The following is a 72,089-nucleotide window of genomic DNA, read 5'->3' as shown; positions in this document are numbered from 1 at the left end:
CGAGCTGCACAAGGCGGCCGAGCTGGCCATGAAGGAGCTTATAGTCCGACTGTGGCCTGTCGCGCCGATGCCCAGTAGCTACTTCGGACTTGCGAAGCGGCTTGTTGATGCATGCCCACGTCTTGAGGTGATAAAGCGGTCGGTCTGTATTGAAGGTGCAAGGATGGCCTTTGCCCGTGTCAAGACGCATTGGGCGAAGATGGATGCCAAGAAGCTAATGACCGAGGGGCCACCTGAGGGCAAAGAGCACCGCCGACCCGAGTTATATTTTGATGGTGTCCTGGAGGTATCCCGCATTATTGCGCATCACTGTGCGAAAGACACTATCTTGGAATGAATGTATGCGAGTTCCCTCTACCTTGTATGATAAAACAAAGTGTTTATGCAATATAATGCTTTGTTATGTTTTTAAATTTTTACTTCCTGTGCGGCCGTGTTGTATGAAATCTGAGGGTTAACCAGTCGTCGGCTTCTGCCCCCACATAGGTAGTACGGGGGTGTTCGGGATGGAATCTAAACAATCTTGATCTGATTAGATGGTCCTTGAAGGAGTTGTTTAGCGCAACGAACCAGGCAACCAGACTATGCGGCTGTAACGCCCTCACTTAGCCATAGGAGTGCGACAATAAAAACATGGGCGCAACCCCTAGTATCCGAACTAGAGTGCTATAAGCGTCTGATCGAGAAGTGCCAAACCTTCGCGTAATGCGAGAGAAATCTCCAATGATTTGCAACCTCCGAACAGCTGACCGGCTCGCGCCGCATCATGACAGTCAGTTTTCAGCTTTCTCTACTGAGGTGCTCCTTTGGATAAACCAAGGCACAATCGCAGTAGTTCTCCCTTTACTACCTTAGCCGATATAGCGGAACGTAAGGTAGCAAGCACAGGAGCCGGGCAACCCAACTATTGACCAAAGACATGATTCGGAGCCAATGCATATAATGCTAATTTCGGGGTGCCGAACTGTACCTATAAAAAGTGTTCAGGCTTTTGTTGCCATAATGTGGGGTGCTGTGCAACCCTTGGCGAACATGAAACGTACCAAAGTGTACGGGTGCTACCTGATAGGGTTATCCACAGGGGAGCTGAAAAAGAGAAAGAAGAAAGAAAACAGAAAAGGTACAAAAAAGCTGGAGTCCTCCAGCTCAAGCAGAAAACTGTTCTCATTGTAATTTAATTAGTACGTCAATGCGCATTGATACAGATAGTGCGATAAGCAACATGCTATTTGACATGCCGAAACCAAGGGAGAGCTACATGCGGGTCCTGAAAAACAGGTAAAGTTATTGTTAACGAAATCACCTAAAAAGTCCCCCATATGTCTGTGTTTCTCGTCGTCTTGGTGTGTTTATTCTTCAAGAGGACCGATGACCAGGCCATTAGATGGTGCCTGTGGGATTGAGACCTGAAAAGGAAACAAGTAAAAATGAAAGTATATGTGTATCCGACGTCGGTTGAGCCGTACTATGGACCACAAGCTAGCTATGCCTCCGTCGATGCCCATGGGATTTTGAGCGTGTAGTTATGTACATGCGGCACGAATGCCACCAATTGATCGGAACTACGACGGAGGCCGAATTGCTAGTCGAGCTCCTGACGAGACGAGCTCTCCTACTGCAGAGTAGTTCGGACCATCTTAACGGTGTCTGTGGGCTCGGTAGCCGAGTTAAGGTTCTGCTTGAGAAGGCTGCTCTGTACTTCTCCTGCTAAGGCAGCTGTGTGCTCTTCTGTACGGAAGGAGCGTTCCGTATTTCCGTTAGCTGTTATGACGCCATGTGGACTGGGCATCTTGAGCTTGAGATAAGCATAGTGTGGTACCGCGTTGAATCGAGCGAACGCAGTTCGTCCGAGCAGTGTGTGATAGCCGCTGCGAAATGGGACGATATTGAAGATTAACTCCTCACTTCGAAAGTTGTCCGGAGATCCGAAGACAACCTCGAGTGTGATTGAGCCCGTACAGCGGGCCTCTACGCCTGGTATGACTCCTTTAAAGGTAGTCCTTGTAGGCTTGATCCTTGATGGGTTAATGCCCATTTTTCGCGCTGTATCCTGATAGAGCAGATTAAGGCTGCTACCTCCGTCCATAAGGACGCGAGTCAGGTGGAACCCATCAATTATTAGGTCTAAGACCAGTGTGGCTAAGCCACCGTGCTGGATACTGGTCGGATGATTCGGGCGATCAAAAGTGATCGGGCATGACGACCATGGATTAAATTTTGGGGCGACTGGCTCTATCGCATAGACGTCCCTGAGCGCACGCTTGCGCTCCCTCTTGGGGATGTGGGTAGCATATATCATGTTCACAGTTTTGACCTGAGGGGGAAACTTGTTTTGTCCCCCTGTGTTCGGTTGCTGGGGCTCTTTGTCATCGTCCTTGCTTTGCGATCCCTTTTCCCTATTCTCAGCGTTTAGTTTGCCGGCCTGTTTAAAAACCCAGCAATCTCTATTTGTATGATTGGGTGGCTTGTCTAGGGTGCCATGAATATGGCATGAATGATTGAGTATGCGGTCCAAGCTGGATGGGCCTGAATTGTTCTTTTGGAATGGCTTCTTCCGCTGACCGGACTTAGGGCCCCTGAATCCGGCATTAACTGTCGTGTCCTCGGTGTTATCGCTATTGTTTCGGCGCTTGTATCTATTGCATCGAGATTTGTCTTTGCTAGTTTTAGCTTCAGTGGTGCCGGCGTCGCTTGCATTGTTTTTGCTACGGCCAACCAACTATCCTCGCCCGCACAAAAGCGGGTCATGAGTGTCGTGAGGGCTGCCATGGATTTTGGCTTTTCTTGGCCGAGGTGGCGAGCGAGCCATTCGTCGCGGATGCTGTGTTTGAAGGCTGCTAGGGCTTCGGCATCCGGACAATCGATGATTTGGTTCTTTTTAGTTAAGAACCTAGTCCAGAATTTCCTGGCGGACTCTCCGGGCTGTTGAACTATATGGCTTAAGTCATCAGCGTCCGGAGGTCGAACATATGTACCTTGGAAGTTATCGAGGAAGGCCTCTTCCAAGTCCTCCTAGCTGCCAATGAAATTTGCAGGCAGACTATTGAGCCAGTGCCAAGCTGGCCCCTTGAGTTTTAAAGGGAGGTATTTGATGGCGTGGAGGTCATCGCCGCGGGCCATACGAATGTGGAGAATGAAGTCTTTGATCCACACTGCGGGGTCCGTGGTTCCATCGTATGATTCTATATTCACAGGTTTGAACCCTTCTGGGAATTCATGATCCAGGACCTCATCAGTGAAGCGATGAGGGTGTGCGGCACCTCTATATCGGGAAGTATCACGATGTAGCTCGGATGGAGTCCGTCGGCGGTTTTCGGCCCGTGCATGACTAAGTTTGTCATGTCCGAATAGGTGGTCATCTAGATTGATCTAGTGTGTCCTGGTTTATTGTTCAGGGTTTGCCGGAGGTCATATGTATGCCCCTGGGCTGGTTTACCTCTGCATGTGCACTGAGGCGGGGCTGGCTAGTGTTCGGCGTGAGTTGCCGTTTTATCTCGACCATGTGGTGGTCGGTCAGCCGCGTTGTATGATAGAGGTATGTAGTTCGGTGCCTCCTCGTCAAACTGAGGTAGCAATTTGCACTTTGGGTAGCTTTTGGTTGGGCGCTTGAGGCTGTACTCTTCGGCTGCTAGGACATCGGTCCATTTATCATTGAGCAGATCTTGGTCAGCTTGAAGCTGCTGCTGCTTCTTTTTCAGGCTCCTTGCAGTGGCAATTAGCTGGCGCTTGAAGCGCTCCTGCTCAAGAGGTTCCTCAGGCACGATGAAATCCTCGGTGCCAAGGCTCACCTCATCCTCGGAGAGCAGAAGGTAGTTATCGTCCTCCGAATCTTCATGTGTGGCCTGTTTACCGGGGCTAACCTACCCGCCCCCCGTTCATCTAGTTCATTAACTGTATCGACGGGGTCTTCATTGTCTTCGGCACCTTCTGGAGTGTTGTCTTCTCCTGTGCCGGTACTGCTGTCTTTACTGCGGCGTGACTTAGAGCGGCGCCGCTAACGTCGGCGCTTGGACTGTATTTCAGAAGGTTTATCCTCAGCTGGATCTTCCTTGTCCTCGCCGTTGTTCTCCTTTGGTGCATCCACCATGTATACATCATACGAGGAAGTGGTCGTCCAGCGTCCGGTGAACGGTGGGTTCTGGACATCTTCTTCTCCGGCATCGTCGTCCATACCGTCGATGTCCTCGGAGTCGTAGTCAAGTTCGTCGGTTAAATCCTCGACCGTGGCTATGAAGTGGGTGGCGGGTGGGCAGCGAAATTCTCCACCGTCAACCCCTAGTTTGAGCCGGATATAGTTCGGCTGTGAGTCCTCTGTCAAGGACAGGTTTTTTAACGAGTTTAGCACATCGCCCAAAGGCGAGCGCTAGAAGATGTCTGCGGCGCTGAATTCGAAGATCGATAAATGATCAAGCTCGGCGTCCGCGGCCTCACGTGGTTCGGAACTTATGGACGGAGACGAGTCCAGAGTTACGCTGACAGAGACGTCGTGAGAGGTTAAGTCTATACGCGGCTCCAACGTCGTGGAATCTGTGGCCTCCGTGGTGGGGTTGATCCTCCCATCCTTGGGTGGCGTGGCTTGCTCCGGATCTAGGGCCAGAGCGGTTACAAGAGCAATCTCCAGGATGCAGCCTGATGACAGATTTAGGTCATGATCATCGGGGCGACCGGGAGCGGCTACCGCGATCTCGAATCCGGCGAAGATCAAGTCTCCACGGGTGTCCGCAATGTAGTTCAAGCTCCCAAATCTGACCTGATGGCCAGGGCGTAGCTTTCGATCTGCTCCAGATGGCCAAGCGAATTGGGCCACAATGCGATGCTACCTCTTGAGCACTGCGTTGGTTTTCCCCGAAGAGGAAGCGATGATGCAGCAAAGTAGCGTAAGTATTTCCCTCAGTTTTTGAGAACCAAGGTATCAATCCAGTAGGAGGCTACGCGCCAGTCCCTCGTACCTGCACAAAACAAATAAATCCTCGCAACCAATGCGATAAGGGGTTGTCAATCCCTACACGGCCACTTACAAGAGTGAGATCTGATAGATATGATAAGATAAGATTTTTGGTATTTTTGTGATAAAGATGCAAAGTAAAATCAAAGCAAAGGAAATAACTAAGTATTGGGAGATTAATATGATGAAGATAGACCCGGGGGCCATAGGTTTCACTAGTGGCTTCTCTCGAGAGCATAAGTATTCTACAGTGGGTGAACAAATTACTGTTGAGCAATTGACAAAATTGAGCATAGTTATGAGAATATCTAGGTATGATCATGTATATAGGCATCACGTCCGAGACAAGTAGACAAAATCCTGCCTGCATCTATTACTATTACTCCACTCATCGACCGCTATCCAGCATGCATCTAGAGTATTAAGTTAATGAAAACAGAGTAACGCCTTAAGCAAGATGACATGATGTAGAGGGATAAACTCATGCAATATGATGAAAACCCCATCTTGTTATCCTCGATGGAAACAATACAATATGTGCCTTGCTGCCCCTACTGTCACTGGGAAAGGACACCGCGAGATTGGACCCAAAGCTAAGCACTTCTCCCATTGCAAGAAAGATCAATCTAGTAGGCCAAACCAAACTGATAATTCGAAGAGACTTGCAAAGATAACCAATCATACATAAAAGAATTCAGAGAAGATTCAAATATTGTTCATAGATAGACTTGATCATAAACCCACAATTCATCGGTCTCAACAAACACACCGCAAAAACAAGATTACATCGAATAGATCTCCACAAGAGAGGGGGAGAACATTGTATTGAGATCCAAAAAGAGAGAAGAAGCCATCTAGCTACTAACTATGGACCCGTAGGTATGAGGTAAACTACTCACACTTCATCGGAGGGGCTATGGTGTTGATGTAGAAGCCCTCCGTGATCGATGCCCCCTCCAGCGGAGCTCCGAAATAGGCCCCAAGATGGGATCTCGTGGATATAGAAAGTTGCGGCAGTGGAATTAGGGTTTTGGCTCCATATTTGATCGTTTGGGGTACGTAGGTATATATAGGAGGAAGGAGTACGTCGGTGGAGCAATAGGGGGCCCATGAGGGTGGAGGGCGCACCTGGGGGGTAGGCACGCCCCCCTACCTCGTGGCCTCCTCTTTTGTTTCTTGACGTAGGGTCCAAGTCCCCTGGATCACGTTCGGTGAGAAAATCACGTTCCCGAATGTTTCATTCCGTTTGGACTCCGTTTGATATTCCTTTTCTTCGAAACCCTGAAATAGGCAAAAACATCAATTCTGGGCTGGGCCTCCGGTTAATAGGTTAGTCCCAAAAATAATATAAAAGTGGATAATAAAGCCCAATAATGTCCAAAACAGTAGATAATATAGCATGGAGCAATCAAAAATTATAGATACGTTGGAGACGTATCAAGCATCCCCAAGCTTAATTCCTGCTCGTCCTCGAGTAGGTAAATGATAAAAACGGAATTTTTGATGTGGAGTGCTACTTGGCATAATTTTAATGTAATTCTTCTTAATTGTGGTATGAATATTCAGATCCAAAAGATTCAAGACAAAAGTTCATATTGACATAAAAATAATAATACTTCAAGCATACTAACAAAGCAATTATGTCTTCTCAAAATAACATGGCCAAAGAAAGTTCATCCCTACAAAATCATATAGGTTAGTCATGCTCCATTTTCGTCACACAAGAATGCTCTCATCATGCACAACCCCGATGACAAGCCAAGCAATTGTTTCATACTTTAGTAATCTCAAACCTATAAACTTTCACGCAATATATGAGCGCGAGCCATGGACATAGCACTATGGGTGGAATAGAATATAATGAGGGGGGTTATGTGGAGAAGACAAAAAAGGAGAAAGTCTCACATCAACGAGGCTAATCAATGGGCTATGGATATGCCCACCGATTGATGTTAATGCAAGGAGTAGGGATTGCCATGCAACGGATGCACTAGAGCTATAAATGTATGAAAGCTCAACAAAAGAAACTAAGTGGGTGTGCATCCAACTTGCTTGCTCACGAAGACCTAGGGCACTTGACGAGGCCCATTGTTGGAATATACAAGCCAAGTTCTATAATGAAAATTCCCACTAGTATATGAAAGTGACAAAACAAGAGACTCTCTATCATGAAGGTTATGGTGCTACTTTGAAGCACAAGTGTGGCAAAGGATAGTAACATTGTCCCTTCTCTCTTTTTTCTCTCATTTTTTTTATTTAGGCCTTTTTCTTTTTTTATATGGCCTTTCTCTTTTTTTATATTGCCTTTCTCTCTCTCTTTTTTTTAATTCCTCACTTGGGACAATGTTCTAGAAAATGATGATCATCACACTTCTATTTATTATACAACTCAATGATTACAACTCGATACTAGAACAAAAGATGACTCTATATGAATGCCTCCGGCGGTGTACCGGGATATGCAATGGACCAAGAGTGACATGTATGAAAGAATTATGAACTGTGGCTTTGCCACAAATACTATGTCAACTATATGATCATGCTAAGCAATATGACAATAATGAATGTGTCATGATAAACGGAATGGTCGAAAGTTGCATGGCAATATATCTCGGAATGGCTATGGAAATGTCATAATAGGTAGGTATGGTGGCTGTTTTAAGGAAGATATAAGGAGGTTTATGTGTGAAATAGCGTATCATATCACGGGGTTTGGATGCACCGGCGAAGTTTGCGCCAACTCTCAATGTGAGAAAGGGCAATGCACGGTACCGAAGAGGCTAGCAAGGATGGAAGGGTGAGAGTGTGTATAATCCATGGACTCAACATTAGTCATAAAGAACTCACATACTTATTGCAAAATCTACAAGTCATCAAAAACCTCGGCACTACGCGCATGCTCCTAGGGGGATATATTGGTAAGAAAAGACCATCACTCGTCCCCGACCGCCACTCATAAGGAGGACAATCAAATAACACCTCATGTTTAAAATTTGTTACATAACGTTTACCATATGTGCATGCTACGGGACTTGCAAAATTCAACACAAGAATTTCTCAATTTCACAACTACTCAACTAGCACGACTTTGATATTATTACCTCGATATCTCAAAACAATCAAGCATCAAACTTCTCTTAGTATTCAAAACACTCATAAGATTTTTTTTACTAATCTTGAATACCTAGCATATTAGGATTTTAAGCAAATTACCATGCTATTTAAGACTCTCAAAATAATCTAAGCGAAGCATGAGAGATCAATAGTTTCTATAAAACAAATCCACCACCGTGCTCTAAAAGATATAAGTGAAGTACTAGAGCAAAACTATATAACTCAAAAGATATAAGCGAAGCACATAGAGTATTCTAACAAATTCCAAATCATGCATGGCTCTCTAAAAAGGTGTGTACAGCAAGGATGATTGTGGTAAACTAAAAAGTAAAGACTCAAATCATACAAGACGCTCCAACACATATCATGTGGTGAATAAAAATATAGCTCCAAGTAAAGTTACCGATAGAAGTAGACGAAAGAGGGGATGCCTTCTGGGGCATCCCCAAGCTTTGGATTTTTAGGTGTCCTTAGATTATCTTGGGGGTGCCATGTGCATCCCCAAGCTTAGGCTCTTGACACTCCTTGTTCCATAACCCATCAAATATTTACCCAAAACTTGAAAACTTCACAACACAAATTAAAAGTAGAAAATCTCATGAGCTCCGTTAGCGAAAGAAAACAAAAGACCACTTCAAGGTACTGTAATGAACTCATTCTTTATTTATATTGGTGTTAAACCTACTGTATTCCAACTTCTCTATGGTTTATAAACTATTTTACTAGCCATAGATTCATCAAAATAAGCAAACAACACACGAAAAACAGAATCTGTCAAAAACAGAACAGTCTGTAGTAATCTGTAGCTAGCGCAAGATCTGGAACCCCAAAAATTCTAAAATAAATTTCTGGACGTGATGAATTTATATATTAATCATCTGCAAAAATAATTAACTAAATATCACTTTCCAAATAAAAATGGAAGCAGTTCTCGTGAGCGCTAAAGTTTCTGATTTTTACAGCAAGTTTAACAAGACTTTCCCCAAGTCTTCCCAACGGTTCTACTTGGCACACACACTAATTAAACACAAAAAATACATAACCAAAACAGAGGCTAGATAAATTATTTATTACTAAACAGGTGCAAAAAGTAAGGAATAAAAATAAAATTGGGTTGCGTCACAACAAGCGCTATCGTTTAACGCCCCTAGCTAGGCATAACAAGCAAGGATAGATCTAGGTATTGCCATCTTTGGTAGGCAATACATAAGTGGCTCTCATAATAGATTTATAAGGTAATTTAATTTTCTTTCTAGTAAAGTGTTCCATGCCTTTCCTCAATGGAAATTGGAATCTAATATTTCCTTCCTTCATATCAATAATTGCACCAATCGTTCTAAGGAAAGGTCTACCAAGAATAATAGGACATGAAGGATTGCAATCTATCTCAAGAACAATAAAATCTACGGGCACATAATTCCTATTTGCAACAATAAGAACATCATTAATTATTCCCATAGGTTTCTTAATAGTGGAATCCGCAAGGTGCAAGTTTAGAGAGCAATCATCAAAATCACGGAAACCTAACAAATCACACAAAGTCTTTGGAATCGTGGAAACACTAGCACCCAAATCACATAAAGTATAGCATTCATGATCTTTAATTTTAATTTTAATAGTTGGTTCCCACTCATCATAAAGTTTTCTAGGGATAGAAACTTCCAATTCAAGTTTTTCTTCATAAGATTGCATCAAGGCATCAGCGATATGTTTAGTAAACGCTTTATTTTGACTATAAGCGTGAGGAGAATTTAGCACGGATTGCAACAAGGAAATACAATCAATCAAAGAGAAATTTTCATAGTTAAATTCCTTGAAATCCATAATAGTGGGTTTAGCAACATCTAGGGTTTTAATTTCTTCAATCCCACTTTTATCAATTTTAGCATCAAGATCAAAAAATTCTGAATTCTTGGAATGCCTTCTAGGTAAAGGTGGATCATATTCAGTCCCATCATTATCAAGATTGATATTGCAAAACAAATATTTAATAGGGGACACATCAATAACTTTTAGATCTTCATCTTTATTTTCATAGGAACTAGAAGAACACGCTCTTATAAAGGCATCTTTCTTAGCACGCATCCTAGCGGTTCTTTCTTTGCACTCATCAATGGAAATTATCATGGATTTGAGAGACTCATTGATATCATGCTTAGGTGTAATAGATCTAAGTTTCAAAGAATCAACATCAAGAGAAATTCTATCAACGTTCCTAGCCAACTCATCAATCTTAAGCAATTTTTCTTCCATTAAAGCATTGAAATTCTTTTGCGAGGTAATAAATTCTTTAATATTAGATTCAAAATCAGAGGGCATCTTATTATAATTTCCATAAGAATTGTTGTAGTAATTACCATAATTATTAGAGGGATTACTAGGATAAGGCCTAGGATTGAAATTTCCTCTATACGCGTTGTTACCAAAATTGTTCCCACCAACAAAATTCACATCCATAGATTCATTATTATTCTCAATCAAAGTAGACAAGGGCATATCATTAGGATCGGAAGAAACACTCTTACTAGCAAATAATTTCATAAGTTCACCCATCTTTCCACTCAAAACATTAATTTCTTCTATCGTATGCACCTTTTTATTACTAGATCTTTCAGTATGCCATTGAGAATAATTAACCATAATATTATCTAGGAGTTTAGTAGCTTCTCCTAAAGTGATTTCCATAAAAGTGCCTCCCGCGGCCGAATCTAAAAGATTTCTAGACGCAAAATTCAATCCGGCATAAAAATTGTGTATAATCATCCACAAATTCAAACCATGAGTAGGGCAATTACGTATCATTAATTTCATTCTCTCGCAAGCCTGTGCAATATGTTCATGATCAAGTTGCTTAAAATTCATAATATCGTTTCTAAGGGAGATGATCTTAGCGGGACGAAAATACTTAGAGATAAAAGCATCTTTGCACTTATTCCATGAATCAATACTATTTTTAGGCAAAGACGAAAACCAAGCTTTAGCACGATCTCTAAGCGAAAAAGGAAATAGCTTCAATTTAACAATATCATTATTCACATCTTTCTTCTTTTGCATATCACACAAATCAACGAAGCTATTTAGATGGGTAGCGACATCTTCACTAGGAAGGCCGGAAAACGGATCTTTCATGACAAGATTCAGCAAAGCAGTATTAATTTCACAAGATTCAGCATCGGTAAGAGGAGCAATCGGAGTGCTAATAAAATCATTATTGTTGGTATTGGTGAAGTCACACAATTTAGTGTTATCTTGAGCCATCATGACAAGCAAGCAAACTAACACACAAGCAAACAAAAAGCGGGCAAAAAGAGGCAAACGACAAAGAGAGGGAGGATAGAGAGAGAGGGCGAATAAAACGGCAAGGGTGAAGTGGGGGAGAGGAAAACGAGAGGCAAATGGCAAATAATTTAATGCGGGAGATAAGGGTATGTGATGGGTACTTGGTATATTGACTTTTGCGTAGACCTCCCTGGCAACGGCGCCAGAAATCCTTCTTGCTACCTCTTGAGCACTGCGTTGGTTTTCCTCGAAGAGGAAGGGATGATACAGCAAAGTAGCATAAGTATTTCCCTCAGTTTTTGAGAACCAAGGTATCAATCCAGTAGGAGGCTACGCGCCAGTCCCTTGTACCTGCACAAAACAAATAAATCCTCGCAACCAACGTGATAAGGGGTTGTCAATCCCTACACGGCCACTTACGAGAGTGAAATCTGATAGATATGATAAGACAATATTTTTGGTATGTTTGTGATAAAGATGCAAAGTAAAATAAAAAGCAAAGGAAATAACTAAGTATTGGGAGATTAATATGATGAAGATAGACCCGGGGGCCATAGGTTTCACTAGTGGCTTCTCTCGAGAGCATAAGTATTCTACGGTGGGTGAACAAATTACTGTTGAGCAATTGACAAAATTGAGCATAGTTATGAGAATATCTGGGTATGATCATGTATATAGGCATCACGTCCGAGACAAGTAGACCGACTCCTGCCTGCATCTACTACTATTACTCCACTCATCGACCGCTATCCAACATGCATCTAGAGTATTAAGTTAATGAAAACAGAGTACCGCCTTAAGCAAGATGACATGATGTAGAGGGATAAACTCATGCAATATGATGAAAACCCCATCTTGTTATCCTCGATGGCAACAATACAATACGTGCCTTGCTGCCCCTACTGTCACTGGGAAAGGACACCGCAAGATTGGACCCAAAGCTAAGCACTTCTCCCATTGCAAGAAAGATCAGTCTAGTAGGCCAAACCAAATAGATAATTCGAAGAGACTTGCAAAGATAACCAATCATACATAAAAGAATTCAGAGAAGATTCAAATATTGTTCATAGATAGACTTGATCATAAACCCACAATTCATCGATCTCAACAAACACACCGCAAAAAGAAGATTACATCGAATAGATCTCCACAAGAGAGGGGGAGAACATTGTATTGAGATCCAAAAAGAGAGAAGAAGCCATCTAGCTACTAACTATGGACCCGTAGGTCTGAGGTAAACTACTCACACTTCATCGGAGGGGCTATGGTGTTGGTGTAGAAGCCCTCCATGATCGATGCCCCTCCGGTGGAGCTCCGGAACAGGCCCCAAGATGGGATCTCGTGGATACAGAAAGTTGCGGCGGTGGAATTAGGGTTTTGGCTCCGTATCTGATCGTTTGGGGCTACGTAGGTATATATAAGAGGAAGGAGTATGTCGGTGGAGCAACAGGGGGCCCACGAGGGTGGAGGGCGCGCCTGGGGGGTAGGCGCGCCCCCTACCTCGTGGCCTCCTCTTTCGTTTCTTGACGTAGGGTGCAAGTCCCCTGGATCACGTTCGGTGAGAAAATCACGTTCCCGAAGGTTTCATTCCGTTTGGACTCCGTTTGATATTCCTTTTCTTCGAAACCCTGAAATAGGCAAAAAAAACAGCAATTCTGGGCTCGGCTTCCGGTTAATAGGTTAGTCCCAAAAATAATATAAAAGTGGATAATAAAGCCCAATAATGTCCAAAACGGTAGATAATATAGCATGGAGCAATCAAAAATTATAGATACGTTGGAGACGTATCATGCGAAGCCACCTAACACGAAGATCTGTCCGAGGAGGAAAGTTTCTCCTTGGACAGCGTCATTATGGATGATTGAAGGGGCCGTTAAACCTTTTAGCGACAGCACAGTGGAACTCACAATGAAAGCACCAATGTCGGTGTCAAAACCGGCGGATCTCAAGTAGGGGTCCCGAACTGTGCGTGTAAGGTCGATGGTAACAGGAGACAAGGAACATGATGTTTACCCAGGTTCGGGCCCTCTCTATGGAGGTAATACCCTACTATAATGCCCCGAGACCGTTGCGCCAGGTGTCTTCCGGTGTTTCGTTGTTGTTGCCTTGTCATTCGCTTGCGTGTTGCATCTTGTCATGTCATCATGTGCATTGCATCATCATGTTTTCAAAACTTGCATCCATCCGGGTTCCCCCAGTTCCATCCGTTGTCCGTTGTGAGCCCAACCACACTTGCACGCGCCCGCGGCATGTTCGAAATAGTATTTTATAAGTGGCCGGAAAATGTTCTCGGAATGGGATGAGAGTTGACGTGTGGTATTATTATAATATAGATAGACCGCCTGTCAAGTTTCATCGCATTCGGAGACCGTTTGATGCCCCAACGGATAACTATAGCGGCAATATAGCCGGTCTAACGTCGGACATTTTCGGTCTCCGAAAACCGTGCCGAGCTGCATCTCTCCCCTCTTCTCTCAGACCAACCCGCTCTTCACAATCCGCTAGACCCAACCTAACCTCTATCGTCAGCCCGCGACCCTCCTCGCGCGCGCCCGAAAGTTGTCCCGGACCCGACCCGGGCAGTCGTCACCGTTGGGTCCGGAACATCCCCAAACATCTACAAAATGTCTCCGTTTTGTTAATTGAACTTCTTAGTCTATTTTTCTCGACCGCCCGATTACGATCGGACGGACCGAATACCCCCCTAACCTAATCCAATAACGTATATATATTGACCAACCCTAAAATTTAGGCTGTTTGTCCCATCGCCGCTGCCACTCCACCTACTCTCCTCTTTCTCGGGATCCCCTCCTCCTCGATCTCAACACCACCAAGCCACCTCGGCGGACCTCGCTCGAGCTCCACCGGCTACCACCAGCAGCAGCAAGCGAAGCCACCGGAGCTCCTTCCTCTTCCTCCTCTGCCCGAGGCTGCTGCCTCCCTGTGCCCTCGTTCCCGAGCTCCATCGAGAGGAGAGGAGCCCCCGCAAGCCACTGCTCTGCCCCGCTGTCCTCGTTGTTGACCCTCGCAAGCATCGCCCCGACCCAGGCCAGTGCCAGGCTTCCCTCTCCTTCCTTCTCCCCATCTTGCTTCTCCTCCTCCTCTCATGGCTCTCTCTTCCGTGGAGTGCAGGAACCCTGTCGCTCGCTGTTCGTCACCGTCCACCACGGATCCACGCAATCTCCGACCAGATCCGACTGGCACTCCGCCGCACTTGCCCGTTCCGGCCGGATCCCGGCAGCTAGGCCCCGTCCCCGGTCGATGGTGCCCTTGCCGGAGAGCCCCTGCTTCAAACCCCTGCTGCTGTTTCTGTTTCTTCGGAGAAGAGGACAGCAGCGCCTCGTCCCGCTCCTGTTGACCATGCCCCGCCTGCATCGCGCCTCTCCCCATGCCCGGATCCACCGCCGCACCGTCCTGGAGCCTCGCCAAGTCCCTGAAGCTGTCACGCCAACTCCTCCTGCGTCGCTCCAAAGACCGGTCGCCGCCCTGCTGCCATGTTTCGCTGCACCGAACCACTGCGTTCTTCAGCTTCGTCAGAACACGAGCGAGACCAGGCTTCGTTGACCCTTTCGATCGAGCCAAGCAGGCCGGCCCAGCGTGCCCTCTGCGGGCCTCCTTCCTCTCCACCGCCTTGGGCCAAAGCCCATGGTGAGGCCCCAGTGCCCCCCTTTTTTGTTTTTTGTTTTTTTCTCTCTGTTGGTCCAGCCTGCCATGTTTCGGCCCATTGGTATTTTTTTCAGTGCGGCGATTTTCCTTTTATTCCAGAGATCATAGTTTTACAGAAAAGCCCTCATACATCATGCATATAATAACTTAACAACCGTGCAGGTTTAAAATGATTTATATATGAAACTTGCTTAGAATTTTGTCTAGTTTAATATTATTCAACTTTCAGCCATGTTTAAAATGTTTAAAATGTTGTTTGTTTAAATTTGCTTAAATGCCATGCTAAAATGATTTAATTCATAACTAAATAACAGTAGCTCCAAATTTAATAAACTTTATATGTAAATGGGGTAGAAAAATGCCTAGTTTAACATGGGGTACTTGTTTTGCATGCCTAACAACTCTAAAATTATGTTTAGGGCAGAACAGTACCAAACCTAATATATGCATATGAGGAGTTTCTGGAATTGTTGTTCGTTACTTCCGGCCTCATCTAAACTTGACTAGATAGGTAGTTTTACTTTGCTTCACCCTCTTGCCATGCTAACAACATTTAATCTTGTTGGGTACATAAACGAGATCGAACTAAATAACTTGAATGTGGTGTTTCGTCAATATGCAACTCGTTGCATATTGAGCTCCACTTAATTTGTAGGATTGCTTGTGCACTTTGCCATGCCATGCTTCATTAAACCGGACATGCATCATACTTGGTTGTGCATCATGCCATGGTCATGTGTTGGTTGTTTACTATGTTGTTTGCTCCTTTCCGGTGTTGTTTCTTCGGGTTGGTTCCGATAACGTCGCATTGTGAGGAACCGTTCGACTATGACCGTTTGACTTCTTCATGGACTCGTTCTTCTTCCTTGCAGGATTTCAGGCAAGATGACCATACCCTCGAAATCATTTCTATCTTTGCTTGCTAGTTGCTCGCTCTTTTGCTATGCCTATGCTGCGATACCTACCACTTGCTTAGCATGCCTCCCATATTGTTAAGCCAAGCCTCTAACCCACCTTGTCCTAGCAAACCATTGTTTGGCTATGTTACCGCTTTGCTCATCCCCTCTTATAGCGTTGTTAGTTGCAGGTGAAGATTGAAGTTTGTTCCTTGTTGGAACATGGAGATGTTGTTCCTTGTTGGAACATGGAGATGTTGTTCCTTGTTGGAACATGTTTACTTGTTGGGATATCACAATATATCTTATTTAATTAATGCATCTATATACTTGGTAAAGGGTGGAAGGCTCGGCCTTATGCCTGGTGTTTTGTTCCACTCTTGCCGCCCTAGTTTCCGTCATATCGGTGTTATGTTCCCGGATTTTGCGTTCCTTACGCGGTTGGGTATAATGGGAACCCCTTGACAGTTCACCTTGAATAAAACTCTTCCAGCAATGCCCAACATTGGTTTTACCATTCGCCACCTAGCCTTTTCTTTTCCCTTGGGAGTCGCGCTCCTGAGGGTCATCATTATTTTACCCCCCGGGCCAGTGCTCCTCTGAGTGTTGGTCCAACCTGTCAGCTGCCGGTGGCCACCAGGGGCAACTCTAGGCTGGCCTACCCGTACCTTGGACAATCCGGTGTGCCCTGAGAACGAGATATGTGCAGCTCCTATCGGGATTTGTCGGCACATTCGGGCGGTGTTGCTGGTTTAGTTTTACCTTCTTGAAATGTCTTGTAACCGGGATTCCGAGTCTGATCGGGTCTTCCCGCTAGAAGGAATATCCTTCGTTGACCATGAGAGCTTGTTATGGGCTAAGTTGGGACACCCCTGCAGGGTTTTGAACTTTCAAAAGCCGTGCCCGCGGTTATGGGCAAATGGGAATTTGTTAATGTCCGGTTGTAGAAAACCTGAAGTTGACCTTAATTAAAATACATCAACCGCGTGTGTTACCGTGATGGTCTCTTTCCGGCGGAGTCCGGGAAGTGAACACGGTGTTGGAGTTATGCTTGACGTGGGTTGTTCTAGGATCACTTCTTGATCATAGTTTCACGATCGTGCTTTGCCTTCTCTTCTCGCTCTCTTTTGCGAATAGGTTAGCCACCATATATGCTAGTCGCTTGCTGCAGCTCCACCTCATACCTTTACCTTACCCATAAGCTTAAATAGTCTTGATCGTGAGGGTGTGAGATTGCTGAGTCTCCGTGACTCACAGATACTTCCAAAACCAGTTTGCAGGTGCCGATGAGTCCGTGAAGGTGACGCAACCAAGCTCAAGGAGGAGCTCGATGAAGATCTTGTCCTTTGTGTTGTTTCGTTCTAGTTGATCAGTAGTGGAGCCTAGTTGGGGTCGATCGGGGACCTTGTCGCATTTGGGGTTCTTCTTTTATTTTGGTTCCGTAGTCGGACCTTGATTGTATTTGGATGTTGTAATGCTTTATTCATGTATTGTGTGAAGTGGCGATTGTAAGCCAACTATGTATCTCTTTCCCTTATGTATTACATGGGTTGTGTGAAGATTACCTCACTTGCGACATTGCTTTCAATGCGGTTATGCCTCTAAGTCGTGCTTCGACACGTGGGAGATATAGCCGCATCGAGGGCGTTACACCTACGTCCTTCTTGATAGATATTGATGAATATGAGTATTACAAGAGTTGATCTACCTCGAGATCGTAATGGCTAAACCCTAGAGGTCTAGCTTGTATGGCTATGATGGTGAGTGTCCTATCCGGACTAAGTCCTCCAGTTTATATAGACACTGAGAGGATCTAGGGTTACACAAGGTCGGTTACAAAAAAGGGAATCTACATATCCAGTCGCCAAGCTTGCCTTCCACGCCAAGGAGAGTCATGTACGGACACGGGTGCAGTCTTCGGTCTTCGTATCTTCATAGCTCATCAGTCTGGCCCATGGCTAACAGGCCGGACGCCCGAGGACCCCTTAGTCCAGGACTCCCTCAGTGCACTTTGGCTGGGTCCCGTCTCTGCCAAGTTCTTGCTTTGAGCCGCCACTTGTGTCAGCCGCCGTCGCGGCTCTGCCTCTGCCCTCTCCTCACCGAGATCTTCTTTGACTCCGCCCGACCTCGCGGACCTGCCGGAGCCACCTCACCACTCGCCTATGTTGAGCCTGCCAAGCCGCCCGCGGCACCGCGTCACCGCCTGGGTTCGCCTCTGACCCGTGGCTCGCCTGAGCCGCCAACATGCCTCCATCACTTCCAGGTGGCCCCGCGTCCTTCACCAGCTCTGCCTCTGAGTGCCTGCGCCACCACAACCTCGACAAACCGGCTGTGGCTGAGCCGCCCTTGCCGGCGCACTTTGCCGGTTGACTACCTCCTCCGAGGCACAACTTTGTTTATGCTTACCTTCATGGGTACGGCATCAAGCTGCCGTCACCGAGTAGCCATTGCGACCGAATCGAACCGCCGCCTCGCAAGTCGCCGACCCGCCGTCACCATCGCATCGAGTCACCTTCTGCCTGTGGTTTCACACAGAGTTGGTAAAGCGGAGAGTCCAGACAGATGAGACAAGAAACCTACACTAGAGAAAACAGAGTCCATCATGGCAATTGAATGAAGTTTGATCAAATATTAAGACGATGCCGTTTTATGCGCATTGCAACTCTCATCTTAGCACATCAAGCATTCTATGTTGGCATACATATGTCTGATTACAGAAGCAACGGCGAGGTGAAATGCTGCATCTACTGGCACAGGTTTTCTAAGGAAAAACAGCATAAGGTAAAAGCTACTAAGCACGACATGCCAATTGCCATGTGCTACTTTGGATTTGCTAAGGAAAAAAGGGGGGATTGTTTCCCCACGTGGAGATCTCAATCATGCTGGGCACTCAAAGACAAGAGAGCTAGTATTGCTACTCATTTTCAACAGTATACATCAGACCAATTCCTTTGTAAAAAGTCAAAGCACCACGGTGCATTATCCAGCATCGGCGTCTGCGTTCATCCGATAAAGATACCAGGTGCTATTCACCCTATCTATTTTTATGTACATATTAAAATATCTCGGCAGTACTACTCCGCCCTGCTATATTTTTTGTACGCAGCACAATTATTCACTACAAACGTGGTTTATACCACGGGTACAGAGCACGCGCTAGCAACCTTTGCGCCCGATGTTTGTCCGTGATACATTACCCAGCAAGTGGACGCGCGTGAGCCACCACCCTTGCGGCCCGGTTTACATCGATTTGCCGGAACCGCGCCTGCTCGCTATTCAACGAATGTGCGCAAGTCGCCGTCCCCACGGCTCGGTCTACATCAACTTGCCGTCTTGACCGCAGTGGTCATCGATTCCGTGACAAATAGTTTCCGGCTTAATATATCAGGTGAAATGCATCCAATATATTTTTTACATATTCATTTCTTTAAAAGAGCAATTACTCTGATGAGGACATCAATACCATTGTTACACCCACAGCCCCTACTGTTACATATACTGGACCAATTACTAGAGCTCGCGCACGCCAATTAAATTACCAGGTACTTTCGTTTCTTGGTAATGATTCTAATGTTCATGAGATTATGATGCTGCCTAAATTGGATACATTTGTTTTGCTTACAAATGAAGGGCCTAGCTTGGAGAAGGATGAACATTGGAGCAAGAACACGCATGGAGTTGATGGCATGCGCAAGGGGATCAAGAACGGAGTTACAAGTGATGATTTCAGGACTTTGAAGCCGCCATAAGGAGTGCATGAAGCCTTGGACGAAATATACAAGATGCCACTTCATAATATTCGTCCATAGGCTATTCTAGGTGCTGCGTCACCTTACTAATGGGCCAGGCGCATGTAATTTCGAAATACTTAAGTATAGGCTATTTTTAGAGTCCGTATGTGTGGGGAAACAAGAGTTAGGGTTGGTTTCGGACCCCACCCTCAAGGGCCACGAAATTCCCCCCCTCTTCCTCCATATATACAGCCCTTAGGGCGTCGTTTAGACTTTGGGTTTTGTTTAGATTAAAAGTTCGCCATAGCTGCAACTTCGCGTACTTCGTTTGTGTCCAACGACCAGACCAAGACGTCACAGAACCCCACCTTGATCAATAAAGCTTTCATCTTATATTCGCAATATCCCGATTGCAATCTCAGTTTCTTGCTTGTTCTTCGTTTGCTTGCAGGAAACAGACCCTCGTGGTCAGGTTGATCGTGCTCCGGCGTGGTCAATAACCCTCGGAAGTTGGTTTAGCGATTGCTAAGGCGCGACGTCTCGCACGTTCGTAGTCGGATCGTCAAGGTCGACTCCCACAGAAAACGATAGCCACCATCTCATCGATACATCGGGACACCTTAGCCTCTATCAAGTGGTATCAGATTTCCAGGTTGCTCGGTGAGATTTTTACAGTTTTTCGTAGATTAGATCGAGTCTGTTCTTCATACCTACAATCCACGAAAAAAAAGCCACACAAAAAATTAGGGTTAGTTCATCATATCCGAACCAATCTGAGCCTTTGCATAATCTTTTTAGGGTTTTTGCTTTGTTGAATTTGCGATTGCATCGTCGTGTCAAGTTGCTGGTCTTAGAGTCTAGTCTTTTAGAGTTTCGAGTTCTGGTCATAAGTTGTCACGCCGCCGCCGCACCATCATCATCGCCCATCTACCACTTTTACCATATACCACCACCGCTGCCATATACCACAACCATATATCCACCACCAATCCGAGTTCTTCTCATATTAGGTTTGTTCTTGAGATCAATCTAATTTCCGATTCGTGTTTCCTTGCCTGCGTAGGTCTCGAAAAAAAAAAGAGTCTGGAGACCCCCGGGCAGTTTTTAGGCCAAAATTTTCACGGGCAAAAATATTTTTTCCCTATCCTATTTTTAGGCTTTTCTGAGTCTTTTGAGCCACGTGCCATCATAGTGATTTTTTGTCGCACTTTTTCGTCGTCGCTGCCCTGATTTCTGAAAAAAAAGTGAAAAAAAAATTTTGTGCCCATCCTATCAGTTTGACGAGGGAAGAGTTTTGAGACACTCGCCATTATAGTGATTTTTCGCAAAAAAAAGAGGAGCGCAAAAAAAAAGGAGCGCAAAAAAAGAGCGAAAAAAAAGTTCCAGAGTGTGCTTTTCCCTTATTTACGTGCAGCGCCGTGATTTTGTTAGTGTTCTAGGCTCGCGTCTCTAGCACGGTCTAGCCTAGGACCAGCACAGTACCGTCGTTGAGCGTTTATTCAACTTTGCATCTCTGAATTGATTATTGCTGACCCTTTTTGCTACCATACTATAAGCCTTCCCAGCTCCACATACATCTACGTCGTGCGTTTGACTCTCCCTGGCAATCGCTCTTTCCAAGCTTTTGAGAGTTTTTGACTACAACGGTTGCCGATCACCGCCTGCTGCTGGGTAAGAACTGGTAAGAATTTGAGATTTGCTTGACGGATTTGTGACACCCGCCACCACCACCACTTGTTAGTAGTCTGTAGGATCATATTCTTGTGTGTTTCTATTGCTGCTAACCATGCCAGGATCACAAGCCGACGAGACTGACTGGGAGAACTTAACGAACAAGGAGCTTCATGATACGTTTCAGCAAATGATGAATGGACAGGTGCAAGATGTGATAAACAAATTTGATGAGGCCATGGAGAAGATAGATGGCATGGAGAAGACGTTTGAAACAAAGCTCGATAACAAGTTTGCTGAATTGCTTTCGCATTTTCCACCACCAGCACCGGCTGCTCCTGCCGCACCTCTGCAACAACAGCAACAACACCGACTACCTCCACGTCGGGAAACAGCCCTCCGCCGAGCGAGCCGTGTCTCTCTTCAGTCGGGCCAAACTGCTGGTGCTGCTGTTGATACTTCTGTGGCTCCTACTGCTGATGTGGAGGAGGATGCTTATGTGGGAGATTATGAGGATGAGGTTGATCAAAATCAGAACTACGTGCCACCAACAGCACAGCAACCACCAGGTCGTCCACATGCAAATAATGGCAATGGTAGGGCTCACCCTCAGGTACGAGATCATGACCATCTCCCTAAACTAAAATTGAATATTCCACCATTTGAGGGTAGATATGTTCCTGATATATATCTTACTTGGGAGTTAGAAACTGAACAACGATTTACATGTTTACAATATCCCGAGGAGAGACGTGTTCCTGCTGCTGTTTGTGCTTTCACTAGTTTTGCATGTGTTTGGTGGTCTGAGCATTGTAGATTATATCCTATTCCGGCTACTTGGGCTGCTTTGAAAACTGCTATGCGTACTCGTTGGGTTCCACCATATTATCAACGTGAATTACTTCAAAAATTGCAGCGCTTAAGACAGGGAAAAAATTCTGTAGAAGAATATTATCAAGAATTACAAACTGGCATGATTAGATGTGGTATTGTTGAGGAGAATGAAGCTATGCTTGCACGTTTTATGGGTGGATTAAATAGAGAGATTCAGACGATTCTAGAGTATAAGGAGTATACTAATATCACTCGTTTATTCCATCTTGCTTGTAAAGCTGAACGTGAAGTGCAGGATCGACAGGCATTGGCGCGGACTAACTTTTCTGCAGGTCGACCTTCATCATGGACACCACGTGCATCATCTACTTCCACACGTTCTGCTACACCGGCGCCTCCGTCGGCTACCACCTCCAACCGTGATACAATAAAGCAGGCACAATCACCACTATCTGCCAAGAGCACACCTTCTGGGCCTGCAAAGAGCTCTTCTTCATCCATGGCATCAACAGGGCAAACACATGATATTATTTGTCGACGTTGCAAGGGTGGAGGTCATTATGCGAGAGAATGCCCATCTAAGCGTGTGATGATTGTTACTGAGGATGGTGGGTATGAGTCCGCTAGTGACTATGATGAGGAGACTTTGGCTCTTATTACACGTGACGAACATGGTGGAGACGATTCTGATCATGAGACGCAATACATGGCTCCTGAAGATGCTGACAGGTATGACTGTTTAGTTGCTCAACGTGTTTTGAGTGTGCAGGTTACACAAGCTGAGCAAAATCATAGGCATAATTCGTTCCATACAAAGGGAGTTGTGAAGGAACATTCTGTTCGCGTGATCATAGATGGAGGGAGCTGCAATAACTTGGCTAGCATGGAGATGGTGGAGAAGCTATCTCTCACCAAAAGACCACATCCACATCCTTACTACATCCAATGGTTCAACAACAGCGGCAAGGTTAAGGTAACACGTACTGTTCGTGTGCATTTTAGTATCTCTACATATGCTGATTATGTTGATTGTGATGTGGTACCTATGCAAGCATGTTCCTTATTACTTGGTAGACCATGGCAATTTGATAAAAATTCTGTACACCATGGTAGAAACAATCAGTATACTCTTGTTCATAACGATAAAAATATTACTTTGCTTCCTATGACTCCTGATTCCATTTTGAAAGATGATATTAATAGAGCTAATAAAGCAAAACAGGAGACAAATAAGAGTGAAAATCAGATTGTGGCAAAAGAATTTGAGCACCAAATGAAGCCTAATAATAAACCATCTACTGTTGTTTCTGAAATTAAATTGAAAAGTGCAGGTTTACTTGCCACCAAATCTGATATTGATGAGCTAGATTTCAGCAAATCTTTTTGCTATGCTTTTGTGTGCAAAGAGGCATTATTTTCATTCGAGGACGTGCCTTCCTCTTTGCCCCCTGCTGTCACTAACATTTTGCAGGAGTTCGCTGACGTCTTTCCACAAGACGTGCCACCGGGATTACCACCTATTCGAGGGATTGAGCATCAAATTGACTTAATTCCCGGTGCTTCGCTACCCAACCGTGCACCATACCATACCAATCCAGAGGAGACGAAGGAGATTATGCGTCAAGTACAAGAACTGCTCGACAAAGGTTATATACGCGAATCCCTTAGTCCTTGTGTTGTTCCTATCATTTTAGTGCCGAAAAAGGATGGTACGTCGCGTATGTGCGTTGATTGTAGAGGCATTAATAATATTACTATTCGTTATCGTCATCCTATTCCTAGGCTAGATGATATGCTGGATGAATTGAGTGGCTCTACAATATTCTCCAAAGTTGATTTGCGTAGTGGTTACCATCAAATTCGTATGAAATTGGGTGATGAATGGAAAACAGCATTTTAAACTAAGTTTGGATTATATGAGTGGTTAGTCATGCCTTTTGGGTTAACTAATGCACCTAGTACTTTCATGAGGTTAATGAACGAAGTTTTACGTGCTTTCATTGGACGATTTGTGGTAGTTTACTTTGATGACATATTGATTTATAGCAAATCTTTGGAGGAACATTTAGAACATTTACGTGCTGTTTTTATTGCTCTATGTGATGCACATTTGTTTGGAAACCTTGGAAAGTGCACCTTTTGCACCAACCGAGTATCTTTTCTTGGCTATGTTGTTACTCCACAGGGAATTGAAGTTCATAAAGCCAAGATTGAAGCTATTGAGAGTTGGCCGCAGCCCAAAACGGTCACACAAGTGAGGAGTTTCCTTGGCCTCGCTGGTTTCTATAGGCGTTTTGTGAGAGATTTCAGCACCATTGTTGCACCTCTCAACGAGCTTACAAAGAAGGATGTGCCTTTTGTTTGGGGTACCGCACAGGAAGAAGCCTTCACGGTATTGAAAGATAAGTTGACACATGCTCCTTTACTCCAACTTCCTAATTTCAATAAGACTTTTGAGCTTGAATGTGATGCTAGTGGAATTGGATTAGGAGGTGTGTTATTACAAGATGGAAAACCTGTTGCATACTTTTCTGAAAAAAATGAGTGGGCCTAGTCTGAACTATTCTACTTATGATAAAGAATTATATGCTCTTGTTCGGACCTTAGAAACATGGCAACATTATTTATGGCCCAAGGAATTCGTTATACATTCTGATCATGAATCTTTGAAACACATTAAAAGTCAAGCAAAACTGAACCGTAGACATGCTAAATGGGTTGAATTCATTGAGACTTTCCCTTATGTCATTAAACACAAGAAGGGTAAAGAAAATGTTATTGCTGATGCCTTGTCTCGTCGTTATACTATGCTTTCACAACTTGACTTTAAAATATTTGGTTTGGAGACCATCAAAGATCAATATGTTCATGATGCTGAATTTAAAGATGTATTGCAGAATTGTAAGGAAGGGAGAACTTGGAACAAGTTCGTTCTTAACGATGGATTTGTGTTTCGTGCTAACAAGCTATGCATTCCAGCTAGCTCTGTTCGTCTTTTGTTGTTGCAGGAGGCGCATGGAGGAGGATTAATGGGACACTTTGGCATCAAGAAGACGGAGGATATACTTGCTACACATTTCTTTTTGCCAAAGATGAGACGGGATGTTGAGCGTTTTGTTGCTCGCTGCACTACATGTCAAAGAGCTAAGTCACGACTCAATCCTCATGGCTTATATATGCCTTTGCCAGTACCTAGTGTTCCTTGGGAGGATATATCTATGGACTTTGTTTTAGGTTTACCTCGAACAAAGAAGGGGAGGGATAGCATATTTGTTGTCGTGGATAGGTTCTCGAAAATGGCACACTTTATACCATGTCATAGAAGCGATGATGCTGTTAATGTTGCTGATTTGTTCTTTCGTGAAATTATTCGCTTACATGGTGTGCCAAATACTATTGTTTCAGATCATGATACTAAATTTCTTAGCCACTTTTGGAGATGTTTATGGGCTAAGTTGGGGACTAAGCTGCTTTTTAGTACTACTTGTCACCCCCAAACTAATGGACAAATTGAAGTAGTCAATAGAACATTGTCTACTATGCTTAGGGCTGTTTTGAAGAATAAAAAGAAAATGTGGGAAGAATGCTTGCCTCATATTGAATTTGCTTATAATCGCTCATTGAATTCTACTACTAAGATGTGCCCTTTTGAAATTGTGTATGGTTTCCTACCTCGTGCACCTATTGATTTGTTGCCTCTTCCATCTTCAGAGAAGGTTAATTTTGATGCTAAAGAACGTTCTGAATTGATTTTAAAAATGCATGAGTTAACTAAGGAAAACATTGAGCGTATGAATGCTAAATATAAACTTGCTGGAGATAAGGGTAGAAAACATGTTGTGTTTGCGCTTGGAGATCTTGTTTGGTTACATTTGCGTAAAGATAGATTTCCTAATCTGCGCAAATCAAAGCTAATGCCACGTGCTGATGGTCCTTTTAAGGTGTTAGAGAAAATAAATGATAATGCATATAAACTTGAGCTACCTGTAGATTTTGGGGTTAGTCCCACTTTTAACATTGCAGATTTGAAGCCTTATTTGGGTGAGGAAGATGCGCTTCCGTCGAGGACGACTTCATTTCAAGAAGGGGAGGATGATGAGGACATCAATACCATTGTTACACCCACAGCCCCTACTGTTACATATACTGGACCAATTACTAGAGCTCGCGCACGCCAATTAAATTACCAGGTACTTTCGTTTCTTGGTAATGATTCTAATGTTCATGAGATTATGATGCTGCCTAAATTGGATACATTTGTTTTGCTTACAAATGAAGGGCCTAGCTTGGAGAAAGATGAACATTGGAGCAAGAACAACGCATGGAGTTGATGGCATGACGCAAGGGGATCAAGAACGGAGTTACAAGTGATGATTTCAGGACTTTGAAGCCGCCATAAGGAGTGCATGAAGCCTTGGACGAAATATACAAGATGCCACTTCATAATATTCGTCCATAGGCTATTCTAGGTGCTGCGTCACCTTATTAATGGGCCAGGCCCATGTAATTTCGAAATACTTAAGTATAGGCTATTTTTAGAGTCCGTATGTGTGGGGAAACAAGAGTTAGGGTTGGTTTCGGACCCCACCCTCAAGGGCCACGAAATTCCCCTCTCTTCCTCCATATATACAGCCCTTAGGGCGTCGTTTAGACTTTGGGTTTTGTTTAGATTAAAAGTTCGCCATAGCTGCAACTTCGCGTACTTCGTTTGTGTCCAACGACCAGACCAAGACGTCACAGAACCCCAACTTGATCAATAAAGCTTTCATCTTATATTCGCAATATCCCGATTGCAATCTCAGTTTCTTGCTTGTTCTTCGTTTGCTCGCAGGAAACAGACCCTCGTGGTCAGGTTGATCGTGCTCCGGCGTGGTCAATAACCCTCGAAAGTTGGTTTAGCGATTGCTAAGGCGCGACGTCTCGCACGTTCGTAGTCGGATCGTCAAGGTCGACTCCCACAGAAAACGATAGCCACCATCTCATCGAAACATCGGGACACCTTAGCCTCTATCATACTCTGTCTTGCAAATTCTTTAATGCAGGGCAAGTTGTCTATTGCAAAAGTGATCGATATGTCACTGAGTTTGTTGAATGACTCATACTGGGAGTATATAACAAGTATTGCGAAGGTCATCCACTCACCATCTTGCCTCCAACTTCAACATATTACAGTGTTCCGCTGTTCAACTATATGCCGGTTTATATCACGGTCAAATATGGAGAATCTCAAGACAACTCCTCGAGTCATCTTAAGACTCGGGGGCTAAAATGATATGACTCGACAGAATTGGCCGGTTTCGGTAAATTCAAGAACTCCGGGTCATTGGAGAGAAAAATAACCCGGTCCCGGAGGCTACTACCCTATTGGCGAAAATCTAAAGGCCGTCAGAAAATTTCCGGCTTAACAAGAAGGATTCCGGTTCAAAATCTGGCTCAAGGGAATCTGTCTCCTACAAAGCATTGAAGCTCTCAATATCCGGTTTATATTCCGGCTCAAGGGAAATCTGTCTCACACAAAGCTTTGAAGCTCTCAATATCTGGTTTATATTCCGGCTCAAAAAGATTTCATCTCTCGCAAGTTCAAGTTCTCAGAAAAATTAAAAGTTGCCAAAGAGAATTTGCTGCCATGATGCGCGGTTCAAACATGGGTATCTTGTCTTATTGGCTTATCATATTATTGATCACTTGGGGGCTTCCTGCTCATATTTGAAGCATAGCTATGAATATCCCTCTTGATCGGCTCAATGCCACACTTATGATCACTTGGGGGCTTCCTGCTCATATTTGAAGCATAGTTGTGAATATCCCTCTTGATCGGCTCAATGCCACACTTATGGTCACTTGGGGGCTTCCTACTCATATTTGAAGCATACTTGTGAATATCCCTCTTGATCGGCTCAATGCCACAAGCCATTTGGGGTCTTCCTGCTCATTGAGCATAGCTGTGAATATCCCTCTTGGTCCGGCTTATACGTCCTAAAGCATGTGGGGGCTTCCTGTTCAAACATAGGTGTATTCACCAAAGAGAACATAGCGTTACTACCCTTGTGAACTGGCTTGGAACACCAAGTGTATTCACCAAAATTTTCTGGCTTCTCCTGCTTTGTAGAAACTGCCACTCCGCCCGGGTAATCCTAGAATGACAAGCCGAACTCTTGACAGTCAATCTTACATATAACTTGTCAAGGTTAAAACGGCGATCATGTAAGGCCAGATTCACAAAGTGTAAAAGGTTAACTCGGTGGCTTGGCGGCCCATGAAAGCCTTGGAGCTTTAGGCTTGGCGGCCTATGAAAGCCTCGTTTTCTCGATTTTGATTCATTGTCTTTTTCTGAGCATTTTTTGGAGTCATGTATTTACGCCATATTAACATATGGCTTGATACAATTCAGGCCATGAAGCCTTCATCCTTATGGATCATACCTAAGCATATCTGGAGTTTGATAACCCGGTCTGGCTTCGGACTATAAGTCTCCAGTATATGATAATAGCCAACTTGGCTGGATTTTCATGATGATATTGAATGGTTGAGGTTTTCATACCGGATTATATTATTCAAATCTTGAATAGCCAACATGGCTGGATTTTTATTATGGTTATCAATAACCAGTATTATGATTGAGGCTTTCAAAGTCGCTTCAGCGTAATGGCTATCATTTTATCAATAGATATGATTTGTTCTACAATGGAAGGAATAGTCCCGAGTCGCTGCAGGCATACGACCCGACACTTGGGGGCTACATTATTCAAATCATGATTATATCAAATATGGAAGTCCCATGTCGTTGCAAGCATGCACCATGACACTTGGGGGCTAATGCAAGGTCATTTTTTACTTGCCTCGTTGAAGACCCGACTCATCACATGAGCCGGCCCTTGGGGGCTACTAATTGCTATTGTTAAAAATTCAAGGTACACAAGTTGATGAGGACATCAATACCATTGTTACACCCACAACCCCTACTGCTATACATACTGGACCAATTACTAGAGCTCGCGCATGCCAATTGAATTATTAGGTACTTTCGTTTCTTGGTACCAATTCTAATGTTCATGAGAATATGATGCTGCCGAAATTGGATACATTTGTCTTGCTTACAAATGAAGGGCCTAGCTTGGACAAGAAAGATGAACCTTGGAACAAGTTCAAGCGTGGACATGATGGCATGCGCAAGGGGATCCAGAACGGAGTTACAAGTGATGATTTCAGGACTTTGAAGCCACCATAAGGAGTGCATGAAGCCTTGGATGAAATATACAAGATGCCACTTCATAAATTTCGTCCAGGGGCTATTTTAGGTGTTGCATCACCTTATTATTGGGCCAGGCCCATGTATTTTCGAAATACTTAAGTATAGGCTGTTTTTAGAGTCCGTATGTGTGGCGAAACAAGAGTTAGGGTTGGTTTCGGACCCCTCCTCCAAGGGCCACGAAATTCCCCCCTCTTCCTCCATATATACAGCCCTTAGGGCGTCGTTTAGACTTTGGGTTTTGTTTAGATTAAAAGTTCGCCATAGCTGCAACTTCGCGTACTTTGTTTGTGCCCAACGACCAGACCAAGACGTCACAGAACCCCACCTTGATCAATAAAGCTTTCATCTTATATTCGCAATATCCAGATTGCAACCTCAGTTTCTTGCTTGTTCTTCGTTTGCTCGCAGGAAACAGGCCCTCGTGGTCAGGTTGATCGTGCTCCAGCGTGGTCAATAACCCCTCGGAGTTGGTTTAGCGATTGCTAAGGCGCGACGTCCTCGCACGTTCATAGTCGGATCGTTAAAGTCGACTTCCTCTAAAACGATAGCCACTATCTCATCGAAAGACGGGACACCTTTGCCTCTATTAAGTGGTATCAGATTTCCAGGTTGCTCGGTGAGATTTTACAGTTTTTCATAGTTTAGGTCGAGTCTGCTCTTCATACCTATAGTCCACGAAAAAGCCAAAAAAAATTGGGGTTAGGTCATCATATCCGAACCAATCTGAGCCTTTGCATAGTCTTTTTAGAGTTTTGCTTTGTTGAATTTGCGGTTGCATCGTCGTGTCGAGTTGCTGGTCTTAGCGTATAGTCCCTTAGAGTTTCGAGTTCTGTTCACAGGTTGTCACGCCGCCGCCGCACCATCGTCATCATCATTACCATATACCACCACCCCACCATATACATCGCCGCTGCCATATACAACCACAGTCTGAGTTCCACCAGATTCATCTCCGCCACTAGTCCGAGTCCAGTATTTGTTGCTTTGTTTGCGAGTTCCAGATCACGCCATACACCGAGTCGTGACAGAGTAGGACTCCCGAGATTACGTGCTACCCGCGGAAGAAAAATAGTTCCAAACTCAAAAAAAACTAAGTCTGGAAAATTCTGGCTAGGCAGTTTTTAGACCATTTGTAGACCTTTTCAAAAAAAATTGTTGCGGAGCAAAAAAAGAGGAAAAAAGTGAAAAAAAGAAAAAATATTCAGAGTGTGCTCCTCCATTGTTTACGTGCAGCGCCGTGATTTTGTTAGTGTTCTAGGCTCGCATCTCTAGCATGGTCTAGCCTAGGACCAACACGGTACCGTCGTTGAGCGTTTATTCAACTTTGCATCTCTGAATTGATTATTGCTGACCCTTTTTGCTACCATATTATAAGTCTTCCCAGCTCCACATACATCTAAGTCATGCGTTTGACTCTCCCTAGTAATCGCTCTATCCAAGCTTCAGAGAGTTTTGACTACGACGGTTGCCGATCACCGCCTGCTGCTGGGTAAGAACTGGTAAGAATTTGAGATTTGCTTGACAGATTTGTGACACCACCACCACCTCTTGTTAGTAGTCTGTAGGATCATATTTTTGTGTGTTTCTATTGTTGCTAACCATGGCAGGATCACAAGCCGACGAGACTGACTGGGAGAACATGATGAATAAGGAGTTGCATGATAAATTTCAGCAAATGATGAGTGGACAGGTGCAAGATGTGCTAAACAGATTTGAAGAGGCCATGGAGAAGATAGATGGAATGGAGAAGACGTTCGAAACAAAGCTCAATAACAGGTTTAATGAATTGCTCGCGTGTCTTCCACCACCACCACCGGCTACACCTAACGCACCTCTACAACAACAACGACGACTACCTCCACATCGCGAAACAACCCTCCGCCGAGTGAGCCGTCTCCCTCTTGCACCTGGCCAAACTGTTGGTGCTGCTGTTGATACTTCTGTGGCTCCTGTTGCTGATGCGGAGGAGGATGATTTTGCAGGAGATTACGAGGATGAGGTTGATTAAAATCAGAACTACGTGCCACCACCAGCACAGCAACCACCAGGTCGTCCACATGCAAATAATGGCAATGGTAGGGCTCACCCTCAGGTACGAGATCATGAACACCAGTGGCAAGGTTAAGGTAACACGTACTGTTCGTGTGCATTTTAGTATCTCTACATATGCTGATTATGTTGATTGTGATGTGGTACCTATGCAAGCATGTTCCTTATTACTTGGTACACCATGGCAATTTGATAAAAATTCTGTACACCATGGTAGAAACAATCAGTATACTCTTGTTCATAACGATAAAAATATTACATTGCTTCCTATGACTCCTGATTCCATTTTGAAAGATGATATTAATAGATCTAATAAAGCAAAATAGGAGAAAAATAAAAGTGAAAATCAGATTGTGGCAAAAGACTTTGAGCAACAAATGCAGCCTAATAATAAACCATCTAGTGTTGCTTCTGAAATTAAATTGAAAAGTGCATGTTTAATTGCCACCAAATCTGATATTGATGATTTAGATTTTAGCAAATATGTTTGCTATGCTTTTGTGTGCAAAGAGGCATTATTTTGATTCGATGACGTGCCTTCCTCTTTGCCTCCTGCTGTCACTAACATTTTGCAGGAGTTCACTGACGTCTTTCCACAAGACGTGCCACCGGGATTACCACCTATTCGAGGGATTGAGCATCAAATTGACTTAATTCCCGGTGCATCATTACCCAACCGTGCACCATACCGTACCAATCTAGAGGAGACGAAGGAGATTATACGTCAAGTATAAGAACTGCTCGACAAAGGTTATATACGCGAATCCCTTAGTCCTTGTGTTGTTCCTATCATTTTAGTGCCGAAAAAGGATGGTACGTCACGTATGTGCGTTGATTGTAGAGGCATTAATAATATTACTGTTCGTTATCGTCATCCTATTCCTAGGCTAGATGATATGCTTGATGAATTGAGTGGCTCTATAATATTCTCCAAAGTTGATTTGCATAGTGGATACCATCAAATTCGTATGAAATTGGGAGATGAATGGAAAACAGCATTTAAAACTAAGTTTGGATTATATGAGTGGTTAGTCATGCCTTTTGGGTTAACTAATGCACCTAGTACTTTCATGAGGTTAATGAACGAAGTTTTACGTGCTTTCATCGGACGATTTGTGGTAGCTTACTTTGATGACATATTGATTTATAGCAAATCTTTGGAGGAACATTTGAAACATTTACGTGTTGTTTTTATTGCTCTACGTGATGCACATTTGTTTGGTAACCTTTTGCACCGACCAAGTATCTTTTCTTGGCTATGTTGTTACTCCACAGGGAATTGAAGTTGATAAAGCCAAGATTGAAGCTATTGAGAGTTGGCCGCAGCCCAAAACGGTCACACAAGTGAGGAGTTTCCTTGGCCTCGCTGGTTTCGATAGGCGTTTTGTGAGAGATTTCTGCACCATTGCTGCACCTCTCAACGAGCTTACAAAGAAGGATGTGCCTTTTGTTCGGGGTACCGCACAAGAGAAGCCTTCACGGTATTGAAAGATAAGTTGACACATGCTCCTTTACTCCAATTTCCTGATTTTAATAAGACTTTTGAGCTTGACTGTGATGCTAGTGGAATTGGATTAGGAGGTGTGTTATTACAAGATGGCAAACCTGTTGCATACTTTTCTGAAAAATTGAGTGGGCCTAGTCTGAACTATTCTACTTATGACAAATAATTATATGCTCTTGTTTGGACCTTAGAAACATGGCAACATTATTTATGGCCCAAGGAATTTGTTATACATTCTGATCATGAATCTTTGAAACACATTAAAAGTCAAGCAAAATTGAACCGTAGACATGCTAAATGGGTTGAATTCATTGAGACTTTCCCTTATGTCATTAAACACAAGAAGGGTAAAGAAAATGTTGTTGCTGATGCATTGTCTCGTCGTTATACTATGCTTTCACAACTTGACTTTAAAATATTTGGTTTGGAGACCATCAAAGATCAATATGTGCATGATGCTGAATTTAAAGATGTATTGCAGAATTGTAAGGAAGGGAGAACTTGGAACAAGTTCGTTCTTAACGAAGGATTTGTGTTTCGTGCTAATAAGCTATGCATTCCAACTAGCTTTGTTCATCTTTTGTTGTTGCAGGAGGCGCATGGAGGAGGATTAATGGGACACTTTGGCGTCAAGAAGACGGAGGATATACTTGCTACACATTTCTTTTGGCCAAAGATGAGACGGGATGTTGAGCGTTTTGTTGCTCGCTGCACTACATGTCAAAAAGCTAAGTCACGACTCAATCCTCATGGTTTATATATGCCTTTGCCTGTACCTAGTGTTCCTTGGGATGATATATCTATGGACTTTGTTTTAGGTTTACCTCGAACAAAGAAGGGGAGGGATAGCATATTTGTTGTCGTGGATAGATTCTCGAAAATGGCACACTTTATACCATGTCATAAAAGCGATGATGCTGTTAATGTTGCTCATTTGTTCTTTCATGAAATTATTCGCTTGCATGGTGTGCCAAATACTATTGTTTCTGATCGTGATACTAAATTTCTTAGCCACTTTTGGAGATGTTTATGGGCTAAGTTGGGGACTAAGCTGCTTTTTAGTATTACTTGTCACCCCCAAACTGATGGACAAACTGAAGTAGTCAATAGAACATTGTCTACTATGCTTAGGGTTGTTTTGAAGAATAACAAGAAAATGTGGGAAGAATGTTTGCCTCATATTGAATTTGCTTATAATCGTTCATTGCATTCTACTACTAAGATGTGCCCTTTTGAAATTGTGTATGGTTTCCTACCTCGTGCACCTATTGATTTGTTGCCTCTTCCATCCTCGGAGAAGGTTAATTTTGATGCTAAAGAACGTGCTGAATTGATTTTAAAAATGTATGAGTTAACTAAGGAAAATATTGAGCGTATGAATGCTAAATATAAACTTGTTGGAGATAAGGGTAGAAAACATGTTGTGTTTTCACCTAGAGATCTTGTTTGGTTACATTTGCGTAAGGATAGATTTCCTAATTTGTGCAAATCAAAGCGAATGCCATGTGTTGATGGTCCTTGTAAGGTGTTAGAGAAAATAAAAGATAATGCATCTAAACTTGAGCTGCCTGCAGATTTTGGGGTTAGTCCCAATTTTAACATTGCAGATTTGAAGCCTTATTTGGGTGAGGACGATGAACTTTCGTCGAGGACGACTTCATTTCAAGAAGGGGAGGATGATGAGGACATCAATACCATTGTTACACCCACAGCCCCTGCTGCTATACATATTGGACCAATTACTAGAGCTTGCGCACGCCAATTGAATTATCAGGTACTTTCGTTTCTTGGTAACGATTCTAATGTTCATGAGAATATGATGCTGCCTAAATTGGATACATTTGTCTTGCTTACAAATGAAGGGCCTAGCTTGGACAAGAAAGATGAACCTTGGAACAAGTTCAAGCGTGGAGATGATGGCATGCGCAAGGGGATCCAGAACGGAGTTACAAGTGATGATTTCAGGACTTTGAAGCCACCATAAGGAGTGCATGAAGCTTTGGACGAAATATACAAGATGCCACTTCATAAATTTCGTCCAGAGGCTATTTTAGGTGCTGCGTCACCTTATTATTGGGCCAGGCCCATGTATTTTCGAAATACTTAAGTATAGGCTGTTTTTAGAGTCCGTATGTGTGGGGAAACAAGAGTTAGGGTTGGTTTCGGACCCCTCCTCCAAGGGCCACGAAATTCCCCCCTCTTCCTCCATATATATAGCCCTTAGGGCGTCGTTTAGACTTTGGGTTTTGTTTAAATTAAAACTTCGCCATAGCTGCAACTTCGCGTACTTCGTTTGTGTCCAACGACCAGACCAAGACGTCACAGAACCCCACCTTGATCAATAAAGCTTTCATCTTATATTCGCAATATCCAGATTGCAATCTTAGTTTTTGCTTGTTCTTCGTTTGCTCGCAGGAAACAGGCCCTCGTGGTCAGGTTGATCGTGCTCCGGCGTGGTCAATAACCCCTCGGAGTTGGTTTAGCGATTGCTAAGGCGCGACGTCCTCGCACGTTCGTAGTCGGATCGTCAAAGTCGACTTCCTCTAAAACGATAACCACTATCTCATCGAAAGACGGGACACCTTTGCCTCTATCACAAGTTATATCCATTATATTGAAGGGTCTATTGCTCAGTTGGTAAAGCACAATGCTCTTAACCTTATGGACATGGGTTCAAGCCCTACGATGGAGGCTACATCATATGATGTTATTTTCAAATGAAGTAGACATAAAGTCCCAGCTCAATATTATCTTACTGAGCCGGCCCTTAGGGGCTACACTGGTTGAAGTTTTCATGAGTATAAGGTAATTACAAGTCCCAGGTTGCTGCAAGCATGACAACCTGGCACTTGGGGTCTACATATGTGGATTATTCAGTTTTAACTAGTGATTGAGATGAACAACCTGGATTTCTTCAAGGTTGCAACATTTATATTGAAGCAAGTCTTAAGTCATCACTTTGCTCTGCTCAAGACTTGGGGGCTACAGGTAATATGGATATAAGGGAGAAATATCTTCAAATTCTCAGTTTTGAGCAAACCAGATTGACCCGGTGTCTGCAACAAACATGACCCGGCGTCACCAATAATTATGACCCGACGTCACCAATAATTATGACCCAACGTCAGCAACAATTATGACTCGGCATTATCTGTTTATAACCCGACAATTTTGGTAATCATAAATTGGCAAGATCTACATCTTCAAGCCGGCTGAAAATTAGATGACTATTTCAAAACCAATATTTCTTAAGCATTGGGAGCTGAATCAAATGAATTATTCTTCACAATATTTCTGTGAGAAATCAATGTCAGCAAATTGGTTATGAAGCTGGTCTATTAACCCGGACTTTCCAGAAGAAGGAAATGACAATGACTTAAGGATGATCAGGTACCGGTTCAGAAAAACTTTTAATCCGGAGCACAACCTGTCAAATTTGTTCTTGTGTTTACTTTGCAAGATCAGTTTAACATGGATAAATCCAAATTAAACTGGGGGCTAATGTCGGGGATATACCCCACGGTATGACCCGACCGGATGTATGACCCAGCCGGACTTGGCGACTCACTGGTGACCCGCCCTGACTTGGCAACTCACTAAGTGACCCGCCCGGATCTCTCCACTCACTATGCCCCGGCCAAGCCTGGCGACTCATTGGTAACCGGGCAGGCAGGTTAGATGTATGACAAGACTCAACAACCCATAAGGCCGCTCATGGGAAGGCTGACTCATATTATGGTGGGCCGGCTTAAGATGAAAGGCATAAGGAATATTCTCCTACAAAGGAAGCAATACTAGGACTCCACTTGTAATAGAGTAATCCTAATCCTAATAGGACTAGTCATGTAAGCTGCCCCTTTAACATATATAAGGAGGGGCAGGGCACTCCAAGAGGGAGAAGTTCGACAAGTTTCATAGGTTAGGATTAGACAGACAGTCTATAGCTCTTGAGATAGAGCACCCTTGTAACTGTGATCATCATCATCAATATCAATGAAGCAGGATGTAGGCTTTTACCTCCACCATGAGGGGCCGAACCTGGGTAAAACCTCGCGTCTCTCGTCCCACTCAACCCCTCTCAAGCTACCACAAGATGCGTTGGCCTCACGACTAAGTCCTCACACCAAGGACATCTGCCGTGACAAATCCACGAAACCTCCCGCAAGCATCCGCAACTATGATTAACCCATCATCTAATTGCTACTCCACAATGCATTCCCTTAGGCACAAATATGGTGAAGTGTCATGTAGTCGACGTTCACATGACACCACTAAGGGAATCACAGCACACATACTATCAAAATATCGAACGCATATCAAGTTCAAATGATTATTTGCAACATGATTTCTCTCGTGACCTCAAGAACAAAAGTAACTACTCACAAATGATAAACATGCTCAAGATCAGAGGGGTATTAAATAGAATATTGGATCTGAATATATAATCTTCCACCAAAAAACCATATAGTAATCAACTACAAGATGTAATCAACACTACTAGTCACCACAAGCACCAATCTATAGTTCCAGTAACAAGATTGAACACAAGAGATGAACTAGGGTTTGAGATGAGATGGTGCTATTGAAGATGCTGATGGAGATTGCCCTCCCCAAGATGGGAGAGTTGTTGGTAATGATGATGATGATGATTTCCCCCTCCGGGAGGGAAGTTCCCCCGGCGGAATCGCTCCGCCGGAGGGAAAAAGTGCTCCTGCCCAAGTTCTGCCTCGAGACGGAGGCGCTCCGTCCCGAAAGTCATGTCCTTATTTTTTTCTAGGTCAAAATGACTTATATATACCAGAAGATGGGCACCGGAGGTGGGCCTGGGTGAGCACAACGCGCCCATGGCGCGCCTGGGCTCCCTGGCGTGCCCAGGTGGGTTGTGCCCACTTGGTGGGGCCCCCTGGTAGTTATTTGCTCCAATATTCCTCAAATAATCCATAAAAATTCTCTGTGAAGTTTCAGCTTGCTTGGAGTTGTGCAGAATAGGTGGCCCGACGTAGCTTTTCCACGTCCAGATTTCCAGCTGCCGGAATTCTCCCTCTTTTGTATATACCTTTGCATATTATGAGAGAAAAATGCATTAGAATTACTCCAAAAAGCATTATTATGGATAAAAACATCATAAATAACACTAAGAAAACATGATGCAAAATGGACGTATCATGCTCTTGTATAACCGTGTCACTTGTGCCACAACTGAGATTAGTAAAAATGGATGACATATACATATACATAGCCACATTACAAATTAAGCAACGCTGAGGACGACTTTGTTTTCAAGAAGAGTAGGATGATGAGGACATGGCGACCATAGTTACACCCATAACCACTGCTACTATACCTATTGGACCAATTACTAGAGCTCGCGCACGCCAGTTAAATTATCAGGTACTTTCATTTCTTGGTAATGTTTCTAGGGATAATTAATTTGGTGCCCTTAGTTGTGTCCCACTCGACAGGTTTACCCCTACTTTTGGAAAACACTTCTTCCTACCCAAACCACTTTGCTCCTCTTATGCTTTTGCCCTTTGACCGTTTGACCATCACTTCGAAACCTTCATAAAAAATTCATACTAACTCAGAAAAATTCAAATAATATATCAAAATGTTCAGAAAAGCATCACCTATATGTGCATGTCATTTGCATTCATGAAAAAAAAGTGTTGGCCAGTCCCCATCTCAGTTTTAGCTCATATGATCTTAGCATGAATAGTAAAATCTAAAATAATTCTAAAAAATCTAAAAAAATTGGTGGCAAACTTTGACCAATGTTTTGAGTGCTTGCCAAGTTTCATAAGGGAATGACATTCGTGGAAGTCGTGGCAAAAAAACAAAAATCAATGCTTCATTTTTTGCCACGACTTCCACAAATGTAATTCCCTTATGAAACTTGGCAAGCACTCAAAACATTGGTCAAAGTTTGAAACCAATTTTTTTTAGATTTTTTTGATTTTTTTAGATTTTACTATTCATGCTAAGATCATATGAGCTAAAACTGAGATGGGGACTGGACAACACTTTTTTCATGAATGCAAATGACATGCACATATAGGTGATGCTTTTCTGAACATTTTGATATCTTATTTGAATTATCCTTAGTTAGTATGAATTTTTTATGAAGTTTTCAAAGTGATGGTCAAATGGTCAAAGGGGAAAAGCATAAGAGGAGCAAAGTGGTTTGGGCAGGAACAAGTGTTTTCGGAAACTAGTGGTAAACCTGCCGAGTGTGACCCAACTAGGGGCATAAAATCAATTATCCCATGTTTCTAATGTTCATGAGAATGTGATGCTACCTACCTTGGATGCATTTGTGTTGATGACAGTTGAAGGGCCTAGCATGGACTAGAAGGATGAACATTGGAGCATGATCAAGTATGGAGATGAAGGCATGCACGAAGGGACACAAGAACATAGTTTCCAGTGAAGATTTCCGCACTTTGAAGCCACTGTGATGACATACAAGAAGATGGACGAAATATATAAGATGCTCGTTCATAAAATTCGTCCATAACTTATTATAGGTGATGTGCCACCTTATTTTTGAGCAACACGGCGTGGTCTTCATTGCCACACGGCCTGTTTCAGGCGTTGTCTGCAACTTTCCTTAGTCGGACATGGCTATTGGATCTAGGTGGGGGTTGAGTCCCGAGCGAAAGCTGTGCCCGACTATGTTGGCGCCGGTGATATCGACGCCATTGTGTGCCGTTTTCCTCCTTGGAGGTGTCATCGCGGGTGACCCCATTCACCACAGGCTCTGTACACCATATTATCAACATGAATTACTTCAAAAATTGCAGCATTTAAGACAAGGAATTTTTTTGTAGAAGAATATTATCAGGAATTACAAACTGGCATGATTAGATGTGGTATTGTTGAGGAGAACGAAGCTATGCTTGCACGTTTTATGGGTGGATTAAATAGAGAGATTCAAACCATTCTAGAGTATAAGGAGTATACTAATATCACTAGTTTATTCCATCTTGCTTGTAAAGCTGAACGTGAAGTGCAGGATCGACAGGCATTGACGCGAACGAACTTTTCTGCAGGTCGATCTTCATCATGGACACCACGTGCATCCTCTATTTCCACTGCACCAGCACCTCCATTAGGTGCCACCTCCAGCCGTGATACAAGAAAGCAAGCACAACCACCACTATCTGCCAAGAGCACACCTGCTGGGCCTGCACAGAGTTCTTCTTCCATGGCATCAACAGGGCACACAAGTGATATTATTTGTCGTCGTTGTAAGGGAAGAGGATATTTTGCGAGAGAATGCAAATCTCAGCGTGTGATGATTGTTACTGAGGATGATGGGTATGGGTCCGCTAGTGACTATGATGATGAGACTCTGGCTCTTATTACACATAAAGAACACGGTGGAGAGGATTCTGATCATGAGACGCAATACATGGCTGCTGAAGATGCTGACAGGTATGAATGTTTAGTTGCTCAACGTGTTTTGAGTGTGCGGGTTACACAAGCTGAGCAAAATCAGAGGCATAATTTGTTCCATACAAAGGGAGTTGTGAAGGAATGTTCTGTTCGCGTCGTCATAGATGGAGGGAGCTGCAATAACTTGGCTAGCATGGAGATGGTGGAGAAGCTATCTCTCACCACAAGACCACATCCACATTCTTACTACATCCAATGGTTCAACAATAGCGGCAAGGTTAAGGTAACACGTACTGTTCGTGTGCATTTTAGTGTCTCTACATATGCTGATTATGTTGATTGTGATGTGGTACCTATGCAAGCATGTTCCTTATTACTTGGTAGACCATGGCAATTTGATAAAAATTCTGTACACCATGGTAGAAACAATCAGTATACTTTTGTTCATAAGGATAAAAATATTACTTTGCTTCCTATGACTCCTGATTCCATTTTGAAAGATGATATTAATAGAGCTAATAAAGCAAAACAAGAGAAAAATAAGAGTGAAAATCAGATTGTGGCAAAAGAATTTGAGCAACAAGTGAAGCCTAATAATAAACCATCTAGTGTTGTTTCTGAAATTAAATTGAAAAGTGCATGTTTCCTTGCCACCAAATCTGATATTGATAATCTAGATTTTAGCAAATCTGTTTGCTATGCTTTTGTGTGCAAAGAGGCATTATTTTCATTCGAGGACGTGCCTTCCTCTTTGCCTCCTGCTGTCACTAACATTTTGCAGGAGTTCGCTGACGTCTTTCCACAAGACATGCCACCGGGATTACCACCTATTAGAGGAATTGAGCATCAAATTGACTTAATTCCCGGTGCATCATTACCCAACCGTGCACCATACCGTACCAATCCAGAGGAGACGAAGAAGTTTATGTGTCAAGTACAAGAATTGCTCGACAAAGGTTATATACGCGAATCCCTTAGTCCTTGTGCTGTTCCTATCATTATAGTGCTGAAAAGGATGGTACGTCGCGTATGTGGGTTGATTGTAGAGGCATTAATAATATTACTATTTGTTATCGTCATCCTATTCCTAGGCTATATGATATGCTTGATGAATTGAGTGGCTCTACAATATTCTCCAAAGTTGATTTGCGTAGTGGATACCATCAAATTCGTATGAAATTGGGAGATGAATGGAAAATAGCATTTAAAACTAAGTTTGGATTATATGAGTGGTTAGTCATGCCTTTTGGGTTAACTAATGCACCTAGTACTTTCATGAGGTTAATGAACAAAGTTTTACGTGCTTTCATTGGACAATTTGTGGTAGTTTACTTTGATGACATATTGATTTATAGCAAATCTTTGGAGGAACATTTGGAACATTTACGTGCTGTTTTTCTTGCTCTACGTGATGCACGTTTGTTTGGTAACCTTGGAAAGTGCACCTTTTGCACCGACCGAGTATCTTTTCTTGTCTATGTTGTTACTCCACGGGGAATTGAAGTTGATAAAGCCAAGATTGAAGCTATTGAGAGTTGGCCGCAGCCCAAAACGGTCACACAAGTGAGGAGTTTCCTTGGCCTCACTGGATTCTATAGGCGTTTTGTGAGAGATTTCTGCACCATGGCTGCACCTCTCAACGAGCTTACAAAGAAGGATGTGCCTTTTGTTTGGGGTACCGCACAGAAAGAAGCCTTCACGGTACTGAAAGATAAGTTGACACATGCTCCTTCACTCCAACTTCCTGATTTTAATAAGACTTTTGAGCTTGACTGTGATGCTAGTGGAATTGGATTAGGAGGTGTGTTATTACAAGATGGCAAACCTGTTGCATACTTTTCTGAAAAATTGAGTGGGCCTAGTCTGAACTATTCTACGTATGATAAAGAATTATATGCTCTTGTTCGAACCTTTGAAACATGGCAACATTATTTATGGCCCAAGGAATTTGTTATACATTCTGATCCTGAATCTTTGAGACACATTAAAAGTCAAGCAAAACTGAACCATAGACATGCTAAATGGGTTGAATTCATTGAGACTTTCCCTTATGTCATTAAACACAAGAAGGGTAAAGAAAATGTTATTGCTGATGCATTGTCTCGTCGTTATACTATGCTTTCACAACTTGACTTTAAAATATTTGGTTTGGAGACCATCAAAGATCAATATGTGCATGATGCTGAATTTAAAGATGTATTGCAGAAATGTAAGGAAGGGAGAACTTGGAACAAGTTCGTTCTTAACGATGGATTTGTGTTTCGTGCTAACAAGCTATGCATTCCAGCTAGCTCCGTTCGTCTTTTGTTGTTGCAGGAGGCGCATGGAGGAGGATTAATGGGACACATTGGCGTCAAGAAGATGGAGGATATACTTGCTACACATTTCTTTTGGCCAAAGATGAGACGGGATGTTGAGCGTTTTGTTGCTCGCTGCACTACATGTCAAAAAGCTAAGTCACGACTCAATCCTCATGGTTTATATATGCCTTCGCCTGTACCTAGTGTTCCTTGGGAGAATATATCTATGGACTTTGTTTTAGGTTTACCTCGAACAAAGAAGGGGAGGGATAGCATATTTGTTGTCGTGGATAGGTTCTCGAAAATGGCACACTTTATACCATGTCATAAAAGCGATGATGCTGTTAATGTTGCTGATTTGTTCTTTCGTGAAATTATTCGCTTGCATGGTGTGCCAAATACTATTATTTTAGATCATGATACTAAATTTCTTAGCCACTTTTGGAGATGTTTATGGGCTAAGTTGGGACTAAACTGCTTTTTAGTACTACTTGTCACCCCCAAACTGATGGACAAACTGAAGTAGTCAATAGAATATTGTCTACTATGCTCAGGCCTGTTTTTAAGAATAACAAGAAAATGTGGGAAGAATGCTTGCCTCATATTGAATTTGCTTATAATCGTTCATTGCATTCTACAACTAAGATGTGCCCTTTTGAAATTGTGTATGGTTTCCTACCTCGTGCACCTATTGATTTGTTGCCTCTTCCATCTTCGGAGAAGGTTAATTTTGATGCTAAAGAACATGCTGAATTGATTTTAAAAATGCATGAGTTAACTAAGGAAAACATTGAGCGTATGAATGTTAAATATAAACTTGCTGGAGATAAGGGTAGAAAACATGTTGTGTTTGCACCTGGAGATCTTGTTTGGTTACATTTGCGTAAGGATAGATTTCCTAATTTGCGCAAATCAAAGCTAATGCCACGTGCTGATGGTCCTTGTAAGGTGTTGGAGAAAATAAATGATAATGCATATAAACTTGAGCTGCCTGCAGATTTTGGGGTTAGTCACACTTTTAACATTGCAGATTTGAAACCTTATTTGGGTGAGGACGATGAACTTTCGTCGAGGACCACTTCATTTCAAGAAGGGGAGGATGATGAGGACATCAATACCATTGTTACACCCACAACCCCTGCTACTATACATACTGGACCAATTACTAGAGCTCGCGCATGCCAATTGAATTATCAGGTACTTTCGTTTCTTGGTAACGATTCTAATGTTCATGAGAATATGATGCTGCCTGAATTGGATACATTTATTTTGCTTATAAATGAAGGGCCTAGCTTGGACAAGAAAGATGAACCTTGGAGCAAGTTCAAGCATGGAGATGATGGCATGCGCAAGGGGATCAAGAACGAAGTTACAGGTGATGATTTCAAGACTTTGAAGCCACCATAAGGAGTGCATGAAGCCTTGGACAAAATATACAAGATGCCACTTCATAAATTTTGTCCAGAGGCTATTTTAAGTGCTGCGTCACCTTATTATTGGGCCAGGCCCATGTATTTTCGAAATACTTAAGTATAGGCTGTTTTTAGAGTCCCTATGTGTGGGGAAACAAGAGTTAGGGTTGGTTTCGGACCCCTTCTCCAAGGGCCACGAAATCCCCCCCCTCTTCCTCCATATATACATCCCTTAGGGTGTCGTTTAGACTTTGGGTTTTGTTTAGATTAAAAGTTCGCCATAGCTGCAACATCGCGTACTTCGTTTGTGTCCAGCGACCAGACCAAGACGTCACAGAACCCCACCTTGATCAATAAAGCTTTCATCTTATATTCGCAATATCCAGATTGCAATCTCAGTTTCTTACTTGTTCTTTGTTTGCTCGCAGGAAACATGCCCTCGTGGTCAGGTTGATCGTACTCCGGCGTGGTCAATAACCCCTCGGAGTTGGTTTAGCAATTGCTAAGGCGCGACGTCCTCGCACGTTCGTAGTCAGATCGTCAAAGTCGACTTCCTCTAAAACGATAGCCACCATCTCATCGAAAGACGGGACACCTTTACCTCTATCACTCTGGGTGAAAACCATTAGTCTGGCTGGTTCCAGACTGGATGTTGGCGGCGTTGTGGCGTCGCGTCCTCATTGGAGGCTCCATGTTGTGAGCAGGGTCCTAGGTTGCTGGTTGTTGGGAGTTTTGTGAACAACAGCTTCTTCTCGTCGTGTGTCGGGTCCTTGCCTCGACGGTGGTGCTCTCGTGCAGAGCTAGGTTCAACGAGACGGTTGTGCAAGAAGACCTCCCTTGGTGTCCTGGCCCTGGTCCCCATCCGCTTTTTAGGGCGGTGAACATTCCATCGTCCGACGGTGCGGCGCCTCTCGAGCTGGTGCGAGGAGCTGGGGGCTCCTTCTGGCGATGGAACAGGATGGCGCTAGTCTGCTGGGCGCCCAGGCGATGGCATTGTCATAACCCTCTCTGTCAGCTGATCTCTTTCTCGAGTCGTCTCCATTCGCAGGATTGGTCTTTCGAGCATGTATGAAGGCTCCAGTGTCTCCCGTCTTATTTTTTAGCTTTGTTGCTGCCTCTGGACATGCATGTATCTTGCCGAGGCTCTTTTCCTTGCTTTCTTCTTCTGTGTTGTTTTGTACCGTTGATTGGTTGTAAGAGCAACTTCAACGGGCCGACCCCAACGGACAACAATCCGCTTTTTATCCGTTTGGGTCGGCCAGACAGACACGGATGTCCGCTTCCGCATTTGGGTCGGTGCGTGCGCCCAACGCTGGCCTGAACCCATTTTGACGGCGCTAGGCCTGGTAGGCGTCCTCCGCCGCCTGGTCCTCCTCGCGGACGACGAGCGCTAGTGGCGGCGACCTCCAGTCGACCTCGCGCATGCCCCCGTCGCCTCGCCTCCTCATACTCGAAGGCGAACCACCTCGCCCAATTGGGTGAGTCGGTTGCGTAGGCGGGGTCACGGCGCTGCTCCGGCGTCAGCAGCGCCCGCCGTCGCCGCACCTCCTCCGCGTGAGCCCGAGCCGTCCGCGACGCCGCCGACACTGGGATCCTATCTGGATCTAGATGCCAGTCGTGCGACAGCGTCACGTCGGGATATGGCAGAGGCTGGCGGTGCTGCCAGTGCCACTCCGCCTGGTGCACTGGCACGTTCACACGCTGCCTCTACCGGTGAGGCGCCGGCGCCGATGGAGGCGGGAGGAACTCTAAGGGGAAAGGGGTGGCAGGGGCCTTGCCCTTGGCCTTGTTGCCGCTGGCGCCGGAGAAGAGGCCCATCTCGCTGTGGTTGTGGTGGCTAGGGTTTGCCGGCGGCGAGGGAGCAAAGGTTGGCAGATGTGGACGGCGAGTTTGGATGATGACGGCCCCGCCGCACGGTCGGCTTAAAAAAGGACGAGCGCCGTCGCTGACGCGTGGGCCCGTGGTCATAAATTAAGCTGACCGCGTGGGCAGTGGGTAGTTGTGGTCATAAATTAAGCTGACCGCGTGGGCAGTGGGTAGTTGGACGGCCGCCATGTGGGGACGCGGCGGATAGCGAGAAAGCGCACGAAGCGTCCGTTCGACGTCCGCGCCGACGCATTTGGGGCGCAAATTTGGGCCGCAAATGCGTCGGTGCGTATGCGACGCGTACGTGATTTGGGTTTGGGTCGGCGCGTTGGGCCACCACTTTTGTCCGCGCCGACCAAAACGGATGCAGGCGGACGGGGTCAGCCCTTTGGAGTTGCTCTAAGAACTTCATTAATTTAAAGTCGGGTGCCAGCCTTTTTTCTAAAATAAAAACACATAAATTTGAGGCGTTCGCCCTGAGGTGCAGTATGGTCGAACATTTTTGAGCCCACACGAAATCTGACGAAGTACCTGAGGCCAAATCCTATGAGAGCTCCTCCTTGGCGCCTTCAGCGCCCGCTAGCGAACCCAACACCCAATGCGTCGTTTGCATGGGCCTGGCCCAGCAACGCGCTGGCTCGCGTTGGCTGCCGCTCGCTCGCTAGCCGCCCACTCGATCGCTGGCTCATGCACGCTCGCTTGTTTTTTTTCTTTTCCCAAAAATTGCTACATTATGTCATGACTTTCTTAGGAAAAAACAATCGGGTTGCTACAGTACATACTCTTGTTCTTAGGAAAAAGTTCATCAAATTTGAAAAGAATTCATCAAAATATAAAAAAAGTTCATCGAATTCGAAAAAAGTTTCATCAAATTTGAAAAAAAATCCATCAAATTTGAAAAAAGTTCATCGAATTTGAAAAAAGTTCATTGAATTCAAAAAAAAGTTTATCGAATTTGAAAAAAAGTTCATCGAATTTGAAAAAAATTCATTGAATATGGAAAAAAATTCATCAAATTTGGAAAAAAGTTCATCGATTTGAAAAAAGTTCATTGAATATGAAAAAAGTTCATCGAATTTGAAAAAAGTTCATCGAATATGAAAAGAGTTAATCGAATTTGAAAAAAAGTTCATCCATTTGCAGAAAAAAAAACATGAAGAAAGAAATTTTCTCGAGTTTAAAAAAAAGGGAAAATGGAAATGGAGAAATGAAAGGAGACACAAGGAAGGAAAGAAACGATGTGTGTTGCCGCAGTGGGTTCGGTGGCGCCTTGGTTGTCGCGGCCCCCTTTGATGCAGGAGGTCGCTGGTTCGATTCTCCCTCAAGCGCACTTTTTGGCTATGAAAGCATATAGTACAAAAGGTAAGGTGGGCCGGCCCTTTAGTAGCGAAGGAAGGAAGTGGGGGTGTGCGCCCGATTGCAGGAACAACTCCTATTCGGCGCCCGCTGCGCCCGATACAACTATTTCTACAATCGGGCGCACACTCCCTCCCTTCGTTCGCTACTAACAGGCCGGCCCATCACAAACGTTCGCTATAGATTTTTATAGCGCAAAAAAGACCGCTCTCGACAGAGAATCAAACCCCCCACCTAACAATACGTGAGACGACTCAACAACCATCGCCACCAAACTTGATGTGATAATATACATCTTTTCTACACTTTCTTTCTTCGCATTTTCTTTTTTCCTTTGTTTAAATTCGAGAAAAAATATTTCTTCACTTTTTTTCCGGAAAATGGACAAACTTTTTGTTTACAAATTCAATGAACTTTTTCCATAATCGATGAACATTTTTTTTCAAATCTGACGAACTTTTTTTAACTTCGATGAACTTTTTTTGAATCCAATGAGCTTTTTTCCAAATTCAATGAACTTTTTTCAAATCCGATGAACCTTTTTTTCATATTAGATGAATTTTTTTAAATTCGATGAACTTTTTTCAAATTCGATGAACTTTTTTCATATTTGACTTTTTTTTTCAAAATTGATGAACTTTTTTTGAATCCGATGAACTTTTTTTCGAATTCGATGAACCTTTTTCAAATCCGATAAACTTTTCTTCAAAATCGATGAACTTTTTTCATATTCGATGAACTTTTTTCAAATTTGATGAACTTCTTTTCGTATTCAACATTTTTTTTTCCAAAATTGATGAACTTTTTTGCAAATTCGGTGAACTTTTTTTCGAATTCAATGAACTTTTTCCTAAAAACCAGAGTATGTACTGTAGAAAACCTGTTGGTTTTTTCCTAAGAGAAATCATGACATAATGTAGCAATTCTGGGGAAGAGAAAAAAAAAGCGATCGAGCGTGCTGTGTGTACCAGCGATCGAGCGATCGAGTGGGCGGCTAGCGAGCGGGAGCCAGCGCGCGTTGCTGGGCCAAGCCCATGCAAGCACGCAGCGGGCGCTGGGTTCGCTAGCGGGGGCTGAAGGCGCTGGCGAGGAGCTCTCGTACCTGAGAGGGTTCGCTTGTCTCAAAAAAAAAAAACCTGAGAGGGTTCGCGCGGAGCATCTAGGAAAGGGAATGCCAGCGGCGAGTGACGTAACGCAGCCGACTCCTCTTATCCATACTTGTCCCCGCCCCGTGTATAAACTTCATATCCTTTCTCTTCTTCCTCCCGAAGCCGCCCCCCTCCCTCCCATGGTTTGCCCCTCCTCGTACGCAAGGTATCAGATCGCTCAACTCATTGCTTCTCCGTATCTTGTCCCTTGGCGTGCTCTGGCGATTCGCAGTCGATGTTTTCCATAAGAGTTATTGTTTTTCTTTCTCTCTTTTCCTCGAATTTCCTTCCTGGTATTTTGGTTCTGCACCAACTATTTTCGTCATTTCTGTACTAGTAGGAGCTCCATTTAGCTCGCCAGCTTATGCTTGTAATGGTAGGGCGGCCTATTGCCCTTGAGGTTGGGATTGGATTGGCTATTGGGCACCTTGGCTGTGCTGTGCTAGTCTTCGGTATTAGGGTTTGGGAACGATTTTGTCAGTGGATTTGAAGTGCATCATTATCCCTAGTGCTTGTATAAAACTAAATTTCATTGATATCCGTGGGAGAAACTGCGATGTTTTTCTTCTATATATATGCAATTCTGCTGCTGATTCAGTTTCGGCTTGCTTTAGAGTGGCTTGGGATACGTATCAGACCTTCTTGCCTTGCGGGGTGCCGTTTACTTGCTGTTATCCAATAAATAAAGTGTCTGTCTTAGCTGCACCGACGACCATCATGGCATTTTGTCTATGCTCACCATTTTCAGCAGTACATTTTCAGGTCTTGGTAGAAGGGTAGCTTCAAGTTTCCTTTAGACATACAGGCATGGAGGGGGCTCTGGTCCAGTCAGCAATTGTTCCTACTGTATATAACAGCTGCGCTCAGGTCCGTGGGCGTGCCAGGGCGACATCGTTCCGTAGTATGGAGACACAAACCATTACCCTTGGAGGTTTTCAAGGACTGAGGAGGGCAAACTTTCTTGATACGAAATCTGTGGTCAGGCATGATTTCGGCTCTATTGTGGCAAGTCAGCTTGCACGTCCAAGAGGGAAGGGGTCTAGAATGGTTGTCCGTGCCATGTTTGAGCGCTTCACAGAGAAAGCAATCAAGGTGATTATGCTTGCTCAAGAGGAAGCGAGACGTCTAGGCCACAATTTTGTTGGGACAGAGCAGATCCTGCTTGGCCTTATTGGGGAGGGTACAGGTATTGCAGCTAAGGTTCTTAAGTCAATGGGCATCAATCTTAAGGATGCTCGTGTAGAAGTTGAGAAGATCATTGGGCGAGGCAGTGGTTTTGTGGCCGTTGAGATTCCTTTCACACCCCGTGCAAAGCGTGTGTTGGAGCTGTCGCTTGAAGAAGCTCGTCAACTTGGTATTGACATTTTAAGACCCATCAACTTCAGCTCATATTATTTCTCATGCTTTATGCAGACAATTTAAGGTCATGCTGCTCCCTCTGTCCTAATTTACATGGCGCCCATGTATGTCAGTGTTAATTTTTGACCATCAGTCTGACCAATGAATGTAGATTATGTGCCACAAAAATTATACAGTTTGTACTCGAAAAAGTTGCTCATGGTATAATTTAAGGTCATGATGGAAGGGCGTACGTGTATTTAATGGGCTTTTGGGCCTACGGAAGTAATGGGCTGAATGCATATGCCCATATATTGACAATCTGTCCCTTATGTATCTGTTCTCAGTGTAGATTTGATAGTTAACCTACCCATGGTACTTCAATGGTCAGGTCATAATTACATAGGATCTGAACACTTGCTGCTGGGCTTGCTTCGTGAAGGTGAAGGTGTGGCTGCCCGAGTGCTAGAAAGTCTCGGCGCTGATCCAAACAATATCCGCACACAGGCAATCCTCTTTCTTCGCCTTTCAGTTCACATGTTTCCGTACACAGACAATATTCTTACCTTTGCCTTACAGTTCACATTTTTCAAGTTGCACTATATAAGACATAATAAATGACTTGCTATGCAGGTCATAAGAATGGTTGGTGAAAGCACAGAAGCTGTTGGTGCTGGTGTTGGTGGTGGAAGCAGTGGTCAAAAAATGCCCACACTTGAAGAATATGGTACTAATTTGACGAAGCTAGCTGAAGAGGTAATTTCATTTCCCATTGCTGCGCTTCTTTGCTGCATTACATTGGATGTGAATCTGTTATGTTTTGCAGGGTAAACTAGATCCAGTTGTTGGCAGGCAGGACCAAATTGAGCGTGTCACCCAAATATTAGGCAGGCGAACAAAGAACAACCCTTGCCTAATTGGAGAGCCAGGTGTTGGCAAGACTGCTATTGCAGAGGGACTTGCACAGCGTATTACCAACGGGGATGTTCCAGAAACAATTGAAGGAAAAAAGGTTAGTGTAAAACTCTTAGTTGCGTATTTTTCTTCTGCTGTCTACATAAGCTGGCCCGTTGTTGGATTTAAGTTTTCTGCCCAAAAAGCATCATGCTCCTTACCTGACAGGTATTCTCGAGGCCAACATTGCTAGTGGATGATGCATTAAAAACATATGTTTCCATATAGTATATCTTTAGTGCTCTTCCAAGATATTAATTATTTTGTGTTGTTTTGACTACCTAGGTTATTACACTTGACATGGGGCTGCTTGTTGCTGGCACCAAGTATCGTGGAGAGTTTGAAGAAAGGCTGAAGAAGCTTATGGAGGAAATTAAGCAAAGTGATGATATCATTCTCTTCATTGATGAAGTGCACACTTTGATTGGAGCTGGTGCAGCTGAGGGTGCAATCGATGCAGCCAACATCTTGAAACCTGCTCTTGCAAGAGGTGAATTGCAGGTAATGACAAGAAAAAGTTGTAAGCCGTTTCTGTTTATCTTGCTCCCTTCTTTTGGTTCTGTGCATTAGATGTCGTGAAAACCCGTGTCCAGTAGGTGACTTGATATATTTATGCAACTTGTATTTAAGTTGACAGTCAACCACGATAGATATAATTGCTTCATGTTGAGTCGCGAGAAGTACCTCTCTCGTGTGCGTAACGGCGCACCAGACCAGACAGCGTCTGGCTCTTATCAGCCTCCCCCCATATGGGCTTGGGCCGTATGGACCAGAGTGGAGCTGGGCCAGGCCAAGGCTCATACTGGCTCAACGCTCCCCTTCAAGATGGGTGGTAGACATCTATCATCCCCATCTTGTCACATGCCAAGTTACGGTCCTTTGTTCCCGGTCCCTTCAAGCAATCTGCAAACTGCTGCCCAGAGCTGACATGAGTAAGGCTGATGATCCCAACATCAAGTTTCTCCTTAATGAAGAAGTGATCAATTTTCACATGTTTTGTCCTATCATGTTGAACAGCAATGCGTATAGCTGACTGATTGTCACACCACACCCTCAATGGTCCCGTCCTCAGAAGTTTCAACTTGCCCAGTAGGTGCTTCACCCAGAGCATCTCACTCAACCCTTGAGATAAGGCTCTATACTCAGCTTCTGCTGTTGATCTAGACACAACAGTCTGTTTCCTCCCATAAACCCACAGTAGCCAGAAGTTGATCTTCTATCATCTTGACAACTAAGCCCAATCAGAGTCACTATAGCCATCCACCTCAAGATGTTCACTCTTCGCAAACCACAACCCTTTACCCGGTGTGCCCTTCAAGTATCTCAGCCCCTGGGATCTCTCCACTCCATGCGCTCAGTGACTACAAACATCGAAGTAGGCACAACCTTCACGTCTGCTTGTTCAAGAGAAAGCCGCACCTCTTCTTGAGTCATCGCTGCAATAGCCTCATCAATAGTAGGCACAGGAGAGTTTGGTATAGTAGGTATGCTTTCCTGCCAAACAACCTTTGAGGCCATCCAAAAGTTTCAGCACACGCCTGCGTGCCATCCACTTGTGCCCTGACTCGATTGTAGCCGCATCATAGAGTTCCAGAGGATCACAGTTATCCTGGTCTGCCCACAAAGCCTGCAACTCTGCCACATATGCCATCACTAACATGTCACCTTGGCGCATCCGACTAATCTTCCTCTCAGCCTGAGCAATGAGCATGACATTGCCCTTGCCAGAGTACTGGGTGGACAGAATCTTCCGTATCTCAACAGATGTGGATAGTCCCTCCACATAGCGTCCAATGGAGGGCACCACTGAGTTCAACAACCACCCAATAAGAAAAGAGTTGATGGTCTTCCACTTCTTTCCCTCCACATTAGTCTTGTCTCCTGGTTCTTCAACAGTGCCCAACAAATATTCATCAAGGTCTTTCTGCTCCACAACCAGCATTGCCTCGCGAAGACCAGTTGGTAGCACCCTCTGGCTTGATGTCAGTGGGCGACAGCTCGATCTTCTGAGCCACTTCCTGTCAAGTAAGGATGGCCCTAGAGTTCGAGCCCGCGAGGAACCGAGAGAATTGCTCGAGAATCTCAGTAAGGCCTTTTGGTTCACCCATCGTCACTTGGGAGGATCAACAACAGCAACACTGATGTAGGGGAAAGCCCTAGGTGGCCCAATCTTACACAATTTGGACGTGGAAGAGAAGAACTTAAGGAACACAAGGATAAACACCAAGGCAAGATCCAAATCATACATCGACTCTCAAAGCAAACCACACAAGTTTCAAGATCCAATCACAACAAAGGGAAGGTAACAAGGGTAGGTTCTTCTCAATCCACTAGGGAGATGGGGGCTTGAATCCAAGATGGATCTTCCCCACAAGGGCGGTGTTGATAATCCCTTGGGATTCTTCTCCAATTGGAGAGGTAGATGAGCAGGGCCATCTTTGTTTTGTCTAATATACTTTGCTAACTCTAATTCGAAATCTAGGCATGGAATATATAGTCTAGGGAGGTAGAGAGGGGTACATAGGCCGTGGCCCAACTCACTGCGCGCAGGCAGGCCAGTAGTACCGGTTTGGTGGCCGGTAGTTCTGGGGTCATGGTCGGTAGTTCTGTGTGGCCTGAAGTTTGCACGGCCGGAGTAGGGCCGGAAGTACTGGCACCTGGGCACTGGTGCCGTCCAGGCCTGTAGTTCTGGTGTCGGAGCCGGTAGTTCCGGGCTGGTGCCGGTGAAGTGCCGGCCCAAAACAGTAGCTTGGCACCGCAGGGGTCGTCGAGGCCAGTAGTAGGCCTGGAAGTACCATGGGGCCGGTAGTACCAGGGTGGTGCCCGGTAGTACTGGGTTCTTAAGGATCCTTCTCCTTCTCTTCTTCTCGGTGCTCCTTTTCCGCAATGGCTTTGGTTGCTTCCTTGGTACCTGAGTATGCATAGGGTCTCCGCTTGAGGTAGTAGGCATGTCTCATACGAAATGAAGGGTAGTTTCAAGAGGAGTTAACCTTGTTTTCAATAGCACGTGCGCATGCTCTAGTCATCGGTTCACTTCGCGCTTGCGGTGTTGGTGTAGAGTCCATGGGGTGCTCCGCACCAAACACTCAGTAGCAGCAGCAGAGCAGCCCAGTCGCAGCCTTCTCTGCAAACAGCAGCAGGAACAAGCAGCCTCCACGGCCTTCTTCTCCTCTGCAAACAGCCTCCAACAGCACGAAGCAGCATAGCACTCCAGCTGCACGGTCCCCTCCCCCTGGCTAGCAGCTGCACACAGCAACAACAGCAGCAGCTCCAGCAGCGCGACACCAGCCACCCCCGCGTGCTCACCCATGCAGCTCAGCACGCCGCCTCCTTGCCTCCCTCGCTCGCACACAGCCGCGGGCGCACTCCAACTGCGAGAGGCGAGCTGCCGCACAGCCTTGAGAGGGAGAAAGGAGGGAATAATGGGGAGAAGGAGTCCTCGCCGAGATGAGCCCCGCCGTTGCCGCACTCCCATCGGGCCCCGCTGCCTAGGTCTGATACCATGTTGAGTCGCGAGAAGTGCCTCACTCGTGTCTGTAGCCGCGCACCATAGCAGACAGCATCTGGCTCCTCCTTATCTAGGTCAGCCTTCCCCCTACATGGCTTAGTCCTTCTGGACCAGAGTGGATTGGGCCACAAGGCCCATACCAGTTCAACACTTCACATATCTATGTTTTCCATATGGTTGATGACTTGATATTTTCTTTCGTCAGTGTATTGGTGCCACAACGCTGGACGAGTACAGAAAGCATATTGAGAAAGATCCGGCACTGGAGAGAAGATTTCAGCCAGTCAAGGTTCCAGAACCGACTGTTGATGAAACGATACAAATTTTGAGAGGTCTTCGTGAGAGATATGAGCTTCACCATAAGCTGCAATATACAGATGATGCTCTTGTTGCTGCTGCGAAATTGTCATACCAGTATATCAGGTTTGCACTAGTATAAGATCTGGTTTGTCCTATGAGTTCTTAAAATGTTTGCAGAGTTGAAGTTTGTCCAGTCTTGCGGTAGCTTGATTTGAAGTTGCACATGTTCTGTTTAACGTCAATGGTTCCTGAACATTTAGAAAAATTTAATTCTACACCAATTTTTTGGCCAATCACAAGATGTCTTAGTAATTTTTTCAGTGTTAATTTCTACAAATTTTAAAGCCAGGCTTGTTCTGTTAGTTTATCCATAACTTAAGATGGTGAAAATTAAGAAGTTCAGAGAATGGAAGTCAGTAGAACAATGTTGTGTATCATAATTGTGGAGAAAGGTGTATTGCAGTCAGCACCTAACCAAACATCAACCAACTCATTTAATTTGTTAATTATTGTGCTATTTCTTAGTTGTTCTGATATCCATGAGCAGTTGCTAGATAGAATTGAAAATATTAATCTTAATAATAAGCGACAAACTAACTTAGGCACTGCAGATGTTCATTTATGTGTGCTGGCTTCTCCATGTCATCTAGTTAATTCCCGATGCAGAAAAGAAATAATGTTAGTGCGAGGTGGATATTGAGGCCGATATTAGGTTCAGCCTAGTGATTACGATGAGATTTGTAGTTTCGTTGTTACAAACTTAGATATATGTTGTCTTTGGGTAGAACTAGAGCTCTACACAGTAGCTACAAACATTCTAATTTTTGATAAGTGTGTAAAGTTTTATTATTGTCATACAGTGATCGTTTCCTGCCTGACAAAGCTATCGACCTGATTGATGAAGCTGGATCACGCGTCAGATTGAGGCATGCTCAGGTATCAGTACACAGCTTATTGTTACCCAGTTTACATACGGTGATGCTTTTTTATCTAAGTATGAAAATGTGTCGCAGCTCCCTGATGAAGCCAAAGAATTGGACAAAGAACTCCGCCAGGTTACCAAGGATAAGAACGAGGCAGTACGTGGCCAAGATTTTGAGAAGGTACCTTTCTTGCAAATGTGCTCTGAGCTAATGTGCTGTCTTTTAAAGAATGCATGTATTAGTAGCAACTCGTGTTACTTTTTTTTAGAATTTTTTTTGAAGCTTTTATTGCCCCTGGCCACTGCATCCTTAGATGCATATAGCCAACCTTATTAGTACAATGTTTATCAGAAATAAAAAACTTGATCTCGCCAAAAGGAGGGCAAAATCAAAAACATGGAATAACTACACCTCATACCAATCAAAACTATCCTAAACATGAAGAGGCCTATCAGTGGCATGGTATCCAAACCAGGACATAAATGCCCTGGTATCTGTTAGGAATAAGCAACTTGTATTCCAATGAGGCCATAGGCCGATATATATATATATACATGTACAGGTGTGGAACATATGCAGGAAACCCCTTATACAACGGGATAAATACAAAGGGGTACATGACTTATATTATAACTCTAACACCCCCCCTCAAACTCATGGTGGATGAACAACGCTGAGTTTGGAGAGATAAAAGCCATGTTGTGCTCTAGTCTGAGCCTTCGTCAGGAAATCCGCCAACTGTAACGCGGAAGGCACATACTGAAGAGCAATAACCTGATCCTGCACAGCAGCGCGCACATAGAACACATCAACACCAATATGCTTGGTGAGCTCATGCTTCACAGGATCGCGTGCAATGCTGATAGCACTTGTACTGTCAGATAAAAGCAGAGTCGGTGTAGTGACAGAAACACCAAAATCCTGAAGTAACCACCGTAACCAAGTCACCTCTGCCGTCAAAAGAGTCATTGCTCGCAACTCAGCCTCGGCACTCGAACGGGAAACTGCAAGCTGTTTCTTCGTCTTCCAGGCAATGAGAGAACCACCAAGAAAAACACAGTAAGCAGAAAGTGAACGGCGATCGGAAGGATCACTAGCCCACGTAGCATCCGAATAGGCCTGGAGCTGTAAAGAACTAGAGCGAGGAAAGAATAGACAGTGAGAGATCGTGCCTCGAAGATATCGAAGAGCACGAAGGAGATGACTATAGTGAACCGAGGTGGGGGCAGAGACAAACTGACTCAAAATATGAACCGGATAAGAGATGTCCGGACGAGTGACAGCTAGATAGACAAGACTGCCAACAAGATGATGATAACGCGTCGGATCAGGGAGAGGATCACCATCAGTAGCACGGAGGTGAACATTGAGCTCCATAGGAGTCTCAACAACGCGCTCGTCAGTAAGAGCAGCACGAGCAAGAAGATCCTGGATATACTTTTCCTGGGAGATAAAAAAGCCATCAGAGGTAGAAGAGACTTCAATCCCAAGAAAGTAACGAAGAGGTCCAAGATCAGACATAAGAAACTGCTCACTAAGACGGGCCTTTACAAAGGCAATATACTCGGGGTCATCCCCCGTGATGATCATGTCATCAACATAAAGAAGAAGAGTCCGTCCACGAGGAGAAAGGTGAATAAACAATGCTGGATCATGAGCACTGGCTAAAAAACCAGCAGCAGTGATCACAGAGGCAAAGCGCTCAAATCAGGCGTGGGGGGCTTGCTTAAGGCCATAGAGAGAGCGACGAAGACGACATACCATGCCATCAGGAACAGAATACCCAGGTGGTGGCTGCATGTACACCTCCTCACGCAGCTCACCATTAAGAAAGGCATTCTTAACATCAAGCTGAGATATAGACCAGTGGCGTGCAGAGGCAACGGCAAGAAGTGTACGAACAGTGGTCATATGAGCCACAGGAGCAAAAGTCTCGTCACGACCATGCTCCTGCTGAAAACCACGAGCCACAAGACGAGCTTTGTGACGCTCAAGAGAACCATCGGAGCGAGTCTTAACCTTGTAGACCCACTTACAAGTGATCGGACGGACTCCGGGAGGAAGAGAAACAAGATCCCAGGTACCAGTGCGTTCAAGAGCAGCAATCTCCTCTGCCATCGCAAACTGCCATTCAGGATGAACAACAGCCTGACGGTAAGAAGTCGGCTCAAGAACAGCAGCACCAGCGGTGGGAAATCCAAAGCGATCAACAGGCGGACGAGGACGAGAACGCAAGCCATAAGTAGGCTGAGAGGAAGATGGCGACCCATCCACAGAGGCATCAACTGGTCGTGGACGACGAGTGTAATGCTGAGGAAAAGATGGAATAATAGAAGGAGGAATCGGCAAGGTGGAATCAGGGGGTGACGACGAAGAAGTCACCGGAGATGAAGGTGTAGAATCCGGTGACAGGCTGGGAGAGGAGACAGGGGAGGAAGTCACCGGAGATGAAGGTGGAGAACCCGGTGACATGCGAGGCGAGGAGACCGGGGATGATGGTGGCTGCAAATCAACTAGATGTGGAGAAGGAGAGGAAGTGGAACGGAGAGGTACAGTCTCGGCGGGAGTGATAGGTGAGTCAGGAAAAGTGAGGAAAGAGATATCCTGCACTGAAAAAGTCGAGGAAGATGGGCGTGGGTAGAAAGGGACGAGACTCTTCAAAAGTCACATCTCGAGAGATACGCATCCGACGACCAATAGGATCCCAACAACGATAGCCCTTATGCTCATCACTGTAGCCTAAGAAGACACATTCAACAGACTGAGCGGTCAGTTTGGTGCGTTCGCGAGGGGCAAGAAGAACATAGCAAACACAACCAAACGAGCGAAGCATCGAATAATCGGGAGAACGATCAAAAAGTTGCTCGAAAGGAACACCACCCTGTAGAGCAGCGGAAGGCTGTATATTGATAAGATAGGTGGATGTGGAGACGGCCTCAGCCCAAAAATGAGGCGGGAGAGAGGCAGCAATCATCAATGCACGAGCCGTCTCAAGAAGATGTCGATGCTTTCGCTCAGCCACACCATTCTGAGCATGAGCACCAGGACAAGAGAATTGAGAGAGAGTCCCGTGCTCAGCAAGAACACCACGCAACATTTTAGAGATATACTCGCCAGCGGAGTCAGCACGAAAAACACGAATGGGTGAAGAGAACTGAGTATGAACCATGGCAGCAAAACGCTTATAAATAGACAACACCTCAGAACGAGAAGTCATGAAATAAAGCCATGTGTAACGAGAGAAATCATCTATGAAAATAATATAGTATTTATGACCACCTTTCGAAGCGAAAGGGGCCGGACCCCATACATCAGAATGGACTAAATCGAAAGGACGCTTAGACACTGACTCACTATGTGAATATGGTAACTGAATCTGCTTGCCAAGATGACAACCCTGACACTCTAAAGAGACATCTCCTGAGACAGACCCCAGAAGGCCTCGACGAACTAAAGAAGACAACCGAGAACCACACAGATGACCAAGTCGATGATGCCACTGCTGGAAGGAACCAGTGACGGAGGCGACAGAAGCGGAAGAACTGGCGATGGTGGTGGCAGCAGAAGGAACATGAAGCCAGTCCAACTCCCAAAGACCCTGAGAATCACGGCGGCGAGGGCCAGCCCCAACCAGAGTGTGCGTGTGACGGTCCTGGACAGAACAAGAGTCAACGTCAAGGATGACGCGACAACCAGAATCCGTAAGTTGACCAGCAGAAAACAAATTCATGGTAAGTTGAGGAACATGAGCAACATCAGGAACAGAATAAGGAGTAGTAAGATTGCCTCTACTAGCAACAGAAAGTGGAGTACCATCAGCAGTGAAGACATGAATAGGAGAATCCAGTGATCGAAGAGAGGACAAAGTGGAAGAATGAGAAGACATATGAAAAGAAGCTCCAGAGTCCAGAACCCAGGGGGATGTACCTGACTGTGTAGAAGGTGATTGCTCAGTGCGGGAAGCATCAGTCACAGAACCGGCAGTACCCGTCGAGGAAGAACCTGAAGCCGCGAGCAGACGCTTAAGTCTCAGAATATCCTGCTCAGTCAAAGCAATGGCTGAAGCTGTCGAGGTAGATGACGAAGTCCCGGAAGATGATGATCGAGCCTTGCGCAGGTGTTTCTTCTTCGTGTAGCACTGAGACTCAAGATGACCATCATTGTTGCAATAGGCGCAATGTGGACGGGGGCGACCTGAGCCTCCAGAAGGAGTGGGCAAGAGCGGCGGAGCACTCGAGCGAGAAGGGGTCGGTGGAGCAAGTGGCGTAGGAGCACGAGTAGCGAGCACAGAGGGAACCTCCAGCAAACCAGCACCACGTAAGCGAGTCTCCTTAGCACGAATCTCAGAAAGCGCCTCCATGAGAGAAATACGGCCACGAGCAAACAACTGAGCACGCCGGGGCTCAAACTCCTTACGGAGCCGAGACAAGAACTCATAGACGCGATGAAACTCCAAATTGGCCTGGACAGCCTGGCAACAGGGGCAGGTACGACACCCAGCACTATGAAGAGAATCAAGCTGGCGCCAGATAGCAGAACTCTGTGCATAGAAGTCATCAACAGTAGAGTCACCCTGCTGAAGAGCATGCTCCTGACGGATCACAGAGAGGTATAAGGCATCACCTAGAGTCACCCTGCTGAAGAGCATGCTCCTGACGGATCACAGAGAGGTATAAGGCATCACCAGAGGGCTGATAGCGCTCACGAAGACGGGTCCACATCTCAAAGACAGTAGGAAGACCCAGAAATTCAGAAGCAAACTGAGGCAGAACACTAGCAGTGAGAACAGCTGCAGCACGAGCATCATCATCAAGCCACTGGGTGTAAACAGACAGAGCACCATGATACGTCTGAAGAGCCTCCTCATAAGCCAAAACCCTCTCATCATAAGCACGATCAGCAGCCTCATCAGCAAGCTTAGCCGCATCCTTGGCGACCTGATTAGCATCCGTAGGAAGAACCGATGGAGTTGGCGGAGTAGGGGCCACCGGAGGAACTGGACGTGGCGGACAGCAGACCTCGCCAGAAAGAACACCCCAAAGACGGATGCCACGCATGTGAATGCGCATGAAGCCAGTAAACTCGGTGTAGTTAGTACCATCAAAGATCACCGGACAGCGAGGGACAGCAACATAGCCCGATGCAGCAGACATTTTTTTTTTGGAACCGACTAGAGATAGCGTACGAAGACACAACCAGCAGCAGAACGACGGAGATCAGCGGCAGAATCCGGCAAGGGCGGCGAAAATCGGTAGCTGGTGGCCGCCGCTCCAGAGCAGAAGGCGATCCAGAGGGTTGGTGGCAGGGCGATCTGGTGGCTGGAGCGAACCAGGAGTGCACGAGCGCGATCGGTCGGGCTGGCTGGGGGGTGAGGCCGGCTGGAGATCGATCCGATCGGGAGAACGAGGAGCGGGATGAGGACCGACTGGAGATCGAGGAGCGGGACGAGGACGATCGGGCCGGCTGGGGAGCGATCCGATCGGGAGATCGAGGAGCCGGACGAGATCGATCCGATCGGGAGACTCCGGGAGATCGAGAGGAGCTTCGATCGGGAACGAGATAAGCCAGAAGAGATCAATAGCACGAGTTTGCAGCGTGCAAAAAAATTGACCTAGCTCTAATACCATGTTAGGAATAAGCAACTTGTATTCCATGAGGCCATAGGCCGATATATATATACATGTACAGTGTGGAACATATGCAGGAAACCCCTTATAAACGGGATAAATACAAAGGGGTACATGACTTATATTATAACTCTAACAGTATCTACTCAAGCTTCTTTGCACCAAGCTCCATCAGCACCTTGTGTTATGCCTTCTGTAATAACGCTGATAACCGCAGCCAACTGGTACATGAGAGTAGCACCTGCATGAAGGAATGCACTTTTTTCTTGTAGAAGACGACATCATTTCTGCATAGCCAGATGGGCCAAAACACTGCTGCTGCCTCAACTGGAATAAGAGATCTTAAAGATTTATCAACCCCCAAAAATATGCGAAATACTATGGGGTGGGGTGATATTAAAGGCTAAAAAACAAAGCATGCCATGCGATACGTGCCAAACAACAATAGAAAAAGAGACGTTGAATGGTTTCTTGTTCATAACAGAAGCTATAACGAGTATCCCCTTGCCACATCTGTTTGACTATATTATCCTTAGTATAATTTCTTGGCAGAGAAACCAAAGTAATACTTTTATCTTCAACGGTAATTTAAGACGCCATAAACTTCTAGACCTAAACCTGGCCTGTATATCCATTAATGCCGAATACATCGAGTGCATGGAAAAAAGGCCAGGAGTATACCAGGAGGGCCCTTGGCACCAAAATTGCCATCCTTCCCAGCATTATCAATGTTGTGCTGATCATTGTCCTTCCTAGGATCCAAAGGTAAGCCATCAGGCTCACCATCATCTGCCTCCATTTCAACTGGACGATCCTCAATATCAAAATTTAAATAATACATGCACCCATCCGACTTAAGCTCACTATCAGGTGGGATCTTAGATGGGTTTATGCATGAAGCATGCATACATCGGAATCTTGTGCTTACGTGTGTAGATCATATCCACACACATTGTCTCACCAATTGACAACTCGAGTTACTATACCTCTATTTCAAGCAGTTGATGCTTTTAGAATGAGACCACGAGGGGGAGGAGCCCCTATGACTTCTAAGAGCACTCTAACCACACTCTGCCTAATTTGATCCCCTATATGTTCGTGGACGCGTCTGCGGGCAGGAGCCTGTTAGATTTGTGTCGAATATTGTGTACAATGTAGGTTACAGTTGGACTCTTAAGTTGTATTGTGTTTACAGGGAATGGAGTCGTGCCCTAGTAGGACACTTGTATCCTAGGCCTCTCATATATAGTCAAGCCCTGGGGATGTAGCCATATCGGTGTCGTGCCTCGTGTGATTGCTTGGTCCTTGGATGATCGACTATGCGCCTTGGATTTATTCTAACAAGTGGTATCAGAGCAAGGTTGCGCGGAGTCTGCGGATTGTTGATCTAAGAGGAAGTGTCGAGTTTGAGACGCAGCCGGCTATGGCGTGGTTCTCGACGAGAGTGGAAGAAGCAATTGGAAGCAGGTAGAAGTTCTTGGCGGCGATGCGACGTATCGCGCAAGCAGTGGTCAGATCAGATGGATCGATCCGACCGAAACCAGGAGCGGCAACAGCGTGCGAGGCGCGAAGGCCCAGCCCATGGTGTAGCGCGCGCTGCAGGTCCGATAGCGGCCGAGGCAGGAGCAGCAACGCAGGCTGATGGCAGATGGTCGGCCCAAGGCACGGGCTGGCGTGAGGCATGCGGTCGCATGCGAGTGGAGCAACTGTGTGGTCACGATGGCACTGGCAGTTTGTGATTTGTGGTGTGCAGGCGTGCACGTGCGTTGTGCAAGGGTGCTATGCGCCTTCGTTGGTTGTTGCGTTGTGCTACGAGTAGGGAGCCGAAGGAATCAAGACCGAGAGATTTGTTTGGACAAAAAAAATCTGCATTATATATGGTATTGACGTAGCATGGACAACAACACAATAAATAAAGAGTACTTTGGGGGGTATGGGCAAAGGCTTGGTGCACCCATGGAGGAGACTACCAGGAAAGTGAAAATTTCATTTGGAAGTGTTGCTAATTGCACACGAGGTTTTACCATGACAATGGCAGATTGGTGATGTGCGTATAAGGCTTGTGGAGTCTCGAGCATATCATGCAGCCGGACAAGTTCAGCTAGGTCGGGCTTGATAGTCTGACGGATCATCTTGGATGTCGGTCGGAACAGAAGATGGTAGTGGGATCAGCAACGATGACATAAGAGCGTGATGCCGATGGTGACCGACTTCTGGGGTGTGGAAACACGTGGCACAGGCTTGAGGGCTTGTATTGTTTCGACAAGACTATGGTGTGAGGTTGATTCAAGACGGTGCACATGAGAGTTTGAAGTCGACGGGGGCGTGAGGGTGGAGTGATCATCTACCATGGAGTCTTGTTGAAGGTGAAGCTGAATTGAGGGGCTACGGTGTAAGGATCCAGAGAATCGAAGCCTATTTCAGCCGGGAAAAAAGCGAGAGGCACGTAGTTCGGACTGGAGCCTAGTGGTCTGTTGGAAGCGTGGAACTCGTCATCGGTCGATGATGATTGGTGGTACTCTGCAGTGGGGGTTGAGTGGTGTGGGTTCGCGACCCTTGATACTCGACCAATACAGCAGAGGCTCGACGCGGTAATAGCGGCAAGGCTTGCTGTATGCATGGGACATGGAGACGGGCCAGGGCTCTGGTGGTCATACATGTGGTGAGACAATTGCGAATTTGACTCGGGATGACTACAACCAGCTGTGAAATTCCTTCAAGTTTCAGACAAGCGGTCAAGGAAGAGCGATGATGTTGAGTTCAGGTAACTCTTATGCGTGACACCCAATATGTGAGTTGTTCACTTTCACGCAGGTCAGTGATCAGTGTGTTATGGTGTTGAACAGACACTCTGGAAGTTGGGAGCGCAAACTAGAGTAAAGTAGAACTTGATTTCGCTCGAGCGTTGACTATGGTCAAGAAAAGAAGGGACTACAAGTTGCAGGTGGAGTCATGGGGTCTTTGGAGTAGCAGCTGTACTCACGGGATAAGCTCAAGTCCAATGTACATGAAAGTTTGACGCATTGACGAATTCTTGGTGGTGAAGAATATTCGCCAAGGTGGAGTTTGTTAGAGTTGTGTCAAATATTGTGTACAATGTAGGTTACAGTTGGACTCTGAGTTGTATTGTGTTTACATGGTATGGAGTCATGTCTTAGTAGGACACCTGTATCCTAGGCCTCTCATATAGTGGGGGTAGACACACGATGTAACCTATGCCAACATAATAGCACAGACATGCAAAGGTAGCTAGCGGTGTGTGCCGGCGCCTGGGTGGCCAGTGTGCGGTATTGTGACGGTGTCACGGGGAGTAGCGCCCATAGTCAAGCCTCGGGGATGTAGCCATATCAGTGTCGTGTCTCATGTAATTGCTTGGTCCTCGGATGATCGACTATGCGCCTTGGATTTTTGTAATATAGCCGACAGACCCCCATTTGTCTGCCCGGGCAACCCCACCCTCACATCCAAAACCTCAAATCCATACAAAGGCATGCACATAGATCATTTGATCAATATAACATACAACCAATTCAGCAATCATAGAATTTAGCAATTCAACCCAAGCCAAAATAATCCACGACAAATAAAATCCAACAATTCATAAATAGGCGACACACGAATGAATCAATCACCTTTATTGCACTCGTTGATCTCCTTCTTTTGGTTGGTGAACCACTCCTTGGCATGGTCATCCATGAGGCTACAGTCGGCTAACATGATCCTCAACTCCTCCTTGATCCTTGCGAGCCTTATCTTCTCTCTCACGCTCAATGGTCTCATGCCTTGGCCTTCTCAAGCTTCATTTCCTCCAATTTCTTCGTCTTCTCCATCTTCGTCCTCTGTCTCGATGATCATCCTACCCTGAACCCTCTCCTGGTCAAACACTATCCTCTCCCTTTGCACATCCAAGAACCTTGTACCTCTCTTCCTTCTCCTCCCTTTTCGGCTGATGGAGCCCGCAAAATTAGCATGAGCGTGAGGAGGCACGAGCAATGGTGCTCCCTGACAAGGTCCACACCATCCTTGATGGCGGACTCTCTAGAAGCAGGGCATTGTGGCTCAGCTTCACCAGGATTGCCGTCACTGATGGCAATAGAAGGATGTGCATAATGGGATAGAGAGTGATGGAGGTGGGGGCAAATGACCTGGATGTGGGGAGGAAGCGGCGGTGTAGCAGTGGGGTGGCGGCGGCGAAGACCAGGGGAAAGGGGCGAGAGGAGGAAGAGGAAAGGGGAGACGTGCATGCACTTTCTCTTTCTCTCAGTTGGACCGGTCGCAGGAGCAACATGCCAGGCACAAATTGCCGATGAATAGGCCCAACCATCCAGCCAACTTGAATCACCCCTGTCAAAAGGGCCCATGCAATGCCCACCACAACCTCGATTTACCAGGGAGCCCCGTTCCTAAGGAGCTTAGTATCTCTAGTGATTCAAGAAATGAAGCAAACAAGAAAAATGGGCAAACACAGCTTATATGGCCTTGACTCCAATGCCACTTTGGTTCCTATTCACCACTTGAGCAAAGACATCGCAAAACTTGCTCACAGACTCTTGGATGGCGGTCCGTCTATGTTGGAGAGAGCTCTTATTGTGGTCGGTATGGATTGGATGCGGTTCCATGTAGTGCTTGTGTTCATGGTACCGTGCGTGATTTTTTTCCCCAATACTTCGAGCCATTTTGCTCAGTTCCACATATAGGATCCATGCTTGTGGCCAACCAAACTTTACACAACAAGATATCTTCATGGGTTAAGTATGCATTTTCTCTTGTCTTGGTCTTTTTTTGTGTGCCCGATGATTGCCCAATATCAAAAGAAAGGCGAATTTTGATCGCCCATCTTTTGGCCGCTCTTGATCGCCCATCACAGACTCCTAAACCTGCCCCGCAAGAAACTACGATCCTAAAATTGGTCCAATAATGCAAATGTGCACAAATTACCTATGGGTTTGGTTGTGACATATCGTTGAATACTCGTAAGTCGGGTTCTGTCGCGTGAAGTCATCCGGGATGCCCGCCCATTGCGGAGCCAGAATACCGTACGACGCGGGAGTGCCCGAGGGCATGGGCGTGGCAGACGGACGTGATGCGATGAACTCTAAGTCGAGGACATCCTCCGCTGCAGCCTGCTTCTCGGCCTTCTTGCAGGCCCACTGCCGGATAGGCTGGTCCTTGCGGGTGATGGTCTTTGCTTTATTTCCAATGGTCGGGACCTCCACAGACTCGGTCAACCCATCGTCCATGTCAGCGGGCGGACGGTGGAGCGGGCGTTGGGCGACTAGGACGGAGGAGGTCGGTGGCGCGGACGTGGAACAAGATCGGAGAGGACGACGGTGCAGATGCAGGAAAGGGAGGGCTGACGCAAGGGAGAGGGCGGTCAATTTGGGTGATTTGGGGTGGGTCCGCCCTGTCGGGTCTGACGTGGCGGACGCGTCTAGGCGGTTTGAGGTGTGCCGAACAGCCCAAACATATGGGCTGGGTATGGGGGCTCCGGCAGGGTTGCATTTTTCTATCCGGGCAGTGTTTGGGCTGTCCCCCGGGACAAATGGGGCGGAATAGGGGGTCTAGTTGGAGATGCGCTAATTAAGAGAAGGTTTGAGATACATGTTCTCATGAAATTAACCAATGTGGTTAAATCTCATCCACAGGGTTCGAAACTTGTGCCGGTGGGGAGACACCATTGTGCTGGCCAAGAGCCCATCCACGAGGCTTTTGAAAGTGTGCAGTCAAAATTTTCTCTATCAGTCTATTCTTAAACAACTAATAAAATCTATTGAGGTTGCTTAGGTGCAATTTGTATCGTTAGATTTCCTGCAAAATAGTTTCACAATATAATTTCTTAATGTTTATCGACATATTCATATACAAAAAGAGTCAAAGTTGCATGTTGGTGGTTGTGCAAAGTGAAGATCATTTATTTTGGAATGAGAGTAGTAATATTGTGCATGGAAACCCTCCCAGATTGGTCATATTTTTTTCCTCTGCTATTGCAGCACTGAAGTGTACCACTCCCTGGTATTGCCTTTGATCTTTCCCTACCAACTTATTGTTTGACAGGCTGGGGAACTAAGAGACAGAGAAATGGAACTGAAGGCACAGATTACGGCCATCATTGACAAGAGCAAGGAAATGGTTAAGGCAGAGAGCGAGTCTGGTGAAGTTGGTCCTTTGGTCACGGAGGCAGATATCCAGCATATTGTCTCCTCTTGGACTGGAATACCTGTCGAGAAGGTTTCCGCTGATGAATCTGACCGTCTCCTGAAGATGGAGGCAACACTGCATCAACGTATCATTGGCCAGGACGAGGCTGTGAAAGCTATTAGCCGTGCAATCCGTCGAGCCCGTGTTGGCCTCAAGAACCCAAACAGACCTATTGCTAGTTTTATATTCTCTGGACCAACCGGTGTTGGTAAATCAGAACTTGCTAAAGCTTTGGCATCGTACTACTTTGGCTCTGAGGAAGCCATGATCAGGCTTGATATGAGTGAGTTCATGGAGAGACATACTGTTTCGAAACTAATTGGGTCGCCACCCGGATATGTTGGCTATACTGAGGGTGGTCAATTAACTGAAGCAGTTCGTCGTCGCCCTTACACAGTAGTTCTCTTTGATGAGATCGAAAAGGCACATCCAGACGTCTTCAACATGATGCTTCAAATACTGGAAGATGGAAGATTGACTGACAGCAAGGGGCGGACTGTTGATTTCAAGAATACGCTGTTGATCATGACATCTAATGTTGGAAGCAGTGTCATTGAGAAGGGAGGCCGCAAGATCGGATTTGACCTTGACTATGATGAGAAGGACACCAGCTACAACAGGATTAAGAGCCTGGTGACTGAGGAGCTAAAGCAGTACTTCCGGCCTGAGTTCTTGAACAGATTGGATGAGATGATTGTTTTCCGCCAGCTGACAAAGCTGGAGGTGAAGGAAATTGCAGACATTATGCTGAAAGAAGTGTTTGACAGGCTGAAGGTAAAGGAAATCGACCTTCAAGTGACTGAAAGATTCAGAGATAGGGTGGTGGATGACGGCTACAACCCAAGCTACGGTGCCAGGCCACTGCGGCGCGCTATCATGAGGCTGTTGGAAGACAGCCTGGCAGAAAAGATGCTGGCTGGCGAGGTCAAAGAAGGTGATTCCGCTATTGTAGATGTTGATTCAGAAGGCAAAGTTATAGTTCTCAATGGTGGCAGCGGTGTCCTGGAGCCGCTGACACCTATTTTGAGCACCTAATCATACGGATCACATGATTACGGAATCCATTGTTTCAGCACAAGCTGTGGCGTGGAGCTAACACCAATTCTCTTTCATTAGGTGGTGTTGTCTCGTTTGATATTGCTTGCAAGCGAGGCACTAGAAGATTCCGTGTAGCTCACCGGCAGGCCTAGATTTTCTGTTTTTGCTTTTGAAAGGAATCTGGAGGCTTTATTTTTGGGATGCTGATATCTGCCACACATGTGGCACGAGGACCCCCGGACCAAACGCCCGCCCCGTTAGTATACATTATGCCATGTCACCGCATGCATGTATAAATGACCGAAACTGATGGTGTCAGTAAAAATCTTTTGGAATGACAAAACTAATGATATCAATGGGAATCTTTTGGGTTTTTATTTTTTTATCTTTTAAATGAAAAGTCTGATTGAAAAACCATTTTTAACATTAAATTCGTCGCGACAGATCTTTGAAACTAGATTTCATATCGATATGCTTTGATGATTTTTTGGGGTTGAAAGTTGCCATGTTCATTGCACATAAATTTCATGGTGTTATGCCATCAAAGTTGTTATGATATGTTTCAATTAATTTTTTATTCTACATTTAAAATAAATTTTGACATGTTATAGAAAAGGGAATTAAGAAACTAAACTTGTGATGGTGAATTACTAAAATTTGTCATGATCCATGAAATAATTTTGACATGGTTCACAACTAAAAAGAAATCTGTTGTCAATTACTTTAAAAATGCAAGGTCGATGACTCAAATTTTCCATGTAACAGAAACTAAAATTGCTATGATGAATTACTGAAATTTACCATGATGCATGCACTATAATTTGTCGTGGTTCATACAAAAATAATTTTCATGGTCAAAATACTAGAATTGCCATGATGAAAATACTACTTGTGGTGCATTATTCTGTGTTAATTATGCTTAATGCTTGTTTATTTAATTTTTCGTTTTTTGGTTGGTTGCTTCTTAATCTATTTGCTAGCCTCCACTTATACTAAGTAGAAATACTAGTGCATTCAAAATCTTTAAACTCAGTTTTGTTATATGAGTCCGTCATACCTACCTATATGCGGTATTTTCGTGTCGTTCTAAGCTTTGTATGTGCATCTCTAATTTTTTAAATAAAATTTCCTTTTTGTGTGCTCGTATCGCTTATGAAGTGGTAGGAGTTGGGCAATATTTTTCATGCTAGATGTGTTATTCTCAGTATGAGTGCTTATTCACTTGTCATTGCACGAGAGTATGATGGTAATAGGGATGACTAGCCTAGAAATGAATTTTTTATTCTATGTTGTTAAACAATAAATTTCTTGAAAAGTGTTGGTATGAGAAACACTCGTGGATACGGCTAACCCATGGATTGTGAAAGAATGATGGAAAAAGAAATAAATTTATATTTTCTGTTTAGGAACCATCTATGATATATCTAGTATGGAAAGTATTGGGAATTTCTCGGTCATTTTTCCTTGACGGGAAAAATATGCCTCTTAAAAAGTTTTATCTCCCAATTTAAGCTTTAAGCTCTGGCACCTCTATAAATTCCTACTTTTCTATGTAAAGGACCTATTTATTATTTTAAAAACCTAAAAATACATTGCTGCACTTTTTTATTACTTATTTTATTTCACGTTTTATCAAGAGTTATTTATCTAATCTACCATAAATCTATCTATCTTTTTACCGTAAAGGGATTGGCAACCCCTCTTACGCGTCGGGTTGTAAGTATTTGTTCTTTGTGGGCAGGTACCATTTATACACTGTTGCTTGGTTCTCCCACTGAATTGATACCTTGATTTCATAACTGAGGAAAATACTTACCGTAGCTGTGTTGCATCTTGCCTTCCTTTTTGGAGAAATACCGACGTAGTTCAAGCGACATTAGGGGCGGAGGCCATCCTCCCTTCTGAGATCAAGCATGGTTCCCCACGAGTCTTGGCATTTGACGAGGCACGCCATGGTGCCTCGCGGGGAACTGATCTTGTGCTCGGCGAGGAGGCCCACCGTCAGGCCTCCCTCCGCGCCGCGAGGTACCAGCAGGCCTTGCGGCGTTACCATAGCCGCAACATCCGCCCTCAGACTCTTGAGTTTGGAGACCTCGTCCTGAGGCGGGTCCTCTTCAGGGAGGGCCTTCATAAGCTCTCGCCCATGTGGGAAAGCCCGTTCAGGGTTGCCCACGTCTCCAGGCCAGGCACCGCGCACCTGGAGACGGAGGACGGGGTCCCCGTGCAGAACGACTGAAACATCCATCACCTCCGCAAGTTCTACCCGTGACACTCTCACATAATAATGAGGTGGTCTGTACACACCTCGGAGTCTTCCGGTGCACCGTTCCACGACCTCGTGGGAACTCCCACCCACGCCCAACTGGAAGCCCCATGCTCCGAGCTGGCGGACGGTTGAACAACGACTATGCCCAGGCCCAAGTGGAGGCCCCATGCTTCGTGCTGGTGGGAAGACGAGTGTAGGCGCCAGACACGACAACTTTTCCCTTTTTTGCTTGTAAACCGAGTTTGTGATTTCCCTGAATAAAGCTCGAAGTTTTTGTGTATTTGCTCAGAGAAGGGTTGGTGTTTTATCCTTGCGGTGTTTCCTTTCTTGGATTTCTTCCAAAAAAGTAGCAACGACTGCCCAATATCCCCCTCCTGAGCGTCCCGTGAGCGGGGGCTTGCCATGGTGCTTGCGCTTCGGCCAGCCCCAGTGGCATTAAGGACCTAGGCAGCAACGGCCACGGGTCTACCCCTGTGCACACCACCTCACCAGGACTCTGGTATCTAAGCCCTCATGCGGCGCTCATGAGCGAGCCAGCAGGCGCGTGTTGCCCTCAGCCTCTCTCCTCAGGGGTGCTCATCTCTTGGCCTTGCCCGGGCATCGCAACCCGACATACTAGTGACGATCAACCCTTGCTCGGGGATATGAACACAGAATAAGCATAAAGGAAAAGCAGCCTAGGAAGGCACAAATACGGTTCGGTACATCATTAAGGAGTTTCCGTCAACACCCTTTACATCCCCATGGGGCCATACACAAGTGTCAACAGGTAAACAGAAGGAAGGCGGCCTAAGGAGACATGTTGTCATCATCGCTTTCGTCAGTCCCATGCCCCTCTGCTTCGTGCTGGTCTTCATGGCTGTCAGGGGCAAACCATGCAATCAGAACATCCACATGGTCCTCCACCCTCTCCCCCAGGGCGTCGCGAATCACCCTAGGCACGGGGGCTATCACGGCCTCGAAGTTGAAGTCGGGGTCGGAACGAAGGAGATGACCAAAGATGCGCATCGACGCCTGCGCAAGGAGGTCGCAGATTTCCTCTTCCACGAGCTTGCCCACCTTCTTCGCACCTCCCTCGACCCGCTCCACGATCCTAGTGAAGAAGGCGACGTAGCTTGCGTCATCGGGCATGAGCGGGCTGGCGACGCTCTCCTTACAGATGGAGTTCAGGGCACGGCGAGCCCTCCGCTCGAGGTCTTAGAACATCTCGGAGCGTGTGTGCTGCAACCCCCGAGCCTGGTTCGCCTCGTCAGCTGCCCGCTCCATGAGGGAAGTGACATCCCCCACTTGCTGATAAAGGGATGCCAACTCGGCTTCGGCCGCGGCTTGGGCGTCCAGTGCGGTCTTCTAGAGCTTGTCTGCCTCGGCTAGCTTCTTCTTGAGGCTAACGATCTCGTCCTTTAATTCTCCACGACGAGCACAGAAATGGGTCTCGTGAAGCTTGAGCTTCTGGTGGTGGTCCTTGACAAGCGCCCGACGGGCCCTCGCGGTCCCCTCTTCGATCTTCGCTTGAACCATC

The 72,089-nt window shown here is 45.1% G+C and overlaps 1 protein-coding gene across 2 annotated transcripts; it reads left to right on the top strand.

The window, feature by feature from the left end:
* The first annotated feature begins 48,426 nt into the window (after nt 1-48,426).
* LOC125513058 (chaperone protein ClpC1, chloroplastic-like) lies at nt 48,427-68,679 on the top strand. 2 transcript variants are annotated; one of them, XM_048678105.1, is made up of 10 exons: nt 48,427-48,584; nt 49,181-49,772; nt 50,148-50,263; nt 50,390-50,512; nt 50,583-50,768; nt 50,996-51,211; nt 54,424-54,641; nt 55,379-55,454; nt 55,532-55,621; nt 67,123-68,679. In XM_048678105.1, exons 2-10 carry the CDS (start codon nt 49,226-49,228, stop codon nt 68,299-68,301), a joined length of 2,751 nt encoding a protein of 916 aa, XP_048534062.1. In that variant the 5' UTR covers nt 48,427-48,584; nt 49,181-49,225; the 3' UTR covers nt 68,302-68,679. The 2 variants fall into 2 exon arrangements, with proteins under 2 accessions (XP_048534062.1, XP_048534063.1); XM_048678106.1 differs by having other exon boundaries at nt 48,436-48,584; nt 49,170-49,772.
* The last annotated feature ends 3,410 nt before the right edge of the window (nt 68,680-72,089 follow it).

The sequence above is a fragment of the Triticum urartu genome, chromosome 6, assembly GCF_003073215.2.
Source record: "Triticum urartu cultivar G1812 chromosome 6, Tu2.1, whole genome shotgun sequence".
Taxonomy (NCBI): Eukaryota; Viridiplantae; Streptophyta; class Magnoliopsida; order Poales; family Poaceae; genus Triticum; species Triticum urartu.
Note: the sequence above shows the minus strand (reverse complement) of the source record. Positions and strands in the feature narration are given on the sequence as shown.

Coding starts and splice junctions, on each gene's coding strand:
- LOC125513058 (XM_048678105.1), top strand. CDS start 49,226: ATGGAGGGGGCTCTGGTCCAGTCAGCAATTGTTCCTACTGTATATAAC. Junction 50,513..50,582: donor TGACGAAGCTAGCTGAAGAG/GTAATTTCATTT, acceptor TATGTTTTGCAG/GGTAAACTAGATCCAGTTGT. Junction 54,642..55,378: donor TTGTCATACCAGTATATCAG/GTTTGCACTAGT, acceptor ATTGTCATACAG/TGATCGTTTCCTGCCTGACA.